Source organism: Silene latifolia, chromosome 1 (genome assembly GCF_048544455.1).
Source record: "Silene latifolia isolate original U9 population chromosome 1, ASM4854445v1, whole genome shotgun sequence".
Lineage (NCBI taxonomy): Eukaryota > Viridiplantae > Streptophyta > Magnoliopsida > Caryophyllales > Caryophyllaceae > Silene > Silene latifolia.
In genome coordinates, this window is record NC_133526.1 from 72,938,323 (window position 1) to 73,010,411 (window position 72,089).

Genomic DNA, 72,089 nt, shown 5'->3' on the forward strand with positions numbered 1-72,089 from the left:
ATTCTCGAAGAGAGCCTCCAAATCATCCTCACTATCTGTGTAAGAATCATAAAGGGGTTGTTGACTATCCTCATAAAAAGGATTGTCAACCACGCTAGTGGTCTCCTCTATGTCTACGTCAGCATTTCCTAGATTGGTTTCTAAAGTCTCACCCACCCCCTCATTCAAGTTAACATGAAGAGAAAAGTCAGGTTTATGAGTTTCAGCAGCAAACCAATCAAAAAATTTTAATACCTCATTTACGGGGATTCCTTCGAAATCCCACTTACCAATAGATTCAAGGTATGCTCGCGTAGGGTCATTCACTCCATGGATGATAGTCCAGCATAGTTGGAGTCCAGTATGAATTCCCCGTCTGGGTTCGAGCCACTCCAAAAACCTGGCTAAATAAGCACCAAAAATCTCGTCTTCTCCCTGCGGAAATCTCAGAAGGAACGACATGAGAACGGTCTTAAGGAACCGAAGCTCCTTGAGACAAGAAATAAACTAAATAAAAAAAATAAAACTACGCTACCTCCCCGGCAACGGCGCCAAAATTTGATACCGTCGTTTAGTATCAAAGATAAAATTTATAAACCTATTTACTATTAACAGAAGTTAGCGGTAAGCAGGGTCGATCCGCAGGGAGATATTATGAGATTCATCTGTTTATATTTAGTCTAAAAGGAAAGGGGGGTTTTAAATTGGACTAAGTCTAATAACATAAGATAAATAAGCAAATAATGAAATAAATGTAAACAATAATTGAAAGAAGGCTAAGACGATCGGTTCACTGTAGCTACGATGGCGGTAATCCTAGGTAAGTCTGAAATAATCATGTAAGATGGGCAAATAACAGGTCCTCTCGGTCCGAGTTAACTAGTAGCTCCTTTCGGCCTATGCTGCTAATCCCTAAGTCTCACTAAAACTAGCTCTCGCCCTGAATAGTGATTCCTAAAGCCTAAATTACTTATCTTTCATTCTTAGCATAATTTAGTCGTTTCAATTATTAGTTTATTTCCCTTCCCTATCTCTCGATCTTCTGGGTCGATCAATTCCTAAGTATTTAACAACTCTCCTCTCGGTCTCGTCGTTAATATTGCAATTAAAACATTGAAACAGTGCTAATCCAACATGATACAGTCGATCGACCAGTTAAGCCAGTCGATCGACCAACAGGTACAGTCGATCGACCAACAAGGTCAGTCGATCGACCATACCCCGACATAGGTCTACCTATTCTACGCCATCTACGCTACGGATCCCCTCACACATTAGCGCGGGATATTTAGCTACTCATACTGGAATTAATAACGGAAACGAAAATAAAGATGAAAACAACAGAATTCATAACTAAATTAAACGAACAATAAAACCGCATAAAAGAAAGAATTAGGTATTAGGGATTCTGACTAATCAATTCTAATCTAATAAGAAGGAATAAAAGTAAACTAAAATTTAGAACAAGAATTACCAGAAATAAAGAAGGCAAGAAACGAATCCGGATGCAAAAGACTAACTTTATTGAAAACTAATGAAAACTGTAGAACAAACTAGGTATATGGAACTGAATCTCTCCCAAATTCCATATCTCAAAAATCCATATATCTAAAGTAGTAGGAAGGAGTTACGTTATATAGAAGTGTTATGTAAAACCCTTCTCCAAACCTAATTACAAATGGGCTTAGGTTAAAATCTTTTAATTCTCGTCAGGTTGCATAAACGGTCGATCGACCAAATCCTCCAGTCGATCGACCAAGGGTCGAGAATATCAGAAGCTTCTGATTTAAAATAAAACTTGCACGTCAGCTCATGTGGTCGATCGACCATTGACCTCAGTCGATAGATCGATCGCTTTTTTCGCGATAAAGAACTGTTCAAGATTCGACGATCTATAGACCATGTAGGTCAGTCTATAGACCAAGTCAGCTGGTAATCCGCTTCTGAAACTCTCGCAAATCTATCTTTCAGGCCTTGCTACGCGCACCGAGTTCATCTCTCGAGTCACTACTTCATGTCAAATCCTATGCCAAGCACTCGGGGACGGATTCGGCTCGATGTCCGCTGAATTCTTCACATTTCTGCAATATTACACAAAAACACGAAAGTAGACGGAAAAGAGAATATAGTAGCATAAACTACATAATTGAGCTCTGAAATGCGTGTAAAATAGGGTTTAAAATATCATATTTAGGACACGTATCACCTATACATGTAGATAATTAAAATAATAAAAAATCTAAAGGTAACATATCCTAGCTAGCTAGTTGGAGTAATAAAAATAAAAGAGTACTTAACTAAATACCTCATCAACCAGCTCTTTCAATGATGAGGCAGTAGTAGGTATGACTGGGGACTTAGGCTTATCCGTCTTTTTTGTCCCCTACACAAAGTTTCCATGCCTTTTAAAAAAACAGAAAAAATATAAATAAAGGGAGGTTTTTAAAAAAATGGAGAAGTTAATTAAATACCTCATCAAGTTGTTGTTTCGACGAGATAGTTGGCATGTCTGGGGACTTAGGCTTATCCGGCTTATCCGGCTTTTTTGTTCCCTACACAAAATTTTCATGCTTTTTAGAAATACAGAAAAAAAATATAAATAAAGGGAGGTTTTTAAAAAAATGGAGAAGTTAATTAAATAACTCATCAAGTTGTTGTTTCGAGGAGTTAGTTGGCATGTCTGGGGACTTAGGCTTATCCGGCTTAGCCGGCTTTTTTTTCCCTACAAAAAAAAATAACATATAAATTTAACAAATAAAAACATTTAACATATAAAAATTTAACATAATAAGGTATTTTTTCTAACCCCAACGGCTTTCGGTTAAGGCGAAGACGAACGAGCCAGGAAGATGTGTGATTTAGGCCATTGGATGAAACTTCCAACCGCATCTGCCAGAATGGTAATGTCGTCACGAACTGGGACGGGCAGTTGAAATTTTTCACGGCCTTCAAAGACTTGAGTTATCTTCACTTTTCTATGATTCGGCAAAAGTTTTTGGCCATGAACCAATAAAGTTTCCGCTGATTTGGTGGGCAAGTCTACGAGACCCCGGCCAACACGCAAAAGTGGTTTCTCGGATTTAGGGTCAATAAGAATAACTACCCTCCTGTTTACGGCCTGAAGAATACACATACTTTATATATTATATCCTAAAATTTAATAGAACTCATATAAATTTAACTAATTAAAGACTTCATGCATACCTTGCCAAAAACTGTGAACTGATTTGAAGGGGATGTATGCTGCTGTTTTCCATCAGCCGTCTTCTCAAGTTGCATCCCCTGATTATTGTCAGCTGTGGCGGATAACTCAAGTTGCGTCTCCTTTTCATACTCATTTACCTAATAAAATTAACCAATGGCACGATGTCAGAAGTTAAAGCATTAGAGCTAGCAGGGAACACACCCCCTGATCTTACCCAAAAAAAGAAAAGAAAAATAAGGAAGTCATATATTTACCTTATCGGCTTTAATTGTTACAACTTCAGAAGCATTAGGTACCTGGTCTTTTTGAATCTCGTTGACCGATACTTCCTTCTCATGTATTGCCAAGGTAGTAGTGTTCTCGGCCTCTTGACCAATATGTTGTACCTTACCCCCTTTAATAACATCCTCCATCATCTTTAATTCTTCTTCGGAAGGCTTGCCTCCAGAATTCATCTTTAGTATCAAGGATGCCAATAACTGAACCTGCGTGCCAAGAATGTAATGTTTCAGCAATTTGTTTAAAACAATAACATGTGAACTTCAATGAAAATAGTAGAATAAATGGTATCATGTCAGCCTTCTCAACCTTAGTCTTCCTTTTCTTCTTTTTCGGAGCAGTTGTCCCATAATATTTTGTGACTCCAACCTGTAACGGGACGCCCCTCAATCGACCTGGATGTTCGGGTCGGCCGATCGCTCTAGCAAGAACGTCATCACGACCATTGGCAGTGAATTTCCCTTCTACTGCCTCCTTCTACTACCTTCTCCTATAATAAATTAAATAAACTTCAAATTATATTTGTGACTAAAATAATAAAGTTAGTAATGAACTCCTCTTAATAAAATAATGCTTACTATGTTGGCCAACACTTCCTGATCATATTTGTCAAACGGCCGGGATCCTTTAGGCGTGTGCCCTTCTTTATAAGTTACATGTCGATCCAAGTCGGTCACTCCCTTTGCCACCTACACATTAACATCGTAACAGTTATATATATAAATGTGTATCAAGTCCAAGTGCGATTAAAAAAATCAAATAAACAAGGGGATAATGCATGCTACTTACGAGGTTGTCTTCTATCAATCTGTAACCGCCTCGAGAACCATACCATTTCCCCTTCTTGCATGAAATGTTAGCACGATTTCTTTTGCTAACGACCTTCAAATTATATAAAAGTGCAAGTAGATGAGATAATAAAAAGATTACAGAGAACTCATTAATTAAAAAAATGATAGGTAAATCATTAAAAGGCGAGGATATTTAACCTAAAACTTCTCACTAGTTCGAATCGCTTTGAAAAGATCTCATTGTTCCTGACTGATGGTGGGACACTTGTTTTTTGGTGGGCTCTTACGCATCTCCCCCGTTGCCTTGTCCACATACAACCAATACTTAGCAACGTCACACTTCCACTGCCGTAAGACACTCCCTACCTTCTGTATTAAATACTTATTATAGCATTTGGCAATATCAAAGGCTTCCTTTATACAATCCAAGTGTAACTGCGCCAATTTTGGATTCAAATTCTTAATTTCATCTAAATGGATAGGCACAAACTGTCTTGCGCAACATCCAATCCAAGTGGATAAATGCCCCGCATTTGGACCAGTAGGGAAACCCTTCGCGTTCAATTTTATTTTAAGCGGCTCTTTAGCCGCTATAGCTGCAAGGGCTGCAGGGCACTTCGTATCACCCCTCTCACCAGGCTTATTATCCCCAGGCTTATTATTCTTTTGACTTCTTTTCCGTTTTCACCCATGATAATCCTAAAACCCAAATATGAATGAAATAGGAAATGAACAACTTAACAACATCATGCAGAGTATTATCTAAAACCCTAAAGAGGAATGAAAATTTAAAACAACTGTTTGAGCTTCTAAAATCCTAAAACCCTAATAAGATGAATGAAGTAGATGATGCGGGATGATAAAGATAACAAAGAAGACGAAAAACAAACAGATGAAAAACAAAAAAGATGATCTTAAAACCCTAATGACGAAACACAAAAGTGAACATACCTGATGATGATGATGATAAAGAGAACGAGCAGGATGATAAGGGAAGGCAACAGAATCTGGGCGCCGGAAACTGGACGACGGCCGGCAACGAGAATGTAGAAAGTGGGGGAGAGAGAATAAACTCAGGATACCAACGGTTGAACTGATGTTGTGTGTGTTTGTGTGGTATGCTGTATGTGTTTGTAAATTAGTTTTTTTTTAAGATAAATTATTGACAACGGGTCCTTAAAACAAAACCGTTGTGATATGTTAATAACAACAGGTCAATAAAAGTCAACCGTTGTCATAACTTTATTACAACGGTTAAAATATACCCGTTGTAATATATTTTCACCCAATTTGCGCCAAAATGAAATATGTCTAAAAAAGCAATGACAACGGGTAGAAGTACTACACCCGTTGTTGAAAATAATAACGGGTAGTGTCACTATAACCGTTGTTGATAGTAATAACAATGGATAATGTCAATGTAACCGTTGTTGAAAGTATTAACAACGGGTAATGTGAATATAACCGTTGTTATTGTTTAACACTTTTTTTTTAAAAAAACAATTACTGTAATTCCATTACAGTCCATACCTGTAACAATACATACTGTAACAGCAGAAGCACTATATACTGCAACATTAATCAGCAATTTCAACAACAGCATCCACACCTAATAATAAGATCAAGAAAATAAGACAACAACACCAACATCCATGCATACTGCATATCTACAGGAATTACCATGCCATGCAAATTTGGGAATGTTTAACAATGATCATTGCTTCTATTGGCTTTTTAAAGCTACCAAAAGCTAAAGACAACATACATACACTCCACCAACACATCTCAAACTTGCTATAAATTCAGAAAAGAGGCACGCCATTAGCTCCCCACAACTCACAAATAAACCATCAAATTACTGGTCTGAAAATGACTCAAAATGTTGGTCGTCCATATCACTGTGTCCTGATGAATGCCACAGGCTACATAGATATAGACAATGGAAAATTTGCTGCCAAAAGCTTTATTCCTTTGAGGAATAAGCTTATTGAGCTGGGATACTCGGTCAGCAAAGTTAAGCCACAATGGGGGCCATGAGGATTCAAAGGGAGTTTACTAATTCAGTTTGAAACATCAACTGCAAATGCAGAATCAGCATTTAAGCTTGACATGATGTTTCAACTCAGAGGCCATGGCAGGAACGACTGGAATGCTCCGAATAGATCAACACTCGAACCATACCTCTGGGTAGCCACAGACTCGGATGCCGAGCTTCTGAAGAATACCGTGGACTATGTCTAAGTGCCGTATGCGACCATATTTGATGGGCAGCAGTCGGCCAGGTCAGAAAGCGTCGATGCCTACAACCAGGTTGTGGCTGTTTTCCAAGCAATGTACCCCTAAAACCCCTACAAAGTATGTCCGTGTCTGTGGCTGAAACTTCCAAGGAACATGGTGTGTTATTTGTTGAGTGTCAAACTGTGTGTGTCTGTATCCGCCTATCATAAGTAGTGTCGTGGGCCTATATGAAAAGGCAACTTAAATAAAGGTAATGTGTAACCCTGTGGTCTTGTAAGATTTCCAGTACTGTTGTATAAGTAGCGTCGAGAGTATCAGTGCTTTACGTTTGTATTAAATATGCAGTTCCTTCTACTAATCTGTTCAGTGGAGATAGTTATTTAAAAAAAAAACTAAAAGGAAGATATATATATTTAAAAAATAAAAATAAAAATAAAAGCTAATAACTTACATTATAGACCATCTCAGGATCGGGGACTTTCTTGGATGTCATAGTTTCTTCGTTAACCCAAATACCTTCACCATGGTTATCTCGCATATAGATGCTTTCAGTGTCCTCATGATCAGTGTTAACATCGTCGAAATAAGATACAGTGATAGAGTGATCCATTCCCTCAAAAATGACATCCTGATCATCATCACCATTATCGGATGGACTACTCCTTCTACTCCTTATAGACTGTACAACAGACCACTTCTTATCTATAGGATCGGTGACATAGAACACTTGTTTAGCTTGGGATGCCATTATGAAAGGATCATCCTTATTGTTGCCAACCTTACCCAGATTGACCAACGTAAATCCCATCTTATCCTTTCGGACACAATGGATGTTGTTATCAACCCAATTACATCGAAACAAAGGCATTGTGAAATCAATGTAATCTAGTACCAATATTTCTTGAATAACACCATTAAAGGCATTTTCCCCAAATAGGTTTTTTATCTTTTGAAGTAGCAGAGTGCATTGCCTCAAATTCAGAACTCACACCACTATTTTGCATTGTGCTCAACTCATCATGCTCGCGGGTGTAAAAAGTATATCCATTAATGGCAAAACTGTTGTAAAAAGTGATCCTGGCATTTGGACCTAAACCAAGACGTAGTAACCTAGGAGAGATGTCATCACCCGTTTGATTCGTACACTCTAAGAAAATATTCCTAAACCACTCTGCAAACGTCTTCGTATGCTCGTTTGCAATCCACTTCTCGGTCTTATTTGGGTGATCGTATTTGAGCTCATCTTTGTCTTGTTGAATATAAGGTTGCACCTCATCTTCGTTGTTTAGCACATACGTATGTGCTAAATGCAACATTTCACATGTCACAATTTTTTCAACCCGGCCCCTAATACCTTTTCCGGTCATCCAGTCACTATGACGATTCTTAGGAACGCCAATCAACTCCTCAGGGGAGAGATGAGCATAACAATATGAAAGAGCTTCATCTAAAATAGCGCGTTCAGCAATACAACCTTCCGGACGATACCGATTAGATGTATAGTCCTTGTAGACATTCATCAATCTTTCGAAAGGATACTGGTATCTCAAGTACCCGGGCCCAAGGTACAAAATCTCCCTAACTAAGTGAATGTTCAGATGAATCATGATAGTGAAGAAAGAGGGTGGAAAATACATTTCCAACGGACAAAGAGAGGTTACAACGAGGTCCTGCAATGTATCCGCGTCATCGGGATTGATGACTTTCTCGCATATGGACTGGAAGAAGAGATATAATCTAGTTATAGCATATCTTACGTTTTCAGGTAAAATGGAACGAATAGCCACAGGTAGTAATTGTTGCATCAAAGTGTGACAGTCATGTGACTTTAACCCGGTGAGTTTTAGGTCTTGCATCGACACTAGGCTTTATATGTTCGACGAATAACCATGTGGCACTTTAATTCCATTCAAGCATGCACATAACTCTTTTTTCTCATTCCGTGAAAGGGTATAAGCTGCTGGCGGTAAAAATGTACGATTACCTCTCTTCTGTGGTGCCAACTCTAGACTAATACCCATCATTTTCATATCTTCCCTAGCTGTGGCGTTATCCTTTGTTTTACCGGGAACATTCAGAAGAGTATTGATAATATTATCACAGACATTTCTCAATGTGCATGAAATCGAGGTAATGCCTGACCTCCAGGTCAGGCCAATATGGAAGTTTATCAAAAAATATAGATCTTTTCATATACCCATGAGTAGACAATTTAGAGCCGCTCTTCTTCCCATAATCTATCTCAATATGCTTTACTTTTTGGTAAACTTCATGCCCACTAAAAATGCTAGGAGGTTGACGAAGTTCTTTTCTTCCATTGAATGCTTTCTGCATCTTGCGAAAACAATGGTCATGATAAAAGAACTTCCTATTTCCCATATACACATACTTACGAGAAGACTTCAAGTATTCAGACTCGATATCCTCCCCACACAATGGACAAGCCTCTTTCCTATGAACTGTGTGCCCAGAAAGGTCGCCATAAGCCGGATAGTCAGATATTGTACACAATAACATCGCTCTCAAATTGAAAGTTTCGTTCTTATATGCATCAAATACTTCTATCCCACTATCCCACAACATTCGCAAATCATCTAGAAGAGTTCCAAATAGACATCTATATTATTTCCAGGTTGTTTAGCGCCGGAAATTAACAACGACAACATCAAATACTTTCTTTTCATGCACACATATGGAGGTAAGTTATAAATAGCCAACACTACTGGACAAGTACTATGTTGGCTACTCATGTTTCCGTGTGGGTTCATTCCATCAGTGGACAGCGCTAGACTTAAGTTTCTAGGTTCATTGTCGAACTCGGGATACTTAGCGTCGAACGATTTCCATTGCATACCATCTGCCGGGTGTCTTAGCTTTCCATCATTTATTCTTCCCGTTTCATGCCAAGTTAACATTTTTGAATCATCGAGATTCGCATAAATCCTTATGAATCTTGGTATCACCGGAAAATACCACAACACCTTAGCGGGATCCCTTCCTTATCCTTATAACGCCACTCCAAACATTTAGGGTAATTGGTTAAGTTTTGATATAATTTCCGATACAATATGCAATCATTTGGACATGCATGTATTTTCTCATATTTCATACCCACTCCTCTTATTAGGTTTTTCGCCTCATATGTCTTAACAAGTAGAACATTACCATCTGGAAGCAACTCCTTTATCAAGGCTAAAAAACTAGTGAAACACGTGTCACTCACCCCATTTGCCCCCTTGATATTATACAACTTCACCACAGCCGACATTTTTGTGAACTTACAACTAGGATACAAAGGTGCTTCAGACTCACACAACTTCTCATACATGTTGTTAAGGTCATCCCAATTAATAGTGTCATCACCTACATCTTCAAAAGCATTCGACTCATCATCATTCTCTTCATTATCTATAGACCCAACATTCAACTTCTCTGCTTCCAACTCTTCCAACTCAAAAAACTCAGCAAACTCAGGATCATCAGTTAGCCTTTCATATACCTCAACATCATCTTCTTCAAAACTATTCTCGTCCTCTAATGGTTCCCCATGAAAAATCCAACGTGTATAGGATCGACTAAATCTCCACTTTTCTAGGTGTATTTTAACGTCTGGAAAAGCCATATACCTAACATTACCACATCTTTCACAAGGACGTGGAATACTAGAAGAACCTTTCTAATTGTTCGAAACGACTTCATAAAATTCAGCTAAACCATCCTTATAGTTGGGGTCACTCATATTTGCATCAATCATCCAAGTTCGAGTCATTTTTCTACATTCGTAATATATAGGCAACTAATTCAGAAAATCCAATAATAGGCAAAAAAATAAACGAAATTTAGGAAATCAATCAAGCTAAATTATCAACAAATTAGATAATAACCCAAAAAATTCACAAATTCAAAAATAATCGACATTCATAGGCCAGGAAATTGAACATACAATCCTATATCTATATATAGCTTGAAAATCTTAATAAGAAATAGTTAATAAGCTAAGAAACATATATACCTGATTGATAAACACGATGAGGGAGAGAAGACGGTGACAACAGTGACGGAGATGAAGACAGAGAGAGACGATCAGGGAGGAATGGAGGATGATATTTGTGTATAGTAGCAGTATTAGCTTGTGTTTGTGTTTTGTAGCATATAGCGGAATAAAGCAATCTGTTGTTCTTTAGATTTTCGTAACTTTAATAACAATGGTTATTGAGTCTACAACCGTTGTTACAACCTAATAACAACTGGTTCTAACATAACCGTTGTAATTTCTTTTCACTAATTTTGCACCAAATTATTAACAACGGTTAAAATGTATTACGAAGTAAACTGTTGTTATTAGTTTTTATATTAACAACGGTTGTGAAAGTTTGACCCGTTGTTAAAACCAATAACAACGGTTAACAACACACAACCGTTGTAATTATGTTTAGTAAAATTCGCGCCATCCATTCTACAACGTCTTATGGTGATTTTCGTGAATAAGCGTTGTTAAAGGGCCATTGTAGTTGTCTGTATTTGTAGTAGTGTAGGTGAGTGACTATTTTCCTTCTCTCTTACAAAATTTATACTCACCTTATGCTTAAATAAAAGATGAGTGACCCGTGATAGTCCGACATGGATGGTCTTATAAGGTCGACGATTTGGTTGTAATACCACGGTTTTCTAAGTCTGTTACTCGGCCAAATATAGCTTACTCGGCCGAGTAAGGGTGTCGTGTGTTTCTGGACAGTTTACTGCCCAGCAATACTCGACCGAGTATGGGAATACTCGACCGAGTAGAGGATACTCGACCGAGTTTACTCTATACTCGACCGAGTATCCGGTCTGACGGGAACATAGAGCTTGATGAATCTTTATCTTATGTGGAGGTTCCTAAAGAGATCTCAGATCGCAAAGTACACAAGACAAGGAATGGTGAGACCGTCTTACTTAAAGTGCTTCGGTCTAATCATAATGTGGAAGAGGCCACATGGGAACCAGAGGAGGCTATGAGAGAACGCTTTCGTCACCTTTTCGATCAGGTATGTTTGGTTACGAGGACGTAACCGTTATCTTTTTAGGGGGGTAGGAGATGGTCGCATGCTTCTTTTTAAGTTAGTTTAAGTTGGTTTAGTTATGTTTTGAGTTGGTTTAGCTATGTTGTGTCATCTGGTCAGTTGTGTTGGTGTTTTGTTTTATGTAGTGGGAGTTATTTGGCTCTTGTTGGTCTTGTTTTGTGTGTATAGTGTGACCTTCGGGGACAAAGTTCTTTTTAAGGAGGGAATACTGTAATACCACGGTTTTCTAACTCTGTTACTCGGCCGAATATGGCTTACTCGGCCGAGTAAGGGTGTCGTGTGTTTCTGGACAGTTTACTGCCCAGGAATACTCGGCCGAGTATGGGAATACTCGACCGAGTAGAGGATACTTGTCCGAGTATACTCTATACTCGACCGAGTATCCGGTCTGACGGGTAATAATTCTGCGGTTTGATTTAGAAAGGATTAGAGTTATTTAAGACGCGATTTACAGTTTCTAATAATTTTTACAAAACCTAAGCAATACAACGTAACTCTAATCGTCTCCAAATCTCTCTCTCAAGTGCGTAGATCATTCGTAAGTCTAGTTCATCTTTCGTTGCGTCGATTGTGTCGGTAAGCTTTTGATTTTTAAAGTTCTATTAATTTATCTTTTAGGGTTTTGCCCTAATTTGTGATTTGGGAGAAAGAGGTTTTTGCATATGGTAATTGGAATTATGTGATTGTTGTTAGGTGGAGAATTCGTAGAGGAGCCTTTCTAGCTTACGTGTTTATCTTATTGCAGTTGTGCTAAGTTAGGGTTTCCCTACTCGGTTTACCGTTAATTGATTTAAGATTGTATTGTGATAGTTGTACGACTGATATAGATAATTATCTGTTTTTGTTGGTTTGGAGTTGGGTGTTGGAGTTGGGTGTTGGAGTTGTGATGGTTGTTGGTGATGTTCGCGAGGTGCGTCCTCGACTGAGTGGAGTCACTTGCGGGAGTGGCTTCACGCCCTAGTTTTGCCCTCTGTGGAACCCGCCACAGGAGGGGATGTGCACATTAATGGACAGGGTTATCGCTCATTGATGAGCTAGGGCTTAGGTGGGTACGACTGCGGTCCCTCACTGGCAGGGCTACACACTTTAGTGTGTAGTTAGTTACATGTTGTGATTGGGAGTTGGATGTGGATGATGATTAGCTGTTTATCTTTTCGTACTTGTTTTATGTTGATTATACAGTAACTGACCCCGTTGTTGTTTTATAAAATCTGTGGTGATCCATTCGGGGATGGTGAGCAGATTGTGACAAGTGATGATGTTTACTAGCTATGGGGACAAGATGGGGAGTCATCACTCGAGTCTAGCTTCCGTTGTCATGAGACTTATTATTCAGTTTTAGTTATTGAACATTAGTAACCTTTATTTTGGTTTTAGATTTTGGAACATGTAAACGTTATTCAGTTATACTTTAATAATTGTGTTTGGGATTGGTAACTTTGATATACTAGCCTCGGGAAACCGAGATGGTGACGGTCTCTCATGCTAGGGTGGTCCTGGTAAGGCACCTTGGTATGTGGGGATGTCACAAAGTGGTATCATAGCGACGATTCTAGAACCTAAAACTAATGAAACCAATGAACATAGGGAGTCTAAATAAAATGAACTCGGGGAGAGTTGTTTGGAGCTACCGTAGAGACTTGGGAGACGTCCCGAAGTCGCACTAAGGCCCTTACGATCTCGTGTTGGTCACATGGGGGAATTCGTGGGAACTGTGTGTACTTCGAGTCATGTGTGTAGTACTTGTAACTTGAATCTTATGAAGTTGTTGCATGAAATGATGAAAGAATTAGAACATAGTGGTATATGAAATGTGAATTGCGAATTTTTATATGATAGATCTTGAGCATGAAGTATTTTGAGCATGTTATATGTTTAATACGTGGCTTTTGAAAGGGTAGTTGTGCATATATCTTGATAGAAAAGCATGTTTACGTATGATAGCGATAGTTTACAGCTCGTTTTGGCATGACTCGGCCGAGCAGGGCGGGTACTCGACCGAGTAGGGGATACTCAGCCGAGTAACCAGGCACTCGACCGAGTGTTATTTGGGGTATAGGTAGCAGTAGCTACTGGGTGTGATCACTCGACCCGAGTAATAGAGCATACTCGACCGAGTGAGGCATACTCGACCGAGTATCATCCATACTCGACCGAGTATGTTTTCTGTGTTTTTGACGTTGGCTACTGAAGTGGAACACTTGACCGAGTATGAGTAATACTCGACCGAGTAGTCCATACTCGACCGAGTATCTCACCATACTCGGCCGAGTACTTATTTGGCGGAGGGTCATGTTTATTTGGAGCCGTAGGTTATTTGCTTACGTTTCTTTGCTTTTATCAGCTCAAAATGCCGCCAAATAGGTCAGCAGCGTATATTCAAGCATCTGAGATGACCATAGATGAGGTAGCCTGTATCATTGAACAGCATGATGCACTCCTTGAGGCTCTAAAGAATGTGGGTAAGGGGGCTGAGAAACCGGTGGAAGCAACCCACTTGACCACCATCATTACCCGCTTTAACCCATCAACTTACGAGGGCACGGGAGAACCTAAGCAGCTTGATAACTGGCACCAGAAGATGGAGAGTCTTCTTGAGGCTGTGGACGGAGTTGGCTGTTGAGTAGGTGGTGTACTACCAGGAAGGAAGATGCAAGGGAATACTACAAGGATGATGTAACAACTCGGATTATAAAACAAAGGAAAAACTTATATAAAGTAAATATCAGAGTACAATACTGACAAAAGGGTCAAGGTGGCGGAAACACCTGACCAATCCGGTTCGCTACTAAATCCAAAACAAGTGGTACATTATTCAAAAGGTTCTTAAAACTTAAAAACAAACTCCTATTTTATTATTAAACTCGCTTCGCACATTCCCCAAGCAAGCATCAACCAAACAGCAACAAACGGAACAACCTGAAAAGGGGGTCGACAATCAGTCGGGAGTAACTAGATGCTCTCCCAGTTATGTTTACAACAATTGAATATAACCAACAATCATTAACAATTGAAATGCAAAACTAGTAAACATGTGAGACCATCTATACTCATGAAAATACGACATAACATGCCATTAAATGATAACATACTAAGACAATCTTATGATATGATGACAACTCTAAAGGAAACATGTCACGACACGTGACAACGTAAACCATATCATGACCACGTATGAACCATAGAGCAAACATAACCACAAAACATGTGACCACTCTAGATCACCAAGCACAATGTATAGAATAAACGTTGTTAGAGCGATTAACGAACTGCCTCTAACTAATGGAGCGATCAACGAACTGCCTCCATTCAATGGTATGGGCCGATTAGTGAACTACACCCACAGTGGACCGATTAACGAACTGCACCCATACTATGTATAGCGTATAACCACTGCCTATGTGCCTAAGACCTCGCCAGACCTCTCGGTGAAACACAGAGCGACTATCGATCTGCCTCTGCTACACCGAACGACACTCGGGGAACATAGCGTATAACGAACTGCCTCTCCTACCCCCCCCCCCGACCATAGACCATAACAAATCCCCAAAGGGTAGCCTTAGTTCATTCCGATAGTATATAACTGATACTATCGTCATCTATACACCAGCCAACCAACAAATGCACTGTATAACTGACTGTAACGATAATGCATGAACAACATCATGACATAACTCATGGAACAGTATAACTGACTGCCCTACTTATCATATGAAAAGAGAAACCAATGACTCATGCACATATATTGACATACAATATAACTAAACACTACACAACATATGAGATAAGTATTAAATATCAATGTTATAGTAACCTTAACCATAACACGGACTATGGATGCGAGGTTATAGTAACCTCTACTATAACTTCAGTATATATAACTTGAAGTTATACTTACCTCAACCATAACCTTGGTACATAACTCAAAGTTATACTAGTTCCAACTATAACCTTGAGCCATAAATCTCAGGGTATGTTAGTTTCAGCTATAACCTTAACTCGTATCCAATGTTATAGTAGGTTCAGCTATAACCTGGATTCATATTTCCAAGGTTATACCTGTTTCAGCCATAACTAGAGTAACATCCCAAAGTTGTACTAACTTCAGTTATAACACTTGAATCATCATCAAGGTTATACTAGCTTTAGCTATAACTTTGGAGAGCACCCTTGGCCGCCTATCATGCCGCCACTAGGGTTTATTCGTAAACCCTAATTGCGCTCATGACACCCATAATAAACACATAACCAACATACGATATATAATTAATACATTAAAACATATACAAACATGCGAAAACATGATTAATATGATAATAAACAATCTAACACGTACCAATCATATAAGAAAATCATTAAATCATATTAATTATATCAATTGGCATAAACACAATTAAAAGAAAACACCTAGTTACCTTATTAAGCAAATAATCCTAAAGATCGTCTTCAATGATATAAATGTCTTCTCTAGGTGCGGTCTCCATGCCTTTATCAAATCATCCACGTGCCAAAGATAACGAATCTAATAAATATACTAACTATATATATAAACTATAAAACTATGCGAAAACATAAAACTTACGAAGGAGATAGATAGATCCAAGAAGTAGGATCGATCTAAGCACGAAGAACGATGAAGAACGTAGGAAAAGAGAAGATGGAACGAAACCCTAGGCGAGAAATGCGCGGCACAAGGGAGGAAGGAGGAGGAGAGAAATTAGGTTTAGGGTTTTTGAGAAAAAGAGAAGCAAGGGTTTGGTTTCCTCTTTTATATATAGAGAAGCTCATGGGTTTATTCTAAGCTTAGGCCCAAAACTCACCCATAAACACTAAACCACACGTGAAAACCCAAGAGAGAGCGGGTCTTCCTAGAAATTCCAGCCCAACGAGCCGAATACGCAAAAGACGGATATTTTCCCGGAAAATAAAATATGAAATATGGGAAAATAAAATTATAGAATTATATTACGGAAATTAGGGGTGTTACAGATGAGGGGCTTGATGTTATACCATGGGCAGGTCTGAAGAGTGCTATGAGGGAACAGTTTGTGCTAGAGCACATCTGCCACAAGTTGAGAGCTAAGTTTGATTCCTTTACCATGACTAACGACATGACTGTCACAGAGTACTATCACCGGTTCCTTGAGTTGTCTCGGTATGCAGAAGATATGCTGTTGGGTCAGCGGGGTTTTGCCCTTCGGTTCGAGAAAGGGTTGGCTCCTAAGATCATGAACAGGTTACCAGCTGGAGTTCTAAGCAATCTAAAGGAAGTTTATGCACGGGCTGGACAAGCGAAGAGGTTGGTAGATTTGGCCAAGGAGGCTAATGAAAGAACTGTGGAAAAGAGCAGAGCAGAAAATGAAAGTGGTAACAGTCGGGCCACAAGAAGAGCAACTATGGGCAGTCTAGGGCTTTTTCTAGAGGATCTGGGTTTTCAGGGGGATCCCGAGCATGGAGAAGAGGTGGTGGTAGGAGTGTTAGTGACAACTCCAACCTTACTTGCTTCAACTGTGGGGGAGTGGGTCACAAGAGGAATGACTGTGCCAGTGCCAGAGTTAAAGGCTTTTTATGAGCTTATCACGGGAGTTTCTTTCAGGCTCCGAGCCAGAGTTTTGCTAGCAACAGGCCATCTGGGTCTTGGGGTAACCGTGGAGGGCAGAACAATAACAATGGCGGCTTCAACCGCAACAGTGGAGGATCCTATCAACGCCCGAACAACAGTGTGACTCAGAACTCGGCAGCTAATGCGACTATTTCAAACACCTCGGTCCAGGGTGGAGGCTAGAAAAGCAGTGAGAAGCTCTTTATAATGGGCAAACCCACTCTTTTGTGTCTAGAGGTCATGCCTTGTTTATGGGTTTGGGGGAGTATGAGCTTGTAAAAGATGATGTGCTTATACCTTCGGGAGAGTCGGTGTCTTGTGTTAAGTTGTATAGAGATGTGTCCATGTTGGTAGGAGGGGTAGACTTACCGGTCAACTTATTAGAGTTTCCTATGGATGGGTTTGAGGTCATCGTCGGGATGGATTGGTTGGGTAAGTATGATGTTAAGATAGATTGCCGACAAAAGAAAGTGTCTTTAAAGGGTCCCAAGAGTGTCAGAGTGTCTTATAAGGGGTTTGTTATGAGGCCAAAGTGTAAGTTCATCGCCGTAAAGACCTTAAAGTCATGTTTGAGGAAGAAGTGCCCCTTGATTCTTTGCCAAGTGAGAGATTGGCACGCAGAGCAGCTGACAGCATTTGATATACATGTGGTTGGAGAGTTTAGTGATGTCTTTCCAGATGAGATACCGAGGTTACCACCTAAGAGACATATCGACTTAAATGAGGAGCTTAAACCGGGGACAGGTCCTGTATCTAAAGCACCGTACCGTATGGCACCTAAAGAACTGGAAGAGTTGAAGAAACAGCTACATGATCTGTTAGACAATGGGTATATCCGGCCTAGTGTGTCACCGTGGGGAGCACCAGTGTTGTTTGTAAAAAAGAAAGATGGGAGCATGAGGCTATGCATCGACTACAGAGAGCTGAATCGTGTCACGGTGAAGAACATGTATCCTTTGCCAATGATTGATGATCTTTTTGACCAGCTGAGTGGCGCACGGGTGTTCTCTAAGATTGATTTGAGGTCGGGTTATCACCAGTTGAGGATAGCATATGAGGATATTCCTAATACAGCCTTCCGGCCTCGTTATAGTCACTATGAGTATGTAGTGATGCCTTTTGGTTTGACGAATGCACCAGCAGCTTTCATGGACCTTATGAACCGGGTTTTTAGTCCGTTCTTGGACACGTTTGTGGTCATCTTCATTGATGACATCTTGGTCTACTCTAAGACTAAGAAGGAGCATGAGGAGCTGTTAGGTTTATATACCTATTATTAAACTCCTCTAATAGTGAACTAATTAACTTGTTAATTATTTGTTCTTTAGATCTAGTGCATGGATAACAAAATAAGAGATTTATAAGAAAAAAATATTCCTTACATTGTTAATTTCGGTTTTGTGGGCAGAAGTAAGGTCTCCTACCTTCATTTGTTCTTGAGCTATGATGAGTAATAGGATGATCCTCCAAAGACTTCAAGTATAGAAGCCACTCCTCTTGATTGCACCCAAGATTATCCCTTATCTCTACTAAATAATATTTGCTAGATATCACTACTACAAATCCAGGCAACTACAATGCCCCTTTAACAACGATTATTCATGAAACTCACAATAGACGTTGTAGAATGTATGGCGCGAATTTCACTAAAATGAATTACAACGGGTATGGTTATAAAAACCGTTGTTATTAGTTTTAACAACGGGTAACACATGCGGAACCGTTGTTAATAATTTGGCGCAAAATTGGCGCAAAGTTAGTGAAAAGTAATCACAACGGTTACTTTTGAAACCCGTTGTTAAAACATATTTGACAACGGGTGTTTTTTACAACCGTTGTTAAAACTTATTTGACAACGGTTGTTTTTTACAACCGTTGTTAAAACATATTTGACAACGGTTGTTGTTTAATAACCATTGTCAATACCTTCCATACTATAAACCACACAAACACAAGTCTGCTGCAGCCACAAAACACAAACCTTAATACACAAACACAGCAGACAAACACAAACACAAACACAAAACACACACTTTCTCATCGTCTCTTTCTCTCTTTCTCTCTTTCTCATCGTCGCTTTATCTTCTCGCCGTCACTGTTGATTTCATCGTCTCTTACGTTCTGTAATTATCAGGTAAATCTCACCGTCACTATTAGTTTCATCGTCATTATTTTCTTTTTCTAATTATTTCATTTGCATGTATGTGTTTTTATCGACCATTATATTATTTCTTTAAGTATTGTTCGCATAATTAGCTAGTAAAACAAAGAAGAAGCAAGATGAAGAAGCAAGATAAACATAATTAATATATATATATATAAATACATAAATTAAAAAAAAATTACATTAATAAAAATGCAATTCTTATGTTTTCATAGAGGATCTTATTCTCCTCTATCATATCCGTCCTCTCCTCCTTGGCTATTTGGAGGTTCCGTTCAGCAGTTGCTATATCGTCATATAGCTGCAACTGCTGCTGGTCCGTCAAGCCATCTTCTTTGGCGTCCTTCAGTACGGATCGAGCATCCACAAGGTAGCTCCGTAAATAAAAAAAAAGTGTTTTATTAAGATTAGTGACGGTGTAGTGGTCGAATTGGTCGGTCAAGTGATTTAATGCACGATAACGGTACCAAACAATGTGTAAGGCTTGTATTTAAGATCGGTAGGTCGTAAATACGCGTCGGATTGTGACTTAAGAAGTTGAGTAGAGAATTTTAAGGGAGAAAAGAAGGGGCGAACACTCGCGTAAGTTCTCAAATGGGGGCATTTGAGGGGTATTTATAGGAAAATGAGTGGTTGTGTGAGTTATGAGCAACGTGGCCATCTGGGCTGCTCAAAGAGGCGCGAGCCACGTCGCGGGTCTTCGAGTTGTCTTGTCGCTTTCACACAAGTGCAATCATGATTTGTTCTATCCTAGGATTTGTAGTCACATGTTTGGTACTTGACCATTCATGAATCCGGGAAATCATAGTATAGAAGGCTTTGAATGTTTTATTTTTTGTGGTTGACTCGGTTTGACTCGTTGTTTGAGTCGGGATTTTAATTTTTGAGTCGGTTTTTGGTCCGGTGTCGGTTTTGACTCTAGTTAGTGTCATTGCGACCCCGTTCTCGCGTAGTAAACACTCCAGGTACCTTTGAAAAGTTTTGCAATGTTTTATTTTTGAAATCGTTTTAAGTTTTCCGACGTAATGTTGTACACAAACTTTCGATCAAACGCCAGGATTCCAAAACATGTTATAGTCCGATAATCATCAGGTGTTTATTGGAGTGTCAGCAGATACTGGGTATCTACAGAGCCCCCACTTTGACTGAGGCTTGGACAGGGCGAAAGTCAAAGTAGAGCCCCCAGGTCAATCGAAGATTACAACCTGGAGACCCAAGCAACGTCGAGGCGGCTCGAAAGGATTCAGGCCAAGGACCTGCCGTCGGGAAGGACGACGCCAAGGCGACTCAAGGGTACAAGCCAAGGACCTGTCGTCGGGAACAGTTTAGAGTCCGTCGACTGTCTATGTGGGTCATTTAAAGTCCATTAGACTACGTATAAAGGCTCGCCAGCCATAAGAAGGAGTCATACCTAAGGCATCTTCGGATACGTCCTTGCATGTTTGCGGATAAAGGGTCGCCAGATGTAGTGCGTATGTGAGGAGGGCTCGCCAGCCGCGATGCGTAGTAAGGCTCGCCAGCCATGGTGCGTACCTGAGGAGGGCTCGCCAGCCGCGATGTGTAGTAATGCTCGCCAACCATGGTGCATATATGAGGAGGGCTCGCCAGTCGCGATGCGTTGTAAGGCTCGCCAGTCATGGTGCGTATATGAGGAGGGCTCGCCAGCCGCGATGCGTTGTAAGGCTTGACAGCCATGGTGCGTATATGAGGAGGGCTCGCCAGCCGCGATGCGTTGTAAGGCTCGCTAGCCATGGTGCGTATATGAGGAGGGCTCGCCAGCCGTGATGCGTTGTAAGGCTCGCCAACCATGGTGCGTACCTGAGGAGGGCTCGCCAGCCACGATGCGTAGTAAGGCTCGCCAGCCATGGGGAGGTCAGTTAATTGACCGTGAGAATAGCCGCGTCGGATGGGCTTGTTTTGAAAGTAGCGGACTCATGATGTCGCCGTAAAAATAGTGAATTTCGAATTTCCACTATCACTGTTTCTGAAATAAGCCGGTTCCGCGAGGAAGCCCCCTGTTGACATTTGAAGGAATAACGAATTTTGAACTTCCACTACACGTTTTTGAATTTGAAGTAGCGGCTTTAATCGCCGTTTGTTTGAATTTTTGAAGGAAATAGCAAATTTTAAATTTCGCTATTACGACTGAGGTGACGGTTTATGTGCCGCCGTTGACATGTGATAGAAATAGTGAATTTGGATTCTTCACTATTACGTTTGAAGTGACGGTTTATGTTGCCGCCGTTGTCATGTGTGGTGAAAATAGTGTAATTTTATTTCCAACTATTATTTTGAAAATGACGGTTTTAATTGTCGTCGTTGAAATTTGACGAAATAGTGAATTTGAGTTTTCACTATTATTTTGAAAATTGACGGTTTTAATTGTCGTCGTTAAAATTTGATGAAATAGTGAATTTGAATTTTCGTTATTATTTTGAAAATTGACGGTTTTAATTGCCGCCGTTGAAATTTGACGAAATAGTGAATTTGAATTTTCACTATTATTTTGAAAATTGACGGTTTTAATTGCCATCGTTGAAATTTGACGAAATAGTGAATTTGAATTTTCACTAGTATTTTGAAAATTGACGGTTTTAATTGCCGTTGTTGAAATATGAAGAAATAGTGAATTTTGAATTTTTCACCATTCTTTGTAAATTGAAATGAAAATGGCGGTTTTGATCGCCGTTCGTTTGAAATTTTTGAAGGAAAATAGTGAATTTTGAATTCACTATTTGTTTTTTGTATTTCAAAAATGATGGTCTTTAACGTCGTCATTGAAAATTTGAGGTTTATTACGGGAAATTGGGCCAAAGCCCAAAATTTCGTTGAAAGAGCAGGGAACACCGGATTGAGGCGCGAGCTACCTGGCGAACCAAGGGAGCTTCCCTATTTTTTTGTAAAAGACGCGAGGATGGTTCACATACCATTCCCTCATTTCGTCTTCAACCTTCGACATAAACAAACTAAAAACCGCCATTGAAGGTCTCTAGCTTGCTTCCATTCGTGCTATCATAAACAATGTCATTTCAAGGTATGTATTCCCTCTTGAATCCATTTGAATTTGTTGGTTCTTTAGCTAAATTGAATCAGGGCGAAATTTTACCCTAGAAAATTGATTTGGGCGTTTTTGATTGAGCCCATTTCGAGTGAAATTGATGATTGCGTAAGGTTAGAAACCTGTTTAGGAGTATAGGGGTGCTTTTAGTTTGCATTTTGGTCCCCGTTCTCGCTCCTTATGTTCGAAAAACGTGAGTGAGGTGGAGAAACCGTCTCATCTCACAATGCCAAGTTTATTTGCTTGGGTAATGCGTCCCACTAGGTTGCATTGTATTCGGGAAAGACCATATTTGCCATTGTGGACCATTGTTGGGTATTGTGGGCAAAGTTGAAATTTTTACCTTTTGTGACGGTCTTATGTCTGACAAAATGAGCGCCTGTTTGGGCTCGAATTGAGTCAGTTTGCCTCGAAATGGACCTTACAGGTAGTTTAGGTCACCTTGAGGCGTGATAAAATCACGTTTGCCTCGTCGTAGTCGTATTTTGAGTTTTTGACCGGTCTGTGCTCAAATTGGCGTAGGAGTTGCCTTTTCAAGCCGTAGAAAAATTCCCCATTGCATTTGGAATGTACTTTGGTTTGTTGGCGGACCTTGTGTAGGTCTTGGGGTGCCGTTTTTTTGTTGTGGTTATTTTGACTCGTCTTTTGCTTGAAAAGAAGGGCGAGTCGTTTTTTTTTTTTTGCGTTTTTGTGAATTGTTTTTTGTTTTTTGGTTGGATTTGGGCGGGATTGCCCTTGCTTTGCTTTGTAGGTTGTTTTTTTTTTTGAATTTGTCCAATTTACGCCGTCATAATACCGAAATTTCGGCTGACGCTCTTTGGTTGCATTTTCTTGTAGGGGAGTGTTCGGGGCCTACGGGATTTGTTGTTGAGGCATTGGAGGAGGAGGATAATCCAGGAGGAGGAGAGGTGATCGGGGAGGCTGCTGGAGCCGAGGTGGTGGTAGAGGATGCTTCCGTAGAGGAGGGGAGGCGGCTGTTGCAGCCGGCTTGCCTTTTTCGTTGTGGCTCATAGACAGGACAGCTGATGATTGGAGGTCAACACCAGGGTGGTGCGCCGCATCATGGTTCTTGGCCTCCTTATCATCCAAAGTCTGCCAGACACTGTCTTCTTTTTTGTCATGGAGCAGGAACGAGGTATTATCGTCATGGTAACCACCTCTGCTTCCATTGTTGCTCCTCTGTTTCATGTGTTGCTCCCTTTCTTTTCCGTTTGGGAGGATAGGGAGTGCTTAGTTCGGTAGGTGGCGGATAGCCCTCAGTTCGTTATCTTAGGCCATTGTCTGTAAGATAGATGGTTGTTTTAGGCTAGTGTTTGTATGATAGATGTCTGTACTGGATCCTGTTTGTACGCTCAGTTGTTTGTATCAAACGTGTATCGATGTATTTTGCGTGAGGCGGTTTATATACATGTGTTTTTGGATTGTAGCACATTTTGTGATTTTTGGCTTTTTTTTGTGTTTTGTTTCGGAGGAGCGCTGTCGGCTGTCAATTCTCCTTTTGCTTTGCACCAGTTCCTGCATCGTTAGTGTAAAAAACAGGCAACAGGTAGCACATATGCATAAACGTAAACACGTAAAAGCATTTGATTGAAAACAAAATTAACCAAGATGACTTGAAGTTAAAATTGAATTTTGAAAATTGAAATGACTTTTGAAAATTTTCGCGACAAGTCGTCACGTTTGGACTCCCAAAAGGAATTAATTTGAAAATTGAGCAATTAACTCGTGTCGTGAATTAAATTGCGTTGAAATTGTTGAAATTGATTTGTGACTCGAAAAATTCAAACTCAACCCGTCATGGAAGAATTTAGAAAAGAATTTTACGAGTATATTTGACTTGATTTTTGTGAGATCAAGACTCGAATTTGTGAGTGCTTGAAGATTTGAGGAAAACTGACGTCGTGTTATCAATTCTCGATCTTTATTTTGATGGAAAATTGCGAAAAGGCGAAAAATTTTCAGAATTTCGACTGACATGGAAACGATCCGTCGCGGATTGGGGCGACTAGCCCTTCCCCCCTTAAAAAAAGGAAATAAAAAATCCGTATGTTTAAAGCTGTGTAATGGAAACCGTGTCGGATTTCGTAAAACACGTAAACAAGGAAATGTGAGTGTGAGGAAACACAAAAAGTCTTGGAGAATCCTTCACGAGGTTGCCCGCTTCGGGTGCTAGTCCTCGTTCTTTGATGGTAGTGGGTTTGAAGGTCGCTTCCTTCATTTATCCCGAAAGGCTCATGAGGCAAATGGGGCGTCAACAAAAGGTGCCCGCTCAAGATACTCTTGTCCAAGAGAATATCTTCCAAAACTCTGAGTTTGTGGAGGTCTTCGAAAGGTGGTGGGCCACTCGGCCGCTTTGGGAGGTACCAAACCCCGTTGCCACGACATGGTGGACTCCCGCTTATGTCAAGTGGTCACGTGCTCCGTCCTTGGAAGCGAGGTCCAAATTCCGAAGGACGAGGTTGTCGACTTGAAGTATCGAGAGGTTGGAAAGGCCAACCGTGCCTTCTTCGAGGAGTATGTTGATGGAGCTAGTCCCGATGTGATGAGACCACCAAAGAGGAGAAGCTTAGGTCCCAAGAACATGGTAGGCCGTGCATGGGCTCGTTTTGGGCCGAACATGGGGTCTTGCACTAGACCGGAGGCCGTTGCCGTTGTAGATCCATTGAGTATCCGTTCGGAAGAGGAAATCCGTGCTAGGTGGGCCAACAAGAAGAACAAGGGGAAGATGTACCCCGAGGAAAAAGGCAAGGGTAGAATGGAAGAGTGAAGACCTCCATTACCCATTTTATTATTATGTTGTATTATTGTTGTGAGTTTTTATTATGTTGTACTAGCTATGTTTTGCGTGTTTTGTGCTAGTTTTATTATGTGAGGTGTTTTAGCTGACACCTCAGCTTTGACAAGTTGCAGACTCGTCGAGCTTTATTTGTTGTTGAAATTGTAATCCCTCCCATTATTAATTAAATAAGAGGATTGCTTGTGTCGAAATTGTAAACGCTCGTTGATGCGTGTCAATTATATGATGTTTTACACCCTATTTTACACGCATTTCAGAGCTCATTTATGTGGTTTAAGGCTACTATTTGCCCCATTTCGTCTACTTTCGTATTTTTATGTAATATTGCAGATTTATGCAGAAATGAGTAGATATTGAGCCAAATCCGTCCCCGAGTATCTTGCATTGCATTTGACATGAAGTATTAGCTCAAGGAACGAGCTTGGTGCGCATTTCGAGGCCCGGAAGACAAATCCACGAGAAGTTAGAAGTCAAATATCAGCTACTTCAGTCGATCGACCGCTGCCCATAATCGATCGACCAACCCACGAGTTCCAAAGAGCCACTCGTTTCAGTAAGAGCAACGATCGATCGCTTTGCTTGGTCGATCGACCAAGACGCTCTTTCAGACGTGAATTAAAAGATCGAGAAGTTTGAAGCCCATGGTATTAGGTTTTAGGAAATAAGAACTACGTTGTATTCCTATATAATGTAGCTTTAGTTTCAGCATAAGGCAGTTCCCTTTTATCGAGTTTTCATTCAGTTTTATTGAGGTATTAGAATATCAAATAATCAGGGTTTTCAATATTGTTTCGTATTCAATACAATTCACTTTCGCGTTCGCTTTGTTCTTTTCCTTCGCAATTCCACACGGTACTCTCCTGATTTTATTCAATTGTTTTGCTTTCATTCATAGATTTAGAATTGCTAGATCAGTTTCCAAAAGCCTAATTATCATCTTATGTTAATCGTTTACTTAGCCGTTTTAATCATGAATTCTGTAGTTTTATTAGTCAATTTTATTGTTGTCATTATTCCCAGTATGAGTAGCTAAATAGCTTGTGCTAGGATGTAGGGGAACTGCAGATTAGGCGGCATTAGAATAGGGAACCCTAAATCGCGCCACGGTCGATCGACCGCCTACCTTGGTCGATCGACTGGCCTCGTGAGATATGCTTCGTTTTAATTAATTTAATTTCTATATTTGACGAATCGAGTGCACGCGACTAGTTGAATGTTTAGGATTTGACCGACCCAATAAAGATCGAAAGATAGGGAAGGGAGATAGCCTACCTAATTAAGATGACTAGATTAACGAGATCGGAAGATAAGTTAGTTTAGCCTTTTAGTCACTTTTCAGGACGAAAGTTAGTATTAGTGATATTAGGGATATGTAGCGAGATCGAAAGATGCTACTTGTGAGAGTGGACCGAGAGGACCTCTTATTTTCCCGTCTCACGTGTTTGATTTAGACCTACCTAGTATGCTGCCGCCGAAACTATAGTGAACCGACCATCTTAGCACCCTTTTAATTCTTGATTTCATCTATTGTTTAGTTTATTTTACTTTTATTGCCTTAGCTATAGATCACTCAAATCAATCAACCCCCACATACTGTTAACTTAGACTGAAATTAGACAACTAATAATTACATCTGCCTCTCTGTGGTTCGACCCTGTTACCACTAGCTTCTGTTAGTTTTAATAGGTATTATAAATATTATTTTTGGTACTCACAACGACGGGTATCAAATTTTGGCGCCGTTGCCGGGGAGGCAATTGTTCTAAATTTTAGTTGTTTTATTTTAGTCCGTTTCTTAGTTTAAGGGACATTTGTTCCTTAAACTATTCTCATATTCTTTTTGTAGTTTCCTCTTATGCTCAGGTCACAGGGTGGTGAATTAGTACCGTTAAATCCTGAGATTGAGAAGACTTTGCGCGAGTTGAGACGATCATCTAGGATATTGCCGACAGAGGAAGAGCTGAGTACTCTGTCTAGTTACTACGAGAACGAGCTGTTCGAGGAGGACCCACCTTCATCACCCATTTCCACTTTATCACCTAAGACCGTCACTTCTTCAGATTTTCTAGAGATGGCAGAAGAAGTGACTATAGCGAGTCACTCTGAGCCGACAGCTGCAAATCTATACAAGGGGTTCGAATTACTGGGAGCTGATAGGAAATTCGAACCGAAGCCTTCTTATATCAACTTGGTTGAGAGAAACCAATTCGGGGGAGCTGCAAATGAAGATGCAGCCAAGCATATGGAGATATTTATTGATTATTGCTGCTCTATACCCCCGCCGACCGGTGTGACCCAGGACCAGGTGAAGGAGATAATGTTTATATTCTCACTCCGTGATGCTGCAAGGGAGTGGTATAGAGACCTGGACCGAGCTGCTAATGGGATCACCGACTGGAATTCTTTGGCCTTGGCATTCTACAAGAAATATTTCTCTGCGTCGAAGGCGAATGCTATTAGAGCTCAGATCACGAGCTTTAAACAGGGTCCTGATGAGAACTTTCATGAGGCATGGGTCCGTTTCAAGAAGCTGGTGCGAACCATTCCGCATCATGGGTTTGAGAAAGGGAGCTTATGCAATCAGTTCTACAATGGGCTCTATGACGATCAGAGAGCTATCCTGGATGCAGAAGCTAGTGGCAGATTCCAGGAGAATATGGGAGAGACTAAGGGGTGGAAAATCATTGATGACTTGGCCACCCATAAAGCTGAGTATGGAAATTCCAGGGGAAATCAATAGAGAGCTATTGAATCCCCTTCTGTAGCTGCATTAGAGGCTCTCACGGCGAGATTTGATAAGTACGAGTTGGGAGGAGCTTCAAAAGGAGGGATCTACCATGTGAATGCTGTTTCAGACGGTCCTTTCGTCTGCAAAAGATGTGGAGCTGAGGGACATGTTTCAGACAGCTCTCCTAATCCCTTTGAGTCCAGTGCTGCCTTTCAACATTATAGGCAGACAAACACTTACTATGAGCCGAATGTCCATCCGAATCTGAGGTGGAGCAGCCAAAATGTCTTAAATCCGACTCAACCTCCACAGCAGCAGCAGCAGAATTATGTGCCCCCTCATAAGCAACAACAGTTCCAAAAGCCCCCGTATGTCCCTCAGCAGCAACAGCAATCCCAAAATTCCGAGTATGCCGAACGGAAGAACTTGTTGCTGAAGGAGTCCCAAGCTAGAGAGGCCGGGATGAAGATGTTAGAGAGCCAAATTGCCCAATTGGCTAGCAAGAATATAACTCGAGCTCCAGGACATTTACCGACTCAAACGGACCAAAAGGAGACCCTTAATGCCATTACTTTGAGGAGTGGGTCTACCATTGATGGGCCCATTATGGTTGAGGACGTCACTGAAAAGGATGAGGCGGAACCAAGCAAGGAGAAGGCTGTGACGAACAAAAACAAGAAAAAGACGATCATCGATTCGCTCGCCGATCGATCGACATACCCCGATCGATCGTCCGCGATAACCGTAAGCTACTTCTCGTAGAAGTCGGGCGATCGATCGACCCACCTGGTCGATCGACGACAAAGGTCTTTCGCGATAGTGATTCTTTTCTTCCTCTGATGCCCGATAACTTGAGGGACCACTTGTTTCGGGGTACTACTGCCCCGAAAATATTGAGGACAGACCCGACTGCTGATGGGTCCATTCCGGTTCCGAAGTACGACCCTTTGTCGATTAATGGTTCACATTTGAGACGATCTGAAGATGGGTCAAGCTACAAGGAGAAGGTGGTGGATTTTCAGCCTAAATCCACCGATGCCGGCATGAGAGATTTAGAGGAGAGGGCTAAGTTGCTACTTTCAGCCCCCTATCCGGAGAGATTAGTGCCGACGAAGGAACAGGTATCATTTAATAAGTTTGAAAATGTTATCCGTAGCTTAAATGTACAAGTTCATTTTCTTGAGTTAGTCAATCAAGTGCCTGCTTATATGAAATTCATGAAGCAACTCTTATCTAAAAAGAAATCACTTGAAACTGTGCACACTGTCGCACTCACTGAGGAGTCATGCTCTTATTTGACCCATACTGCACCCCTTAAGCTAGAAGACCCAGGTAGTTTTTCAGTCCCATGTAATATTGGCACCTTTCCTATTGAGAAAGCCTTATGTGACCTAGGAGCCAGTATTAGTGTAAGGCCTTTGAGTCTTGCTATGAAGTTAAAGTTGAATAGGTTTGCAGTCACGAACATGACAAAGATAGATGGTCGATCGTTCATGGTCCAAACAATAGGAGTCTTAGAGGACATTCCCATGCAAATAGGGAAGTTCTTCTTCCCTGTTGACTTCGTGGTACTAGATATGCCCGAAGATGCCCACATTCCTATTATTCTAGGTAGACCATTCCTGCACACTGCTGGTGCAGTTATTGATGTTGGTTCTGGTACTTTGACCTTTCAGGTAGGGAAGCACTCCATTGTCTTTGCCCAGACAGCTAGGAAGAAAGACCCCATGTGGCCCGTCACTTGCAATACGGTTTCTGAAAAGAAATCTTATTTTATACTTCCTGATATGCCTATCTCTACCCCTACTCCTGTTGTGACACCTCCGCCCCAGACTGGGAGCAAAGTGGAGGAAGATTCTGTTGGAATATGTGTCCTCCGACAATAATGCGATCACGACTGTTGATCATGATGATCACATGTTTAAGTCTCATTATAAAGAATACAATTGGGAAGTAATATTTTACCACAACCGGTCCACACATATCGGTAATGATTAGCTGACTAGAGTTTGACATTACTGTCGTGCGACGGTGGTGATCAGTTGATCCCCTAGGTCATACCTATAGGGCAACACTCTTAATTGATCATTTAATTGATCGTATAACGTTACGAGTTAATTAAATTACTTGAAAATTGACGGACGATTTTGGAAGTAAAATTTACGTATCTCATTATAATCTGATTAAATAAGATACGGTCTGAGTAATCGAATTGTTTCATTACTCAGATGAAATTATTGTTTAAAGAAACAATTGAAATTGAATGAATTATTATAAATACAAATTGTTGTGATTTATAATTGGTAAAATATTTTGGTAATAGTAATTGCGAATTACTAAGTCGATTTTTGTATATGACGTATTTTTATTAATACGTTGATTTTTAATATGTTAAAAATACATAACAATTTTATGTGACATATGACATGTGACATATTGACAAATTGACAAAAATAAAATGGATTCCATTTTACATATGTAAACCGAAATTAAGGGTGGAACTAGGATAATATTGTGTTTATTATTTGAGTGGTAAACATGATGATTACCTACTAATCTAGCCATGCATACCTACTGTTCATTGTGAAGAACAACTCAAGCATGCATTGGCTCCCTCCCATGCCCTCTTCCACCCAGTTTTTGGAGAGGAAAAACCACTTTGGTTTTTCCTCTTATTTTACCTAATATACACAAAAATGCATTTTGTTGCATCATTTTTCATTCTTTTATTCACAAAAATATTTTAGAGAGATAAAATATTTTCACCTTCCTTTCTCCTCTCTCTCAACCGGTTTTGGAAGATAAACCAAATAATTTTTGGGTCAATTTTTCTTACAAAATTAATATTGTCTAGTATACATAATATTAATTTTATTAAGAGTGTGTCTTGGGTATAAATCTTTGGGAGAGATCCTACACTTGGGTCTTTGTTCATCCATTGAGGAAAGCACAAGAACAAGAGAGAATGAGATCTCTCTTGTGCCCTAATAAACCGAAAATCACAATGTAAGATGAAGATTCTTCTTTTAAATTGTTTAATGTTTGCATGCATAAGATCACCATTTAATTTTATGACAAATTAACCTAAAACATATATGAATATGTTAAGTATATAGATCTACTTTTCCTTCAATCGGTATCAAGAGCCTTGGTTGTTTGCATGCAAATCGGTTAAAAGTTTTTCCGAGTTATACGATTAACATATAAAACTTGTTAAATTTGTGTTATTATGATATATCACGAAAATCATTATGCATGTTAAAATTTCTGGTCCTAAAATGTTTTTAGGATATTTTGGTTAATTTATGGATTTTTATTGTTCACATTATATAATAATGGCTTTAAAAATATGATTTTATGAATAAAATGTCATTTTCGGACTAAAATTAGCTAAACTTCGAATTTTCCAGTGATTTTTGGATATGTTATCATATATATATTATTTTGAGATGACCTGTAAATTTTCATAATTTTTGGACTTCTTATGCTCGAAAAATGGATTTTTCATTATTAAAATCGGATTTAGGTAAAAAATAGGTTAATATGAGATAAATTTCGAATCTGGTCATAGAAATTTAGTATGTTGTCACATGCAATTTTACAAGATGTGTGTAAAATAATAGGCTATATTGAAGTCTTTATGCATGATTTATGAGTTTTTGAAGAAAAATAGCATGAATAGTGACTTAATTAGTGAAATATTAATAAAATATACTCTATGACTAAGGAAAAACATCACATGTTGCATTTTATTATCTTTTTCAGATCTAAAATTGAAAAGTTGATGAATATATTTTTTTCTCATGTTTTTATGATTATTTTGTTAAAACCGATAAACCGCAACATTTTTTTTCCGGATAAATTTCGAAATTTTTAACCTAAGTTTTTTGAACATTATGAGTGTCATGGTATTTTTCCAGAATGTTCATGAGTTTAAATTTCAAAATTTGAATTTATTTGAAATTTTGTGATTTATTTGAAGTTTATAGCATTTTATTATAATTTTAAGTCCATTATGAACAATTTTAGAAATATGAGTTAATTATGGTCAAATAATTAGTGAAGACTAAATTTTGAGTCCTAAGAGGTTAGGGTAATTGACTTATCCATAAATATGAATTTATGTAATTTTTGTGATTATAAAACGTTAAATCACGCAAATCCGTAAAAACCGAGTAATATACGATATTGGCTACTTAAAGGCGATTTAGCATAAATTGGGCATGTTCATATATATTATAATGCTGCATTTTCTTTATGTTTGTCATAATTTTATTTTATGTAATTTTTGAATTATGTAATTTTTACTTAGTATGGCCTTAATTTTTAATTGGTATTACCCGAAATGTATAGGAATATCGATTCGGTTGTAATTTTATTGTGATCTCGTATCACCGTTTTGTAATTTAATAGATTTATTTTATATATTTACAAATGTATAATAGGAAATTATGTAATTTATTATGTAATTTTATTTATTTCGGAGTTCCCAAAGACGGATTTCTTCAAGAAGGCGATACATAAAGACGGTGTTACCTCGAGATGCGTGGCAAAACCAAAGTTCAACGGACCAATTGAGTTGGTTTCCGAATGTGTAATAGTTAAATAGTTTTTCTATTTTAGGAAGGCCATACTAGGATTTATTTTATGTTTTGCATTTTATTATATGTCGCATGCATCGCTAAATCGCCATAACTAAAACATGCATCTTTATCTAATCGAGTTCATCGACCGTGTCAATTACAATTATCGTAGTTCACCGCTTTAGTTAACTTAAAACGTGATAGATAATAAATTGACGTGACCTCTCGCTAAAACAATCAATTGAGACATAGCCTTACCAAAAAGTAGAAACCATGAAAACCTATTTCGTGAGGGAGTGCACTCGGCCACACCGGGGTACAAACCTTGTTACGTAGGGGAAGTGGGTGATAAATGTCTATCCACCGAATTCATGTTGATAAGGGATGAATCGGCCACACCGTGCCCAAGTTAATGTGGGTTTGGATCATGGACACATTTATTCGAAATTTGGATTGAACTCAACAAAAGTTTTTCGATAAGGGTTTTATCGGCCACACCGTCCCCTTGTTGAATGTGTTTTGGGCTAAAGATAAATGTTAATGTAATATTATCGACCAAGAGTTCTAAAAGTAGAATCGATTAAAGCGTTAATCCACCGAGTTATATTGATAAGGGTTTTATCGGCCACACCGTGCCCAAGTTAATATGAATTTGGGTCTTGGAGTCATTTATCTAGTTGGGTAGAGGTCACTAGAAAAATGCATAAAACTTGTTTAAATTATACATTTTTACGAGTATTATTTTTAAAACGACATTTGTTTTACTCCTTCTATTTTGTTTTGTAGACCACTTCTTTTCTCATAACAAATGGCAACACCAACCCCTAACGCCACGCCTCTCGCTAATTCATCATGGCTCCGATCCTTCATGGATCGATGTAAACTTGAAAAGAATGGGTCAAATTTCTCCGATTGGGATGCCCAACTCAAACTAGCCGCCCAAGGTGACGACAAGCTTCGTTACCTTACCGAGGCCTCTCCACCCGAACCTACTACTAGGTCGACCGCCGCCACTAGGGAAGCATATGAGGCTTACCATAAGGAGTCCGCCGCAATGAAAAACGTCTTGATATTTGCGATGGAGGCGGATCTCCAAAGGAGAGCCTTTAAAATGGGCACCGCTAATGAGATTTACTCCAAGCTTGTGACAATGTTTTCACAAACTCCGCGGATCGTCCAATATGAGGCGGCCGCGGCATTCTTTGATCTCGACTTCAAAGAGGGCCAAAAGGTTAGCCCTCATGTGCTCAAACTTATGGAGCTTGTCGAGACCTTGAAAATTCAAAAGGTTGAAATCCCCAAAGAACTCATTGTAGATAGGATTCTACACTCCTTATAAAAAGTCAAAGCATATGTTCAATTCCGGGTGAATTTTAACATGCAAGACAAGGATGTGTCTCTTGAAGAATTGCACAAGTTACTTGTGCAAGCCGAGAGGGACATGGGGTTAAATGTGAACCCACCAAAGGATGTGCTTAACATAAGCACTAAGAGCAAGGGGAAGTTCAAGAAGAATGGGAGGAAGGGTAAGAAACAAACTCCCACTTTCACCAAAGCTAGGACTTATGAAGCTAGCACTTCAAAAATCAAGAAGGGTCCTCTTGATAAATGCCATTATTGTAATGGCATTGGACATTGGAAAAGAAATTGTTCCAAATAACTTGGTGATATTAAGGCTGGAAAGATCACTCCAGTAGGTAAATGACTATCCTTTCTTTTATGTTTCTAATTCAACTATGGTATTGTGATACAAAGTTATGATAATGTATCTCCCTTTTTATTGTAAATAGGGCCTCCACCAAGCAAAGACAAGGGAAAAGAAAAGCAAGCTTGAGAAACCATCAAGAAGCTAGGAATAGCTTTCATAGAGCTTTGCTTTTTATTGTCTTATTTTATTCATGTTTTGGATTTTAGAACCTTTAAGTTTCCGTATTCGACATGGAAAGGTAGTTTGGATAATTGGTTGTATTTTGGATAATGGTGGCTTGGTTTGCAACCCAAGTCACCCGTTTTATCATTTTATCCTTTGTTCTAAAATCCGTATTTAAATGCTTGCTCTTAGAAACATATGATTATTCACTTAAAGTGATCTAATAGACAAATATAATGACGGGATTCATTATATGTCCACATGCTTAAGGCTTGTGTATGATCATTTACAAAGTGATTTTGAGTCTATGAACTCTTTTAAAGGAATGTCAATCACCAAGTACACTTACGAAATCTAAAACTATTAGTCAATCTATGAGATAGTTCTCCTTATACTTCAACATCATTATTTGTGTCTCATATGCTATCTTTGAATCTCTAGTGTATTTATTCAAAAGATGGAGTGGGAGAAAAATGAGGACACAACTCACACCAAGATAAGTTTGTGTACTTGTGTAAATGAGATCTACGCAAGAGAGAATGATTTGAATGTAGGTATATCTATTTATATAGTATACCCAATAGATGAGATCTATGGTCTCAAGTAAGTTCTATATAACTAAAGAGACCAAGTGAAGTAATCATAAGAGTATGTTCTCAAGATAACTACACGAGGAGACCAAAAGAAAGTTTTGGAACAAAATGACTAATATAAAGTCTTAACAAGAGTTTTGACTAGTTTATGATAAAATTTTGACCAATAGTTTCAAATTTTGATATTTACTTAAGAGCCTAAATGAATCAAAGTAACATCCTAGATAATAAACAAGATGTATGACTGGAGGTTGCAAGGATTGATATACCGATATCTTCAATAGCCAAGTTTTAACCACGCAGATGTCATTACTTAACCTCATTATGAAAATGAAATGGTTAAACCTCCTTCCGAAAGGGTATTTTGAAGGACGTGTTCTAGATATTATTTATATTTTAATAATGACATTGCTACACATCATTATGACATGTGTGAGTTAAAGATTAAAATCTCTTTTAATAAGGTTAAGATGAGACCACTTCAAAATAGGTATTTTGAATGGATATGATGGGAACATATATGGTTTTATCTTAATAACTTGGCAATGCAATTTATATTTCAATTCTTGAAATATTTCAATTAAGAAGTAAATTTCGAAACATGTGGAATTGAGTGGGAGTTTGAAATTATCATGTGAAGACATGGAATTTAGTGGGAGCAATCATCTTGTAAAAGTTTATAACTCATCACTCATTGAAGAATGACGAGCTAATACCTTCCTTCACAAAGGAAGATTTGAGTTTTCAATTCTGGATGAAAATGGACCATGATGAATCCAACTACATCATGAGATGTTGGATAAGTATTGTAAGATACACATCGAATAAACGAGATACGTAGGTTATTCATTTAAATGAAAATGGAATTGCCATTAGCAGTCATGGTCGTTCCTTGAACCTAAATATAGTTGATGACATGATTAAAAGTTACTAATGTTTCCGCCATTAGAATAATCATGCACATGTCCAATTATGAATCATATGCATAAGAGCATGATGAATCATTGGTAAGCCATAGTAGAAACATCATGAATTCTCGAGAAGAATTCGATGAGCGATTTTGGTGTTTGACAGAATACTCTGTTATGTGTCAAGAGGTTGCACATATTAATGAAAATCCAAGCACATGCAAGGATTTATGAGAATCCTAAGCTTTTCAAGCCAAAAGGAGAGATAGGAAGTTTGGAAAGATACTTAGTTGAAGTAAGAAGTTACTCAAAACTAATCTTTCCTAATATGCTAGGACTTGTGAGAAGTGCTAGGCTAATCATCTTGACAAATTGTTGCAAGACTCTACAAAACATATACCTAGTACATTGTGTGTGGATGGAGCACTTGATCATTACAAGTTATATCATTCACCACAAATTCGTTCGTTATGTGATAATCAATAAGGAATTTCTTTCAAGATGAAGAACCGAAACCAAGGTCGGGAACCTTGATGTGTACTTGGTAAGGTTCATGTTATGAGTGATAACATAAATGTAAAAGATAAATACGATTAAGAAGTTTGAACACATGGACACATGACATGTTAAACTTCAATTGCAATCAACAAGTGTTTATACACTTACGATATGCATCACAAGGTTGTAATATGGTATTGACTACCCGAGTGTGATGTCGACATTTGTCGTTTGAGTTATTATTAACTCACCTTATACTTTGTTACATCCAACGGGTTGTAGAGACAATTGAACCCCGTTTAAGTGAACACGGATTAGCATTGTATTTGCCCATAGTTACTTGTATGAGGCGACGTCTCGAAGTGACTAGAGTGTGATGCGATTGATGGCAAGTTCAAGTGCCATAGAGTCATGTGAGATGACTAGTCAATCACATAGGCAGACTGTTAGGAACTTTTTGTCGGGCCTAATGACCGCTTATAGAGTTCTGGCAAATTTATATAGCCTAGTCGTGGCGAGAGCTGCTATAGTATTCGAATGAATCGATTCTTTTGACTAAAGACTATTCGCTTAAGATGGCACAGTTTCAGATTAACTTTGATTTGTGTTACTACGACCTTCGTAAATGGGGTCAAATGGGCATATTTTGGGTTATGATGGCTATGGCTAGTCGAAGGGAATGAGTGCGATAGGAATTGTCCACCCCTAATCAGGGTTATAACAATATCTCAGGGCCACTCGAGGAGTAATGAACTGGAAATGCGTGGCCATGCTCGGAATGTATCCATGGTGGATAAATCCGGTCAATCGCTTATTATTCTCCGGATCGAGGAAACCACTCTCGATATGATCACTTGCAAGTACGACCTGAAAGACACCTTGCATTGAGTGGGAGATAGTAATAGGACAAGAGAATTGGTGACGCACACTTGTCGAGGACAAGTGGGAGATTGTTGGAATATGTGTCCTCCGACAATAATGCGATCACGATCGTGATCATGATGATCACATGTTTAAGTCTCATTATAAAGAATACAATTGGGAAGTAATATTTTACATCACAACCGGTCCACACATATCGGTAATGATTGGCTGACTAGAGTTTGACATTACTGTCGTGCGACGGTGGTGATCAGTTGATCCCCTAGGTCATACCTATAGGGCAACACTCTTAATTGATCATTTAATTGATCGTATAACGTTACGAGTTAATTAAATTACTTGAAAATTGACGGACGATTTTGGAAGTAAAATTTACGTATCTCATTATAATCTGATTAAATAAGATACGGTCTGAGTAATCGAATTGTTTCATTACTCAGATGAAATTGTTGTTTAAAGAAACAATTGAAATTGAATGAAATATTATAAATACAAATTGTTGTGATTTATAATTGGTAAAATATTTTGGTAATAGTAATTGCGAATTACTAAGTCGATTTTTGTATATGACGTATTTTTATTAATACGTTGATTTTTAATATGTTAAAAATACATAACAATTTTATGTGACATGTGACATGTGACATATTGACAAATTGACAAAAATAAAATGGATTCCATTTTACATATGTAAACCGAAATTAAGGGTGGAATTAGGATAATATTGTGTTTATTATTTGAGTGTTAAACATGATGATTACCTACTAATCTAGCCATGCATACCTATTGTTCATTGTGAAGAACAACTCAAGCATGCATTGGCTCCCTCCCATGCCCTCTTCCACCCGGTTTTTGGAGAGGAAAAACCACTTTGGTTTTTCCTCTTATTTTACCTAATATACACAAAAATGCATTTTGTTGCATCATTTTTTCATTCTTTTATTCACAAAAATATTTTAGAGAGATAAAATATTTTCACCTTCCTTTCTCCTCTCTCTCAACCGGTTTTGGGAGATAAACCAAATAATTTTTGGGTCAATTTTTCTTACAAAATTAATATTGTCTAGTATACATAATATTAATTTTATTAAGAGTGTGTCTTGGGTATAAATCCTTGGGAGAGATCCTACACTTGGGTCTTTGTTCATCCATTGAGGAAAGCACAAGAACAAGAGAGAAGGAGATCTCTCTTGTGCCCTAATAAACCGAAAATCACAATGTAAGATGAAGATTCTTCTTTTAAATTGTTTAATGTTTGTATGCATAAGATCACCATTTAATTTTATGACAAATTAACCTAAAACATATATGAATATGTTAAGTATATAGATCTACTTTTCCTTCTGATTCTTGTGTTTTAGACATTGCAGGAGTTGGTTTGGGGAAGGAAGAGCCACATGTTGCTCCAGCTGTGAAGGAGCTAATCGTTCAAAGAGGCGGTCTAGGATGCCTTAGCTATGGCACGGATGAGGAGCCCGAAGATGAGCCAGTCAAAGCAACGGAGTCTGATCTAGATTCCGACGAGTCCGAAGAGGTCATTGAATGGGAAGATGTCCAACATGTTGATCCGTTGAGTTCTGCGGATCTTTGGAGCCGAGAAGAGTGCAAACTCGAGAAGATGAGCACTATTGAGGCTACCTCTTGTAGCCAGAAGCCGACCAAGTGGGCCATTCCGTGGCCATTCTTGATCAACTATTAGTTGATTAAGACTTTTTCAAAAACTATACACTTTATTGCTTTCGTTGAACTTTTTATTGTTTTGTGTGCGCGAGACTTCGCATTTTAAGTTCGCTTAGGATTTTAAGTACTTTATACCGTTACTTTGGGTTTTGCACAATTTTTGGCGTGGTATTATGTGCGTTTGCAGGTTTATAGACCATATTAGCTCAAGTTCTCGAGCTAATTCGAAGAAATCAGAAAATTACAGCAGTATTTCCAGTCGATCGGCCGCCTTCCCTGGTCGATCGACTGAGGTGCGACTTCCAGGAGCTTCTATTCCTGTTCATTCTAGTCGATCGACTGCCTGCTATGGTCGATCGACCGTTGTCGCTTCTGTACCTGTTCACGACCTTTCCCCTGCTGTGTTTGGTCGTTTTGCGGAATTGAGGGAGTCTTTTCTCCTCTTTATTTTCTGACATAATTTTGTTTTCTTCAATTTCTTCATCTTATGCACGTAATTACCGCTCCCACATTGCTTTCTCGGTTTTATGCGTGGTATTGTTGTCTTTTCAGGTACCTATTAGTAGCACTGCCGGCTATTGAAACCTCCTAGCTCACTCACGCTGGTTTGGGGAGGTTTCCTTTTGCTGCGCTTAAAGTATTGTGAGTCTTAATGTCTTCACTTCATGTCTTGTTAACTTAATTTTCTCGCAAAATCCCGTTTGCCTTTTCTTCATTACATGACTTTGCACAATGGGGACATTGTGCGATTTGGTTTGGGGAAGGGTTTTGCGTTGCATTTCATATGTTTTTGCATTCACGTCTACATTTTGTCTTGCATTGTTGTTTAATTTCTCCAATTTTTACAGAAAATTCAAAAAAATTAAAAATTTTAACAAAATTCAAAAAATGCACGTTTATTTTAGCATATAGGTTGAGTCGGAACGGTAGTATTTCAATGATGACATTGCATTTGCATCTGTTTTATCGCCTAAGCCTTGCTAATTGACATGTTATTAGTAGAATCAATTGCATAGTCTACGAGTTTTCGTTATAATTCCTGCTGGACTTTGGGCTTGACTTAGATTTTTGGCAAACTACATCATTTTCTGAGTTGTTAGAGCTTATAACTGGTGTCATCTATGACCAGTTTATCTAGGATGTGAGTAGTCACTCCTTATGAGACATGTTTCATTAATTTGCATAAATATGAACTTAATCTGCTTAATACCTGTGTGCATTCGGTTTGTGGTTTGTTGACACATGTGGTAGAGGTCCCCTTTTTCTCATCTTACCCATAAGCTCCACACACGCCAAAAATGTACCTTTTTGTCCCATTACTACATCCTACATTTAGCCTGCCCTTGTCAAGCTAGTAGTTTAGTTTTTGGGATTGTTACTACGTTTTTGGTGGCATTTGCTCATTTTGAGATGTTGTTGGGAAAATGGAAGAGGAAAGAAAGGAACAAAGAAAAAAAAAAGAGGAAAAATGATTCGAAAAAGAAAAAGAGAGTGTTGTCTTGTTTAATGCGGTCGATCGACTGCTCTACTTGGTCGATCGACCGATGCCCGAGAAAAAAAAGAAATCAATTCGCATGATTCAAGTCTTTATTCAAATGGCGATTTTTGCTCCCATGTTTCATTTGTATCTTATGGGGAGTTGATTATTTCGGAGATTGTGAGTTTTGTGCTTGCTATAGCACCGTGTGGATTGAAGTTTGAGCAAGAAGTGGATATTGTCATATTGTTTTGTTACGGTACTAGCTTGATCACCTGTACCCTCACATTCCCATAAATGTTTTGCCTTTCCTGCCCATTACCTCACATATCCCTTATTTACCTCGGCATGTGTCATGGTCATTTGTTCGGTTGAAATGCATATGTACGGTTGTAGAGATTACTTTCATATTATATTGCAGGCATGTTCTTATAGGTCGTAGTTAGGTGAGTGTCACTAACAAAATGAATTCTTTCTATCTTTCACATATATTCACCTGTATTTATTGAGTGATTTGCGCGACTCGTGAGAGTCCAATTTGATAAGTCTCTATAGTTGACGGTTCAGCAGTTTTTGACGACTACATAACTCGTTTGAATGATTCACATTTCTAATTGATTGTTGGTTTTTGCATTAAATTGGTTTAGGCTTTACATGTGCATTTCGCTCTGAGATTGAACTCGTTCCATTAGGTTTTAGGATCGAGTCTAGTTCTTGCTTGGGGACAAGCAAGGGTTTGGTTTGGGGAAGTTTGATGCGTGTCAATTATATGATGTTTTACACCATATTTTACACGCATTTCAGAGCTCATTTATGTGGTTTAAGGCTACTATTTGCCCCATTCCGTCTACTTTCGTATTTTTATGTAATATTGCAGATTTATGCGGAAATGAGTAGATATTGAGCCAAATCCGTCCCCGAGTATCTTGCATTGCATTTGACATGAAGTATTTGCTCAAGGAACGAGCTTGGTGCGCATTTCGAGGCCCGGAAGACAAATCCACGAGAAGTTAGAAGTCAAATATCGGCTACTTCAGTCGATCGACCGCTGCCCATAGTCGATCGACCAACCCGCGAGTTCCAGTAGCCACTATTCAGCGAAGAGCAGTCGATCAACTACCTTGCTTGGTCGATCGACCAAGAAGCTCTTTCAGACGTGAATTAAAAGATCGAGAAGTTTGAAGCCCATGGTATTAGGTTTTAGGAAATAAGAACTACGTTGTATTCCTATATAACGTAGCTTTAGTTTCAGCATAAGGCAGTTCCCTTTTATCGAGTTTTCATTCAGTTTTATTGAGGTATTAGAATATCAAATAATTAGGGTTTTCAATATTGTTTCGTATTCAATACAATTCACTTAAGCGTTCGGCTTTGTTCTATTCCTTCATAATTCCACGCGGTACTCTCCTGATTTTATTCAATTGTTTTGCTTTCATTCATAGATTTAGAATTGCTAGATCAGTTTCCCAAAGCCGAATTATCATCGTATGTTAATCGTTTACTTAGCCGTTTTAATCATGAATTCTGTAGTTTTATTAGTCAATTTTATTGTTGTCAATATTCCCAGTATGAGTAGCTAAATAGCTTGTGCTAGGATGTAGGGGAACTGTAGATTAGGCGGCATTAGAATAGGGAACCCTAAATCGCGCCACGGTCGATCGACTAGCCTCGTGAGATATGCTTCGTTTTAATTAATTTAATTTCTATATTTGACGAATCGAGTGCACGCGACTAGTTGAATGTTTAGGATTTGACCGACCCAATAAAGATCGAAAGATAGGGAAGGGAGATAGCCTACCTAATAAAGATGACTACATTAACGAAATCGGAAGATAAGTTAGTTTAGCCTTTTAGTCACTTTTCAGGACGAAAGTTAGTATTAGTGATATTAGGGACCTGTAGCGAGATCGAAAGATGCTACTTGTGAGAGTGGACCGAGAGGACCTCTTATTTTCCCATCTCACGTGTTTGATTTAGACCTACCTAGTATGCTACCGCCGAAACTATAGTGAACCGACCATCTTAGCACCCTTTTCATTCTTGATTTCATCTACTGTTTAGTTTATTTTACTTTTATTGCCTTAGCTATAGATCACTTAAATCAATCAACCCCCACATACTGTTACCTTAGACTGAAATTAGACAACTAATAATTACATCTGCCCCTCTTTGGTTCGACCCTGTTACCACTAGCTTATGTTAGTTTTAATAGGTATTATAAATATTATTTTTGGTACTCACAACGACGGGTATCACTCGTTTCTTCCATCCATTTTGTAAAGGCAATTCGATTTGAATCGTCCTAAACATTTGCACTTGGGAAAGTGGGATTTTTGGGAGGAAGGGAGAAAGGCTTATTTTTGGTATTTTTTTGTGGGGAAAAGGGAATGTTGTTCCCTTTTCTCTTTTTTTGATGGGGATGTTTTTTTGTATGGGTTTTTTTTATTATGGGGATGGTTGTATCCTTTCTGTGTAGGAAAGGACTGCCTACGTATCCACCTGGAGAGGTGAAATCAAACCATGATCGTAGTTCGAAATGTTTTGTAAATTTTTGATTGGGTTTTGTGGTTGTATCCGTCACGTATAAGAGGGACTGCCTACGTATCCACCTGAACAGGTGAAATCAAACCATGCTCGTAGTTCAGGGGGTTTTTGTTTGTTTTAGTGCAAATGGATGTTGCCTTTGACAAATCAAAGGACATTCGAAACGGGCAAGGTGCCGCAACTTAGACTCGATAAAACATGCAATTTCAAATCAGAACGTGTTTGAGGAACTTGACTTGAAAAGGGTTAAGGTGGACACTAGTTGTAAAACTAGGCTTGGATCGTAGGAAGCTATGGTTCAAGGGTAGTATTTCTTGAGTTGGTCTAGGTTGGTCGGGTTTGTAAAATCCTCCCCATCTAGGTCACTCAGTCTCACTGCGCCCCCCGAAAGTATTTTGTTGACCATGTATGGCCCGGCCCAGTTGGGTTTGAATTTTCCCCTCGGATCGACGGGTAACAGTGCTCGAACTAACTTGAGGAGCAAGTCGCCTTCCTGGATGTTCCTGGGTTTGACCCTTTTGTTGAATGCCCGTTGTATACGTTGTTGGTATAGCTGGACGTTGTGCAAGGCGTTTAGCCGCCGTTGGTCTAGAAGAGTGAGTTGTTCGTACCGTCGGCGGGTTCATTCCGCCTCAGGGACTTGACTCTCCAGTAGGATGCGCAGAGATGGGACCTCTAACTCTAATGGTTGAACCGCTTCCATACCGTATGCTAGGTAGAAGGGTGTGGCGCCCGTCGGTGTTCGAATGGAGGTTCGGTATCCCCAGAGTGCGAATGGGAGTTTGGTCGGCCAATCGCGGTAGTTGTCTTGCATTTTCTTGATAATGGTGACAAGAGTTTTGTTAGCTGCCTCCACCGCTCCTTTAGTTTGGGGACGGTAGGGGATGATCGATGTCGTTTGATCTTGTATTTGTCCAGCAAGGCCTGAGTTTCCGCCCGGAAGTGAGAGCCTTGATCGCTGATGATTTCATGGGGTACCCCATATCTGCAGATGATGTTATTCTAGATGAACTTGGCCACTTGTTTGGCGGTCAAGACTGCATATGACTGCGCTTCCACCCATTTGGTGAAGTAGTCGATGGAGACGAGGACGAAACAATGCCCCTTGGTGCCCACCGGTTTAACTTTCCCGATGATGTCGATACCCCAGGTTGAGAAAGGCCAGGGTGATGTCATGGTGTATAAAAGGGAGGGTGGTATATGTTGTATGTAGCGAAGATTTGGCAATTGTGGCAATGTTTGACGTAGTTACGGCAATTGGCTTCCATGGTGGTCCAGTAGTAACCTAGCCGCATGATTCTTCGGGTAAGCATCATTGCGCTCATGTGAGGGCCACATTCTCCGTCGTGGACCTCTCCCATGACTTTTTTGGCTTTGTGATGGTCAATGCAAAGGAGAAGAATCCCTTGGGATGTTCTTTTGTATAATTGGTCTTGGTTTATCATGAATTATGATGCAAGTAAATGGATGGCTATTTGTCGTCTTTGGCCAGAGTTATGAGGGAATTTGTTTTTGGTTTTGTAGTTGAGGATGGCTTGGTACCAAGGTTCATCATGGCTTTCCTCGTCGTTGTTGATGGCACAAATGTGAGCTGGCTTGCTCCTTCTCTCGACACATAGGGGCATCGATGCCATTACGTCAGGTATGTTGACGAGTGCGGCATGTTTTGCCAGGGCATCAGCAAATTGATTTTCCTCTCGTGGCAAGTGGAAGTAGTCGACTTGGTCGAAAAACTCGGCCTCTTGATTAATTCTTTCTTGGTATGGAGCTAATCTGTCACTTCGGATTTTCCATGATCCCGACACCTGATTGATGATGAGCGAGGAATCGCCGTGGACCCTCAGTCTCTTGATGTCGAGTGTGATGGCTGCTTGCAGACCGATGAGGCATGCTTCATATTCAGCGGCATTGTTGGTGACGGCAAAGTCTAGTTTGACCGAGATCGGAACGTGTTCTCCCTCCGGTGATATTAGGAGGATTCCTACCCCGAAGCCTCTCAGATTAGATGCACCATCGAAGTATAGGTCCCATGCGTCGGAATCGGCACAAAGGATGTCTTCGTCCGGAAGTGACCATGTGTTGGTCGTTGGATCCTCGTTGACGAGAATCTCTGCTAGGAAATAGGCAACTGCTCTTCCCTTGATAACCTTGAGGGGTACAAACTTGAGATTGAACTCGGATAACATGAGTGTCCACCTAGACAACCTTCCGTTTAGTATGGGTTTTTCGAAGATGTATTTGACCGGGTCCATCTTGGAGTAGATGTGGACCGTGTAGCTAAGCATGTAATGCCGCAGCTTCTTTGTTGACCATACTAGGGCAAGGCATGTCTTTTCCAGTTGGGTGTACCTTGTCTCGTACTCAATGAACTTTTTGCTGATGTAGTAGATGGCTCGTTCTTCGCCGTCGACTGTTTGTGCTAACATTGCTCCCATGGCTATGTCGGTAACAGTCAGGTATAGGGATAAAGGAATCCCCGGTTGAGGTGGCATGAGGACAGGAGGTTTGGATAGGATTTCCTTTATCCTGTCGAAGGCCTTTTGACAGTCGTCGTCCCAATCGGTGTGATCGGAGGTGCGAAGCTTCTTGAAGATCGGTTTACAAATCATGGTGAGCTTGGAAATGAAGCGGCTAATGTATTGAACCTGACCGAGAAATCCCCGAATCTCCTTCTCGTTCTTAGGCCGAGGCATTTGCTGAAGGGCTTTGATTTTGGTTGGATCAATCTCAATGCCTCTTTTGCTGACGACATGTCCCAAGAGTTTTTCAAAGGTGACCCCGAATGCACACTTTTGAGGATTTAGTCGCATGATATATTTCCGCAGACGAGCGAAAAATTTTCAAAGGGCGTTGATGTGGCCGTCCCGTTCTCTCGATTTGACGATCATGTCAACGACATACACCTCTACCTCCTTGTGCATCATATCATGTAGGAGAGTGGTAACGGTTCTTTGATAGGTAGCCCCGGCATTGATGAGACCAAAAGGCATGACTGTGTAGCAATATGTACCCCACTGTGTAGTGAATGGAGTCTTGTGCATGTCTTCCTCGGCCATTTTAATCTGTTTGTACCCGGCATATCCGTCCATGAATGATAGGAGAGCATGTTCGGCAGTGTTGTCCACCAGAATGTCAACATGCGGCAAAGGGAAGTCGTCCTTTGGACTTGCCTTGTTCAGATCCCTGAAGTCGATGCAAACCCGAATTCTCCCGTCTTTCTTCGGTACCGGAACGAGGTTGGCCATCCAGTCAGAGTATTCAGACACTTTGATGAAACCAGCCTTGAACTGTTTATCCACTTCTTCCTTGATTTTTAGGGCCCATTCAGGACGCATCCGACGCAGCTTCTGCTTCGCAGGTTTAGCTCCGGGCTTAATGGGTATCCGGTGCTCCGCAATTTCCCTGTCAATCCCAGGCATAAACCTGCAGGACCAGGCAAACACGTCTTCGTATTCGTGTAGGAGGTCAATGAATTGTTGTCTTTCCGAGGGGTCAGGGTTGTCCCTATCCTAAGTTCTTGAGGTGTGTTGTCGGTTCCTACGTTAATGGGCTCGGTCTCCTCAATGATGGGGGTTCTGGTTTCCCGTTTGTCAAGTTCTTTGGCTAGGTGAGGTGGGTAGTCACTCAAGTCAAATTCCTCATAGTCATTCAGAATTGCATTGCAGTTAAATTGAGACGAGTCATAAGCAAACTTAGCGTTCATTAAGTTGACACGAGCGAAAAGCTCGGAGAGGACAGACATCTCGTGGTCAGTCAGAGGTGACACAACAGAGGAGGTGGCCCCTAGAACAGGCTCCAGGTTGTCACCTTTCATGGGAGTGGGGGTGACCGTAGTAGACTCAGCCTCTGAATCAGCCACGACCTTGTGATAAAATAGTGGGAAGGGGACCTTGACTGGGACATTAGGAGTGTTAGGAGCTATGATAGACTCTGACTCCGACTCAGACTTAAATTCAGATTCTTCTCCATTTTCCTCTTTGAACATAGGGCCTTCTCCAGTTGTGATCTTGAGAATGCGGCCTCGGCGATCGGTCCACTTGATGGTTTTCCTCCAACCTTGTGTAGTTTTTTCCAGGTCAGTGTCGGAGATCAAGGCAGTTGGGTCAAATCGGTTGTCCTTCAGGACGATGTTGATAATGTCCTCATAGTCGAGGTGCTTGATGTTATCCTCTCCAAAGAGGAGGGTGACAGCTTGTCCATCGAGGCATGACGACGGCTTAGACTCGGTGATGCAGTTTTGGTGTTGTCGGGGATGAAGTAGCAGTCCTGGAAGACTTCCACACCCGGGTACCTGGCCTTGGCCAAAGAGTCATAGATCGGCTCTGGAAAGCCATGGTAGAGCTCAGACTCTCCCTTGGGTACAAAGTATCCATTAAGGGTCAGATGATATGGACGGAGGATAACCCTGTGCTTCTTGCGCTTCTGAACTAGGAGATTCATCTCTTGGATATCTTCATCGGTAGGTTCATAACCCCGTCCGAAGGGAATGTTGGGGACCTTAGCCTGTTTCAAGGGAGGTAAGGTGCTCTTCAGTGGATTGAGGGGCAAACCCGGGAAGTAACCCTGGTGCATCATGATGCGGTTGACCGTGAGGTTGGCAAACGGGTCACAATCAAAGGGTGTTGATTAATCAGTTATGGCGTTCACGGCTTGGAATCCACACATTTCATTGTCAACTTCCTCAATGGTCTGGTATGCTATTCCCTTCCTCATGACAGCTTTGATCGGGGAAGCAGGAATTGTGATTGTTTTCCCGTTGAAGGGGACCCTGATCTTCTGGTGGAGAGTTGAGGTAAATGCCTTGACGGCGTGAATCCATGGACGTCCCAGGAGCATATTGAAGGAGGCGTCGATGTAGACCATCTGAAAACTGGTTTGCCTTTCTAGCGGTCCGGTTGCGACAGTCAGAGTGATGAGCCCCGCGACCTTGCGACGAGTGCCGTCGTAGGCGAGTACTCCTTGATTTGTTGGGACTAAATCAGCTTTCAATACCAAGCTTGTGAGCAGTCTTGAGGGGAATCACATTTACTGTGGATCCGTCATCTACAAGGACCATGGGTACATTCTTCTTGAGACATTGTACGGTAATGTACAGGGCAAGGTTATGATTAGCTCCGAAGGGAGAGATATCTTCGTCAGAGAAGGCAACCGGGTTGTTCAAGTCAGGGGCATCCCTTGTCATGTGTGCCACTATTTCTTCAGGGGAAGAGGTGGATGGCACAGTTAATTTTCCCAAGGCCTGTAGCAAAGCCTGTCGATGCTCAAAGGATGTCGCGATCAGTTGCCAAATTGAGATTTCGGCTTTTGCCTTTTGAAGCTGCTTGAGGATCGAATTCTCAGGAGCTCTTGGTTGAGTGTCCGCTTCCGGGACGACTTGGTCATTCGTTCTTGGAGCGACCGTTGAACTATTCGGGTTCTAATAGGGGCGTCCGGACCGGGTAAGGTGACCGATCTCTTTCGCCCACTACTACACAACCCTTGCATTTATGACGCTTTTTTGAGCATTTTTTGACGCTTTAAAACGTCAATATTTTGTTTATTGACGCTTTTAAAAAGCGTCAATTTTTAGGGCGTCGTTATTTTTTGTCGCTTTTTTTCGTCAACCAATATGACGCTTTTTAGCGTCTTTATGGACTATTGACGCTTTTAATTGTCAACAAACTTGACGCTTTTAAGCGTCTTCAGTGACTATTGACGTTTTTTTTTGTCAATAAATTTGACGCTTTTAAACGTCTTCATGGACTATTGACGCTTTTAATTGTCAATAATTTTGACGCTTGTAAGCGTCTTCATTGATTATTGACTCTTTTATTTGTCGACAAATTTGACGCTTTTAAGCGTCTTCAGCGACTATTGATGCTTTTATGTGTCACTCGATGAAACAAAATTAGGCGTCAACTATTTATATATTGACACTTCTTATATCACGCTATAATTTTGGCTTTTTGATTACCTGATAAAATCATAGAGAATAATTAAATAGACCTATCTATAAGTAGTATAGTACTACTAGCTATTACTAAATCATGAAAAAACATAATGCAATATATATAAAATGAATAAGTACCCACGTACTTTTATAAATAAGCATACGCTTGATACATATATCGTCTCCGTCACAAATACTAACATTGACAATTTAACTAATACTGTATAAACTAGTACGTACTTTATAGTACGACAGAATTAATAATATCAAAAGAGATCCGGACGATAGTAAAATCCAACATAAAGTTGTCCAAAAAAATCGTGAAAATTGCTACGCAACTAGCTAGACAAGGACACTTGTAGTTTGAATGTCGTAGGGGCTTCAATCATGTAGGCACAATGTCAAAGGGACTTCAATCAACATATGAAGGCGCATCTTCAATCAACATATGAAGGCGCATCGTCACCATCTGAAACCTATAATGGGCAAAAAAAAAGTAATTTATATAAATATATTTAATTAGTATATATACACTTCACAAAAATGTTTCAAAATTGTGCTGAATGGAATTACCCGTCAAGGGGTAAGAGGAGAGAAAATTAGCCAGAGTATGAGACTACTTCACATTATTCAGGAATGGATATGTTAGAACAACAAGAAACATGATAAATAACATGAATCAGTAAGCAGACTAACTTTAAAGAGCCTTTATTTTCTTAATAAAGATTAAGATGAAGCAAAAAAAAATGATTTTTATAGTTTCGTATCAACAAAGTTGTTTCAGATCATATAGTAGCGGCTAGCTCAACACTCGGTTAGAAGCAAGCTCATGCACATTAGGAACATGGCATCTATTCAAATTGAATAAAATAATTTAGGTGTCATCAGATTTCAAAAGAGTCTCATGAGATAATTAATTGAATCTCTCCTGTAAGCGCTAGCCTAGCGGCCAAGTAAAGTTCTTGCTGATAATCTTATTTATTTACGGTTCTTTAACTAGATTCACGATTTCACATGCCGAACTACCAAGCTTCTATAAATTGAACAGTCTCTAAACCCAATAATTAGTTAGCCGAATATAGCTATGGGCATCAACAACATGACATTCACCTAAAAAAAACCAATTATGAGCATAAATATGAAACTTTTATCCACAAATTGAACCACCCACATCAGAATAATACAACTCCAATTCATAATCCCAACAACTACAACATGACACTCACCTAAAAAAAACCAATTATGAGCATTAATAGTAAATGCAACCAAATATAAGTTTGCATCCAAGTTTCATAAACAATAACATATATTAGTTTCATATTAACTTACGGTCAAAGTATTCCATGCTGGCTGACTGGCCGTTTAATTGGGTTCTTCTAACATGAGTAGTGCATCTGTTTCCATGGCCAATAAGGGTACTTAGTTCCTCTAGCCATTCTCTCCTACAAAGTTGAAATAATTCACTGTTTACATCTTGAACAAAACTTCCCTGCAAAAAACAGAGGAAATGGGTGCATTAAATTATATGCAGCATGACATAATATAGAAATATGTTGCAACTTGCGAGTTCAACATACGGATAGCATTTTTTCAATAGCAGCAGCGCCTGCTGACTTAAATGCAGACTAGGCTAGACTAGAGAAATAATGAACAGTGGAGCAGCAAAGTAGCCAACAGACTGCGTAAAATGATTAAAAAATAAGCAAGGGTTATTAAGCTCAGGCAACGGTATATAGGCCTATTACTACCAATCAACGCTCAGTACATTTTTCTTTTGAATCGTCATAGTTGAAAGACCTTCTCAGCAATGACAATTAGAATCTGCCATAGGTTTGGAAAAATAAGCAAGAGAATGCGAACACAGTGAAAAATGGATTAGGATATGTTTGTATATAGCGTGAGGTAAGTAAGCAGGAGAACGCGGACACTAATAGGCAAGGGTCTATGGTAAGTAATGAACAAACGAGTCTAAAATATCCACAATAAAAATCAAGTATCTATGAGCACAAGATAATTTCAAAGGACTACACGCATAATGTACAAGAGAGTACATCACAAGAATAAATTATTACAAGTATCATAAATAGGAGAGTACAGCACTGAAATAAATTGGTAAAAGAGAGGTAAAGACACATTATTTTTTTATAGTAATCTCTCCTCCTTGCCTAAACAGAAAAATGGAAGAGTGCATACATTTAAAGAGGGGCAAAGGCAGTTTGACCGCAGCCAATAATATGCACACCCACCTGTTGTAGTATTCGTAAATAATATTGAGGATTTAACAACAAAAAGCTAATCATCAGTTTCATTGTACTCATAAAACTAGTAGCAGGTAAAAAAAAACTAGAGTCAAAATCCATTGAAAGATACGGAGTACTGAATAAGCAAGAGTAAAAGAAAAGAGACATACCTTAGTGTGATTAATTAGGAATGTTAATGAATAAATGGAGATGACAAGAGATGGGGAATTTAGCAGGAGACAAAAATAATCTATCCAAATGATGGATTGATTGTACACATTAGATGAGCCTATTAATGACAACTAACAAATAATCTATAACTGACACAAGAATATTCATACGCATTATCACCTCTGCTGTAGTTTGATATACAAGACCCCATGAATAAATTGTCATACCTACTTCAACTTATGACAAGGTTCAAAGAGATAGAAACACCTGCTTCAACTTATAACAAGGTCCAAGAGAAAGATACGCATATAGAATAGTGTACAAATTAGTACTCGCATTCAAATTGAAATATGAGGATAAGGGATATTGGGTAACTTTTAGAAAACTGACTAATTCACCTATTGCTAAGCCTACATAAAGAAGGGCCTGGTTTACAAAGGCTAACAGTGCCACTCACAGTGAACATGATTAAACTACAAATAGGTTATCAGCTAGGATCTTTTAATTCCTTAGCAAATAGACTACAATGAAAAAAGAAGCTCACAACAACAGCAGGCTTATCAAGTCTCTGGTCTTTGGGAGGCCCTTCCAGTTAGTTGTCTTCAAACAACCTGTAATAGCACCGTTGACATCATAAAAAACAAGGTTTAAAAGTTTAGAGTTCAGTGGAAATAAACAACGAAGTAAATAGACAAGCTCAAGAAGGTTGCATATCAACTACCCCTTATTTTCCGTTCATTCGTATCATAACAACGACCTAATTTTGACGAATCTAGTCTCTAGATATCAAAAAAATTGAAGTGTGTGACTTATTTGATTTTATCTAAAACCTCAGCTAAGTCACAATTCAATCGCAGTAGTATAATACGGTAGAGTTTAAATAAATAAAAACATTGGACAATCAGATTTAGCACAAGTATTACTAGAATTAAAACGAACAAATACCTTAATTCGATGAGACGATAAACCACGCCATGTCTATTATAATTACAGCGAATAGAATATTTAGATAGACATCCCATATTTTTACGGTAACAGTGCAAATTCTCCTACAAGTTTCAAACACCAAATATATGTACTTAAAACATCATCAAAATTGAATAAAACAAATTGAATATGAAACAAACCCCTAACTTGACTACTTTAACAAAACGTAAACATAAACCTCTAAATTGAATAACCCTAATTTGCTGGTAGTCGGTGTAAATTAAATACGAAACTAAAATCTAACTTGAATTTGAATCTAAAACCCCTAAATTGAATGTGGATCTAAAACCCTGAAATTGATCAACCCTAATTATCAGGTCTTAACAATCAAAATCTAATACTTCAAACACAACAAAAATTAGGTTAAATTTATCATTAAATATCAACCAAAAAATCATACAACACTCAAATGCATCTAACTAAGCATAAATCAAATTATCCATAAATCCTAATTGATTAATAAAAATAAGTGAAAAATTATGAGTACCTATTATTAGATGGAACAGACTGTGAGAAGGCGAAACGTAGGAGGCGATAGTGGTGGTCGGCGTGAGCCTGGGCGTCGTTGTAGGAGGCGTTGTGGATTGCCAGATTGAACGAAAAATGCTGATTGAATCGTCTTTACTGATGATTGAACGGGAAATTGCTGATGATGAACGGGAATTTTGAAGGTTAGGGTTTTTTAATTGAAGAAAATATGAGTAAAGTAGTGGCGTTGAATCGTTGATAGTGGACGGGTTAGCGGGGTTTTTTAGATGAAATTTAGAATTTGGGCTTCTAATATTAGTATAATAATGGGCGGTTTCCAAAAAAAAAAATGGAGGGTTATTTACGGTCGACGCTTTATAAAAGCATCAATACGAAAGTGTCATCAATGTAAGGGATTTGTAGTAGTGGCCCTTTTCTCTTTCCCTGGGACAATATAGACATCTTTAACATCATCTCTCCAGATGCCATTTATTTCAGGATCTCAAAGGCACCTTGGAGGGGTATTCCTTGGTGGGCAGTTTTTGTGAGGGATATTTCTGTGAGGGTAATTTTTGTGGGGGTAGTTTTTGCGAGGTTGATTATTGTGAGGATGATTATTGTGAGGTGCATGCCAGAATGGTCGCGGGAGCAATCCGTCCTGGTGAGGGTAGTTTTGGGCGCTCGAGGGACTTCCCCTCGGGCGTGGTGGTGGAGGATTGAAGATAAGCCGGCGGTAGGCATCTTGAAGTTGGGTAATCCTCTCGGAGAGGCTGGCTATGGCTTCCTCAACCTGTCGGAACATGGTGAGCATAGTTGCGGCACTGAACACAAATACCCCGTCCGAGGGATCTTTCTCCAAGGTGTTCACCTCGTCATCAATTGGCAGGATGAGGTCAGATCAGTTCAGAGTTGGTTCATCTTTGGAGATAGCGTGGATTCCGAGAGGGTATGTTCTGTTGTTTGGCTTAGTCGGTGGGGGTAAATGCAATTCCTCTTTCTCAATCATGTCTTAGATGATGTGTTTGAGTTTGAAGCAGGTTTCTGTATCATGCCCTTTCACTTTATGGTACTGACAGTAGGCATTGGGGTTCCAGAAGCGGGATTTCTTAGCATCGGTCGGATCCGGGGTGGGTCTGATTGGTTGTAACCTTCCCTGGTCCATGAGCCTCTTCAGGGCACTTGCATAAGTTGACCCTATATTAGTGAACACTCTATGGGGGCGCTCAGCTCTCTTAGCAGATGGTTCAACGAGGTTGACTTCATCAATTTTGTTTGTTTGGCCGTAAGGGCGAGACCCGGTTGATGTGGATCCCTGATAGCCTCTGCTAGTGGTCTTGGCCAAGACACCCTTTCGGAGGTCATCTTCAACGCGTGTCCCCAGAATTTGCAGATCGTGGAAGGTCTTAATATTTTGGTACCTCAGTAAGTTGGCATACACTGGGCGGAGATTGTTGACGAACTTTTCCACCAAAGTTGATTCACTCGGCTTGCTGACCAGCTGAGTACTTACCCTCCTCCAACGGGTTAAGAACTCGGTGAATCCCTCCTTGTCGTTCTGGGTTAGGACCTCAAGGGTACGGGTATTGGCTTGGATTTCAACATTGTCAGCGTATTGCTTAGCGAATTCAACTGCGACTTTATCCCAAGTAGTAAGGTTTTTCGGATCAAGGGAGTAGTACCTTTGACGAGGGATCGGTTCCAAAGAGGATGGAAAGATCCGGGTGAAGAGCTCCTATTTGACCCCTTTAATGGCCATGTAGTCTTTGAAGGCTCGGATATGATTGAGTGGATCCTCCACTCCTTTGAACTTGGGAACATTAGTCAGGGTAAAGTTGTCGGGTAGTTGATCCCCAACAGGTTCGAACCTTCGGTTGTTCTCAAGATGGATATTGTTACCCCGGGCTAGGAGCTGTTCTTCCAAGAGCTTGAGCCTTTTCCTAGTTTCAGTCAAAGGTGGAGTATTATGTTCTCCAGCTTCTTTGTTTTCCAGGGTGTCGATACGGGTCTTGACACGATCTAGAGTGACCTTAAGAGCGGTGAGCAGGCTGGCTAGTTGAGCAGTCGTGACATCTCTGTTGTTATCATTGTTGTTGTTGTTGACAGACGAAGTTGAAGACGGGGCCATGGTTCTGAGGCAGAAAAATGGCTCACATTACAACTTAATCCGACACGGTTAAAAGACTGAACGCAGATGACACAAAGGACGAGACAAAGGTTAGACTCAATAAGACGATGGATGACCATGTGTGGTGCCTCGGTGCTGACTCGATTTATGACGTGACGGTGTTGACCGAACTTTTGACACATGTCCAACGTAGCAGCGTGACGCCATTGGACGAGTCTCGTGGTGACACGACTCATAAGTAAATACCCATAAGTACGTTTGCTTCGACTCGATAGACACGAGGCGGAATTGGAATGGTGGGCTGAAGTTTTCGAAAATAGAAATTTTCAAAAAGATTCATTCGTCGCTTTGTGGATGGCTTCCGAGGATAGAGATCCCCGCAAGTCGGTCAGTTGAATGGGTTGTCTTAAGTTTATTTGCAAAAGACGGTTTTGAGTTTGAATCGGCTCAGAAAAAAAGGTATTGTCTCCCAAGACGGTTTTTGAAATTCAAAATTGTATGTTTTGACAATCCAGTTTGAAATGTTTGAAGAGGTCTCGGGGACGGTGCATGGTCCTCGGGATCTCGAAGTGTCTCGAGAAAAGGGTGTGTGCTTTTCTCGAGTTTTGAAAGGGCCATTGTCGGCGCGAAACGGGTTAAAACCCGTGTCTAGACGCGATGATTATAACGGCGTAAAAAGGTGATTTGAAATGGTTGTAAAAAACCGGGTTTGAAAATCGTCATTACGACGACCTAGAAAGGCGTGTTGAAATGGTTATAAAAACCAAGTTTGAAAATCGTCATTACGACGGCCTAGAAAGGCGTGCTGAAATGGTTATAAAACCGGGTTTAAAAATCGTCATTACGACGGCCTAGAAAGGCGTGTTGAAATGGTTATAAAAATCGGGTTTGAAAATCGTCATTACGACGGCCTAGAAAGGCGTGCAACGGTTGGCAAAAGACCGAGGTTTGAAACGGCCATTATAACGGCGCAAAAAGGTGTTTTTGAAAGTTTTAAAATGACACGGAAGGACTTATGATCAAGTAGCACATAAGCACTCACAGTTCATTATATTATGCATTATGCTGACACGGGTTTTGGCTTAAAAGGGTGGGTTACACACCAAGCAATCAAACCCCGATTTGCGAGAGGGATACCAATCCAAACAAAATGTGTAAGGAGGGTTCCCTAGCCTCGTGCTCGAAAGTGATGAAAGCTCTTTGACGAAACAGAAATGTGTGACGTCAATGGTATGCTTGACTCAATCGGGATTCGAAACGCGGGGATGAGAAAACTCACGCCGATGAGACGAGCCAATTGGTCGAAAAGGGTTAGGTTGTGGGCCCGGATAAGGAACCCGACCGTGACAGTAATATCAGTTAATGAATTTCAACCAAGACCTCGTTCAAGTCTCACCATCTAGGGATCACAAAGACGTAAGTGTCCTAGTTTTCCCCAGCGGAGTCGCCAATCTGTGAACATGGCCCACCTGCAAGCCCATTTCGATCTGTGGACATGCAGCAGTCATTTGAAAGCCACGCTCGGCGGCATAAAAATTCTTTCGACCAAATCGTTTTAGATCGGTCGGTTTCGTCTCGGTAAGGGTCTCGAAACGATTAGAGATGTTCGGAGTCGCCACCAAGCATTTGTGGGATGCTTGGAACCCGTTCGAATCCACTTTATACCTCGGCCAAACGAAGCACAAAGCAGTGTTTGACATAGGTACTAAAGATAAGGAATCGTCCCTCTTTAGCATCCTACCTCTACAATGACTCTACACCCTGGATAAGGTCATCCACTATCCAAAGTTTTTGAGTAAGAGGTGAAGGTACGTATTGGGAAGCCCTTTAATCAGACACCCAATCCCGCTCGCGGTAGCAGCCTCTACTGATCGATCTTGGTTGGTTGAATGCAAAAGTTGATAAAACGGTTTAAATGCATGAATGCGCATCCAATAATTTAAACCTAACATGTGAGAGCTTTTTAAGTCGGTTAATTTAATCCAATTATCAAGTATAAGATGTCGGGTTGGATTCATGATTGATTTGCATGCAAGACGGAAGTTAAACATCCATTTACCGTATTAGGTTTATGGTGCATAACGTGATCCATTTGTCTTAGTAAAGCATTTTACAAATATGATTTTTGAATGAGCAAATAGTCATCTGATCCGCCCTATATCCGGACTAACCGGAGTCTGGATCGTCCTAGACTAATGCTGGAAAGAGAACAGGCCCTGTGCTAGGCGGCCATATGAGGCGCGAGCATGCCGGCGATGTAAGGGGGCCTCCCCTGGTTTTTAAAATAAGAAAAAAAAGGCCTGTTTAGGCGCGGCTCAGTCAACGGTTATTTGTCGTGCTGTGACCATTTGAAAAACGTTTATAAAACTTATTGAAAAATGGGTATTTGACCCGATTTGGTTTGAAAGGGTCGTCTAGACCGTATTTGTTGATTTGAAGAGCGGGACTCGAATAATCATCATTATTTTGAAGACATTCGGTGTCGGGTTCGACTTGACAAGCTTGACATGAATGGTTTTGAAAATAATTATGAACTAATATTTTTAAGTTCATTTGAATATAATTAGTCGATACTCGTCATCGTACCCGGGTTAAAATCCGGCATGGTATGTAGAACCGAGGATGACTTTGTGTTTGTGACTAATATGCTTGTTTTAAAAATATAAAGAAGTGATGAAAGGGTTTAAAATACCTCCCAAAATGTAAAGAAATGAAATAAAAGGCTTTAAATACCTTTTAAATGTTATTAATCAAATAATATCACCGAAACACGGATTTAACCGTCATGGTATGAGGAACCAAGAGTGAAAAATGTTTTGTGGTTAAAAACAAATGAAATAAAATAAAAAGGTTTGAAAATATTTGAAATGGTGAAAACCGATTACAAATATGAAAATGGATTTAAAGGGAAAGACGAGAACAAACATGGTTGAGTTCTGACCTGGGCACCCCATTGAGGCGCGAGCCTATGTGCACAATACGGGGCTTCTGTCTCAGGCTAAAAGTCAGTTTTGGCTCGTTTATCCCATGTTTTGGATCGTGTTATGCATGTTTTAGCATGTTATAGTCATAAAACAAATGAAGACATGATAAAAGAAGGATTTTTACACCCTCATACTTACATGTTTGGTTATGGCGAGAAACCGACGTAAGTGTAACAACTCGTTTGGTCAGAAAAGACTCGGTTTAAAACCGTTTTGGTAAGTAAAAAGAGTGTTTTATTAAGATTAGTGACGGTGTAGTGGTCGAAGTGGTCGGTCAAGTGATTTAATGCACGATGACGGTACCAAACAATTGTAAGGCTTGTATTTATGATCGGTAGGTCGTAAATACGCGTCGGATTGTGACTTAAGAAGTCGAGTCGAAAATTTTAAGGGAGAAAAGAGGGGGCGGACACTCGCGTAAGTTCTTAAATAGGGGCATTTGAGGGGTATTTATAGGAAAATGAGTGGTTGTGTGAGTTTTGAGCGACGTGGCCACCTGGGCTGCTCAAAGAGGCGCGAGCCACGTCGCGGGTCTTCGAGTTGTCTTGTCGCTTGCACACAAGTGCAATCATGATTTGTCTATCCTAGGATTTGTAGTCACATGTTTGGTACTTGACCATTTATGAATCCGGGAAATCTTAGTATAGAAGGCTTTGAATGTTTTGTTTTTGGTGGTTGACTCGGTTTGACTCGTTGTTGGAGTCGGGATTTGAATTTTTGAGTCGGTTTTTGGTCCGGTGTCGGTTTTGACTCTAGTTAGTGTCATTGCGACCCCGTCGTCGTGCATTAAACACTCCAGGTACTTTTGAAAAGTTTTGAAAAGTTTTATTTCGAAATCGTTTTATGTTTTCCGACGTAAAGTTGTACACAAATTGTCGATCAAACGCCGCGATTCCAAAACACGTTATAGTCCGATAATTATCGGGTGTTTGTAGGAGTCTCAGCAGATACTGGGTATCTACAATTCTCTCTATGTGTTTAGATTTTTGATGTGACCTCGGTTCCTTAGCTTGTGCAATAGCACCATTATTATCACAATAAACATTTATGGGGCTAGAAATGCTAGGAATCACTCCAAGTTCACAAACAAATTTCCGAATCCAAACAGCTTCCTTTGTTGCTTCTGAAGCAGCAATATACTCAGCCTCTATCGTAGAATCAGCCACAGTATCCTGTTTGGACTTCTTCCAGCTAACAGCTCCACCATTTAGCAAGAATACATATCCAGATTGAGATCGAGAATCATCTCTATCAGTCTGAAAACTAACATCGGTGTAACCACTTACAACGAGCTCTTCATCCTCACCAAATACCAAGAACATATCCTTAGTTCTCTTAAGATACTTTAGGATATTCTTAGCAGCTGTCCAGTGACCTTCACCGGGATTTTTTTGGTATCTACTCGTCATACTCAATGCACAAGCTACATCAGGACGAGTGTATAACATGGCATACATGATAGAACCTATGGCTGAAGCATAGGGAATATTTCTCATGCGCTCTTGCTCATTAGGTGTCGAAGGACACTGAGCCTTACTAAGAGTAATGTCATGAGACATAGGCAAGAAACGTTTCTTGGAATCAATCATATTGAAACGTCGAATCACCTTATCTACATAAGTGCTTTGACTCAAACCAATAAGTCTGTTAGGTCTATCTCTATAGATCCTAATACCCAAGATGTAAGCTGCATCACCCATATCTTTCATAGAAAACAATTTCCAAGCCAGTCTTTAACGGACTGTAGCATTGAAATGTCATTTCCCATTAGGAGAATGTCATCGACATAAAGAACAAGAAATGCAACTGCACTCCCACTATTCTTCTTGTACACGCATGGTTCTTCTTCGTTTCTAAGGAAACCAAACTCTTTGATTGCCTGATTAAAACGAAGATTCCAACTCCATGCTTGCTTCAATCCATAAATGGATCGTTAAAGCTTGCAAATCTTCCCAGCATGTGTTGTGAAACCTTCAGGATGTGTCATGTACACATCCTCTTGCATATTTCCATTAAGGAAAGCTGTTTTCACATCCATTTGCCAAATTTCATAATCATGAAATGCAGCAACTGCTAGAAGAATCCGAATGGACATAAGCATCGCTGCTGGACAATAGGTTTCATCATAGTCAATCCCATGAATTTGCTTGAAACCTTTAGCTACCATTCGCGCCTTATATATATCCACATTTCCATCCATGTCAATCTTCTTCTTGAAGACCCATTTACACTCTATGGTTTTATCACCATCAAGTGGATCAACCAAAGTTCATACTTGGTTATGGTACATGGATTCCATTTTGGATTTCATGGCCTCAAGCCATTTTTCGGAGTCAGAGCCCATCATTGCTTCTTTATATGATATTGGCTCATCATTCTCTACCAAAAGTAGATCACGATGCTCAGTCACTAAGAATCCATATCGTACGGGATCCTTACCAAAATTAGATCTGTCAGATCTACGTAGGGTGGGTTCCACAGGAGTAGAAACTACAACTCTTTGTAAATCTAAATGTGGTTCCTCCTCATTAGGTGGAGGAATTTCCTGTGTCTCTCGAATTTCTTCGAGATCAACTCTACTCCCACTGGTTCATTTGGAAAGAAATTCTTTTTCCAAAAAGACACCATACCGAGCTACAAACACTTTGCCCTCAGATGGGTTGTAGAAATAGTACCCTTTAGTCTCCTTAGGATACCCTACAAAGAAGCATTTGTCGGATTTGGTGCCAAGTTTTTCAGGAATTAACTTCCTTACAAAAGCTTCACAACCCCAAATATTTAGGAAAGACATCTTAGGAACGCTTCATGTCCATATCTCATATGGTGTCTTTTCTACCAACTTGGATGGACACCTGTTAAGTGTGAACGCAGAAGTTTCAAGTGCATAACCCCAAAATGAAATTGGAAGACTAGCATGACTCATCATAGACCGAACCATATCAAGCAAAGTCCGATTTCTCCTCTCAGACACACCATTCCATTGTGGTGTTCCTGGTGGAGTTAGTTGTGAAACGATTCCACAACCTCTAAGATGATCACCAAACTCTTGGCTCAAGTATTCTCCTCCATGCTCAGATCGTAAAGCTTTAATTGTCTTGCCAAGCTGATTCTGCACCTCATTCTGAAATTCTTTGAATTTTTCAAAAGATTCAGACTTGTGTTTCATCAAGTAAACATAACCATATCTACTGAAATCATCAGTAAATGTTATGAAATACTGAAATCCACCTCTAGCAGTATGACTCATTGGACCACAAACACTAGAATGTATAAGGCCTAATAAATCAGCTGCCCTCTCACTGTAACCAGTAAAAGGCGTTTTAGTCATTTTGCCAAACAAACAAAATTCATATCTCTCAAATGATTCAAAATCAAATGAATCCAAAAGTCCATCTTTATGAAGCTTTTGTATGCATTTTTCATTTATATGACCCAAACGACAGTGCCATAGATAAGTAGGATTAGAATCATTAGTTTTGATTCTTTTGGCATTAATGTTATAGCCTGCTTAGTTAAATTTAGAACATATAGTCCATCAACAATATGAGCTTGACAATATAAAATATCATTACGCATAATAGAATAACATTTGTCTTTTATTCGAATATCAAAACCATTCATGTCCAAACACGAAACAGAAATAATATTCCTGCTAATGGCAGGTATATGATAACAATTATCTAGTTCTAAAACTAAGTCAGAAGGCAACGATAAATGAAATGATCCTACAGTTAAAGCAGCAACTCTTGCTCCATTGCCTACACGTAGGTCCACTTCACCTTTTGCCAATGATCTACTCCTTTTTAGTTCTTGCACATTACAACAAATGTGAGAACCACAACCGGTATCTAATACCCAAGAAGTAGAACAACGAGTAGTAACATTTACTTCTATAACATGAATACCTGAAGTGGAAGCAACACTTCCATTCTTCACATCTTCCAAGTACCTTTTGCAGTTCCTCTTCCAATGTCCCTTTTCATTACAATAATGACAGACATCTTCAGAAGTCTTACCCTTTACTGACTTGGGCTTAGATTTGAGTTTGGCAATATTTGCCTGAACCTTGCTTTTTAAAGCCCTTTCCCTTCTGTATCATTAGAACATTAGAGGTAGGAGCTTTCTTAATGCTAGGCTCAGCTGTCTTAAGCATCCCATGCAATTCTTTCAGAGATTTGTCCAAGTTATGCATATTATAATTTAAAACAAAATCATTATAACTTGGATTCAAGGACTGAAACACAATATCAGTAGCCAACTGTTGGCTTATTCCAGCATCAAGTCTTTCAAGGTTATCAAAATAACCTATCATTTTTATGACATGTGGACTAACAGGCTCATCTTTTCCCATATTACAGTCAAAGATAGCCTTAACAGTATTATACCTTTCAGTTCTAGCTTGTTCCTGAAACATAGCTTTCAGGTTTTCAACAATCTCATATGCCGACTCCACGTTCTCATATTGCTTCTGAAGCTCAGAGTTCATGGTGGCAAGAATTAGATAGCAAACATCAGTATTAGCATCATAATGCTCTTTCCACGCGTTCTTAGCGGTGGTATGGGCATTACTATCTGGTTTCTTAGGTAATTCCTTCTCAAGAACATATACCTTTTTCTCCTGCTTGAGAACAATTCTCAAATTGCGATACCATTCCAAAAAGTTTGAACCATTCAACCTTTCCTTCTCAAGGAGGGAACGGAGAGAAAATGAATTGGTGGTATGAGACATTATCTATAACAATATGAATATGCAGTGTAAGTAACATGTTAAAATATGCAACAATTGAATCCTAAACAATTTTAAGATAATAAAATTGTACATGTAAACCCTCATACACATACAATATTCCAAGACCCCAAATCCCCATAATTTAAGTGAGCTTTGGCTCATCGCCCAAATTATAAGGATTAAGGTAAACATCCCTATGTTAATTGCATCTCATATACAACTCTCGGTTTGTTAAATAACATCATATGAATTTTAACTACATGCCTCAAAGTTCAAAACTGTTTTGAAAAACTTTGTTAAGACACCCAACCTACATGTGTGGATAACTGTTATCCACCTGTTCAACTTACATAACCAGAATGCTCTACTTTGGCAGACCCATCACTTGATGATATAAGTTTATTACAGTCATTAGGTTGGAAAGTCAAAAACTTAATATTCAGATTGAGGGATTAAACATATATGTCAATTATGAATGTATACTATTGAATAAATATATATTATATGCATCACATACATAAAGGAATCAATATTAGCATGTCTCAAATTAAAACAAAACATATCATAAACATAATCTCAAGATAAAAAATCAAAATTTCTTATTGTTAAATCTTAAACTGCCCAAAACGCATTCGAACCTTTCGAATTTGGCCTTAAAACGCATACCCTGCATTGCAGTCCTGTTTAGAATGTCGTTTACATGCGTAAAACACTACTTTTTCATCAAAATCCGACGACTCGAAACTGATAAACAATATTTACGAAATAATTTCAATAAATTGTGCTCTAATTTAATCTTATAAATTAATCTCAAATAAATATGAATTTAAGGGCAACAACATATATCAAATATATATTGAGATTTAAATTAGACTAATCAAATTAGGATTAACACAAATTAAATTTGGTTTTAGATGTTAACTAACATTAACACTCGCATAATATCATCATATATAATAAATAAAACACTAATCAGATTAGAAAACCAGACGAATGAATTTATCATAGTCGAAATCATGACGCATACTTACAATCAATAGGTAACATACGTCAAATTAACTGTGACAATTAAAAGCAATTGTGGCTAAGTGAACTTAAACAAAACAGATGTCCAACCCACTCACAAAGTCAACTCGTAATGAACATGCATCACAAAGCACAATGCCATATAATTCATGTAACTGAAAAACAAATCTACGAACAAGCTTCGTAATTTAATTCGATTTTAACAATACATATTTGGCTCTGATACCACTGAACCGATTTGTCGGTCCTTAAAACGATTTTAATAGACAAATCTCCAGGACCATATGCATGTTAGAAATCAGAATTAAACATAACTAAAAGGGCAATCGAATTACCTCGCAGCGGAATTAATCCGTGAGCAAATAATATCTAGCAAATAAGAAAAAAATAAGAACCGGATCAGAATAACCCAACTGCTACAAATAATCACGAGCACTCCAATTGTAGTGCCTCCACTAGTATCCACACGTATGAATAGGAGATACGATTTGTATGCTAGTACACAAGGTAGGGTTAGTTATTTCTCACAGAGGAATTGAATAGATGAAACTGACTCCCATATATCTCTATATATAGGAAAGCAAAGACTCAGTTTCCTAATTAAACCCTAACTTTAATCGCAGCTGGGCCTAATATAATTAGAGCCCTATTTCCATATTTCAGTCTGACTGTAAAAGGAAACACCGTATTCATCTTGTGTGTGACCCAATGGGCCCTTTTAATTCTACACGAGTCTTTAAACTCATCTAAGACTCAGTCCGTAAGCGGCTTCTAGCAAAATGTTACAGTTAATTAGAATATAAACCGGGTTACCTTAATTGGACTCTGAACATAAATCCAACAGGCACACCATTTAAATATACCATATACACTTTCCTTTTCCTATGGCCTTCAAGAATAATATTACTTGTACCTTCAATTATAATGCGACAAACATCTGTATGAAAAACAACCTTGTTACCTTTGTCGCATAGTTGAGACATGCTAAGTAGATTATGCTGGAGACCATCCACTAGATAAACATCACTGATTGTGTGTGATTTAGAAATTCCAACTTTGCCTACGCCAATCACTTTACCCTTCTTGTTGTCCCCAAACGTCACTTTTCCTCCATTGAAGGGTTTGAGTGAAAGAAACAAATTTTTGTCTCCAGTCATGTGTCTTGAGTATCTACTGTCAAGATACCATTGATTGTTTTCTTTCACCATTACCTGCAAAAGGATTATATACAGTTTTTAGGTACCCAAGCTAGGTTAGGTCCTTTACGGTTAGTTACTCTATATACTAAATCATTTCGTACCCAAACTTATCTAATAATCGTATTTCTAAACATAGGGTAGTTTTGTTCAGGAGGAGTTCTAGGTCTAGGGGTTTCTATAGGTCTCACATAACGAGTTTGTGAAGTGCTAGGCTTTTTTGTGTAATCAAAAGCCATATCGTAGAACCAACGAACGTTATTATTCCTCTCTTCGTTAGGTTCATCTATAGGGGATACTTTGTCCTCGACTGTTGTGTCAACCGTTTTAACAAATTCGGTATTTTTTCGTATATCATGTACACTTTTGACACAATTGTCTTGGATGTGACCCGTATGACCACAATAATTACAAATCAGATATTCAGGAAGATCACCATATTTTCTTTTTTCTGAAATCATAATCAGAAGGTGTTGATTTGCATTTAGAGTGATCTCTACGGTTGTAGCACTCATGTCCTAAACCCGTCTTCATATTATCGTCAGATTGTTCGGTTAGGATGTTTAGGACTTTTGTGCTACCTTCCCATTTATCATGGACTTTCCTAGCATGTAAAAGTAAGTCCTTTAGGGTTTTAATCTCCTCAAGACATTTAGTGTGATCCACATCGTTATCCTTTTTTTAATTGTCACGAAAGTCTTGGAACCTTTTGTTAAGAATAAATACGTCGTCCGAATGTTGTCTCTTAACATTGATCATATTAGTTTTAGATTCTTTTAATTGCTTTGTGAGAGAATCTATTTCTTTCTTTTGGTCTAAAATTACTGCATCATTAGCCGTGGCTTTAGACACTAAGAGTTCTTTGGCCTTTCTAAGTTCTAAAGTTATAGCTTCATTAGCTATAACTTTGGCTTGAAGGTGCTTGATATTAAGCTTTAAATCTGAAGTTATAGCTTCATTAGCTATAACTTTAGACTCTAATTCCTTGTTTTCAGCATTAGCAGTATCTAATGTTGTAGCTTTATCAACTGTAACTTTAGATTTCAACTTCTTAGCTTTAGCCTTTAGAATATGATTCTCCTCATGAATATCAAGGATATATTCTTTTGGATCCTTTAGTTCCATATCCTGTTCATGACATTTGTCGAGGGATTGCTCAAAAAATTCAATTAAGGCTTTTTTAGATAGTTTCTTAACACGTTTTTTGAGTTCAAGATAATTGATCTCATCATCGTCATCTTCATCTGATTCTCCAAGAAAGCATTAATTTGAGTGAGAATTCGTGCTATCATCGTCGCTGCCAAAGATTAGGTCAAGACTGACGCTGCTGAGATAAAGATTGGCTACTTCGTCATCTTTAGATATTTCATCATCTTCTGAGTCAAGATCTCCCCAACATGAAGCCATCATTACTTGTTTGAACTCCTTCTTTGTCTTCTCGAGTTTTGCCTTCTCTTTAATTTTCTCCCATGTGGGACAATCTTTGATCATATGATCATATTCTCCACACTTAAAGAAACCTCTGTTAGCAAATGATGATTTTGATTCTGTTGCTTTCTTGTTAAAAGACTTGTTGTTGTTAGAAAAGGATTTTGCTTGCTTGTTTCGAAAGATTCTATTTTTAAAATGACGTGCAAACAAAACGGTCTCATCTCTTATGTCGGAGCTGACATTCTCACTTGCCAAAGCCATTTTGTTACCTCTACTCGGTTCTGCTTCATCCACATTTAGAGTGAGTTCATGGGCCATGAGAGCACCAATGAGTTCTTGGTAGGATAGGTTCTCAAGATCTCGCGATTCCTCCATTGTTGTGACCTTGGCACGCCACTTTTTAGTTAGGCTCCTAAGAACCTTCCTTGCAATGTCCTCAGTGTTGAACTTTCTTCCTAGATTTTTCAATTCGTTTATGATGCTTGAAAAACGTGCGGACATGCTATCCAAGGACTCATTTGGCTCCATACTGAATAGCTCATATTTCTGCATTAACAGATCTATACGGTGTTTCCTAACAATGGAAGTACCTTCATAAGTTAGTTCAAGGCCGTCCCATATTTCTTTGGCCGTTGAGCACGAAGAGAACCGATCAAATCCGTAGTAGTCATGTCATTCTTCAATAGACTTATAGCTTTAGAATTCTTTTCGGCCTTCTTGTAGTCAGCCTCGATATAATCCTCTTCCTTTTTCTCGTAGGTAGTGCCTTCAGTGGATGCAACCAAAATTTTATGCAGTCCATTTTGGATAATCCTCCAGTACTCCCAATCATGACCTTTCACGTAGTGAGTCATCATGTTCTTCCATAACCCATAATTCTTCCCATCAAAGACGGGACACTTGAGGTATTTAGAATCCATTTATCACGTGATAGGCAGCGGAATATAAAACGATAAGATAAATAAAGATAGATAGATCAGCCTCTTTGCGGTTAGGCAATCAAGAGCACGAGACTCTGATACCAATTGAAGAGTCTATCGATCCGAAATACTCAAGAGAGGGAGGGGAATTGAGGATTAAAAACGTTTACCTACTTTTTCGATTGTATGTGTATAATCAATTATTTAAAATTTATTGATTAAAATTTAACTAATCAATTGTTTAACGAATTAAAATAATGCAAATAAACGAAAGAGAAAGAGAGACACACGGATTTTTGAAGTGGTTTAGTTTCACAAGTCGAAACCTACGTCCACTATTCTCGATTAATAAATTTAGTACTTTCTACGGATTACAAATTTACTAACCCAACTTGTACAACTAACCCTAGTTGTAACTCAAGTGAGTATCGCTAAATACTCAAGTGACTAACTTACGCTAATAAGAAAGCACTAATGATTCTACTAAAAGTTCACGTTAATGAACGAGTAAGAAATCAATTAAGCACTATTATCTTATAACGATAACGAAAGAACGAATGCACAAGTTTATATGACACACGACCTTTTCAAAATAACAAAACTGTTTTTGCTTGTAAAACACGGTTTTTGTTTTTAAAAAAAAAATCAAAATTATGCTCAAAGGTCTTACTTTTGAATGTTGCAAAGTGTAGAGTATTTATAGAACAAGAGGAAGCAGAGCACACGGTTTCCACGAAACCCTAGTGGCCGAAATAACAGATATGTAAACAAATCATATCATTGTTATTTCTTTCCTTAAAACCCTAAGAGATAATAGAGAATATTTCAAAAGATAATTTATAAACTATTATCCTATTATCCTTTCCTTAAATCTTAAGATATGATAAGATTTCCATAACAAAAATATTCTTATCATAGATAACCATATCAAGCTAAATATAAAAGATATATTAAGATAATTCTAGAGAATAAAATCTTAACAATGAACAACTTTTATCCTTCAGCTTACGCGAAACCAACATGACTCACATGCCTCGTTTTCAGTGAAAATCCTAGCTTGATATTAGGTTAGATTTAGGGTTTAAGAGTATACAATATTAGAAACCATAATTAGTAATATGACTCAACTCATAAGTTGATCCAACATAATTACTAATTATAAGATCAAAATAAAACCACACTCTATATGAATATGGGCTTCCTTGTTAAATAAATACTTTTTGCTAAAACATTTAAAAGAGACAAAAACATTTTTCAAAAACAATTTGAAAACTTCTGAAGTCGTGCGTTATATAAGCTTGGCATCTCAATGTTATAGTAGAAGAGTTGTAACATTGAGCTCTTACATAAGTAATGTTATAGCTGCAAAGCTATAATTTTACTAACATAAGAAATCCATTCTTATGTTACCATTACGAGATAATTACCTACACTATTCTAATCTTCTTAGGAGATCTTCGGGTATAGGCTATTTCATCATTCAAGCTTGATAAATTTTTAGATGGTCATCTTCTCATGACGCTTGAATAATTCTTTCACTATCTTGCAATATCTTGATCCTTGAATGAGGGCTTGATCACAATAAGTTCTTGTATACTTTCATCACAATCTTTTAAGCTTTGCAAATAATATGTCTAATCTGAAGAGACTAAATGAACAATTACGTGCAATGAGTATATTATAATATAAAGTACTCTTGACATCATCAAAACATAAACATATATTCTATATGGTTCAACATCATCTATCACGAGGGTAAGGCTAATGTTGTTGCAGATGCTTTGAGTAGGAAGAGTGTTCATTCGTTGTGTACAACTATGTCTTTGCTGAAGCTGAGAGATGAGATGTCCAAGATAGGGATCCATATGATTTGGAAAGGGGATACCGTCGGGGGTTTGACGACTGAGCCAGATTTGTATGAGGATATCAAGAGAAAACAAGAATGGAAGTCAAGAGTAGAGAGTGGCACGGTTTCCAGGTTTTCTATCCACACAGATGGGAGTGTTCGCTTTGATGGGAGATGGTATGTTCCTGATGATCCAGATTTGAGAAGAGTAATCATGACAGAGGCTCATTTCACTCCTTACTCAGTTCACCCAAGTGGTGACAAGCTTTATAAGGACCTCAAGAAAACTTTTTGGTGGCCTAACATGAAGAGGGATGTAGCCGAGTATGTGGCTAAGAGTCTGACATGCCAAAGGGTAAAGGGTGAGCAGCGAAGTACACAAGGTAAGATTCAGTCACTTGAGGTACCTGAGTGGAAGTAGGAGTCGATCTCTATGGACTTTAACGTGGGGTTACCAAGGACGCGGCAAGGTAACAATATGATTTGGGTGGATCGTCGATCGGTTAACAAAGTCAGCTCACTTCATTCCGATGAAGGACACTTGGACTAAAATACAGCTAGCTTTGGGTTACAGAAAGCATGTGGTTCGGTTACATAATGTGCCTAAGGATATAGTGTCGGATCGAGATGCGAGGTTTATATCACGGTTTTGGCAGGAGTTGCAGGATTTGATGGGTACGACCTTAAAGATGAGTACAGCTTTTCATCCTGCCACAAATGGTCAGACTGAGAGGAATATCAAGACTTCAGAGGACATGTTGAGGGCTTGTGCCATGGAGTTCGGTGAAAGTTGGGAAGATAGGCTGTATTTGATTGAGTTTTCTTACAACAATAGCTATCATACTACTATAGGAATGGCACCGTTCGAGGCTTTATATGGCAGGAAGTACCGAAGTCCAGTTAGTTGGGATGACAGCGCAGAGGCAGTGGTTTTAGGACCAAAGATGGTGTAGGATGTGATTGAGCAAGTTCGACTGATTCGTCAAAAGATGAAAGCAGCTCAGAATCGCCAAAAGAGTTATGCAGATTTGCACCGTAGGGACATCGAGTTCGCAGTGGGTGACAAAGTCCTTTTGAAAGTGTCGCCGATGCGAGGGGTGATGAGGTTTGGAAAGAAAGGTAAGTTAAGCCAGAAGTTTATCAGTCCGTATGAGATCTTGGATCGTGTAGGTGAGGTGGCCTACAGGTTAGCTTTACCACCAGCTTTGGATCGAGTCCACAGCGTGTTTCATGTTTCACAGCTCCAGAAGTATGTAAGTGATCCATCACATGTGCTTGAGGTCGAGAACATAGAGGTTGATGAGTCTTTATCTTATGCGGAGGTTCCTAAAGAGATCTTAGATCGCAAAGTACACAAGACAAGGAATGGTGAGACCGTCTTACTTAAAGTGCTTCGGTCTAATCATAATGTGGAAGAGGCCACATGGGAACCAGAGGAGGCTATGAGAGAACGCTTTCGTCACCTTTTCGATCAGGTATGTTTGGTTACGGGGACGTAACCGTTGTCTTTTTAGGAGAGTAGGAGATGGTCGCATGCTTCTTTTTAAGTGAGTTTAAGTTGGTTTAGTTATGTTTTGAGTTGGTTTAGCTATATTGTGTCATCTGGTCAGTTGTGTTGGTGTTTTGTTTTATGTAGTGGGAGTTATTTGGCTCTTGTTTGTCTTGTTTTGTGTGTATAGTGTGAACTTCGGGGACAAAGTTCTTTTTAAGGAGGGAAGACTTTAATACCACGGTTTTCTAACTCTGTTACTCGGCCGAATATGGCTTACTCGGCCGAGTAAGGGTGTCGTGTGTTTCTGGACAGTTTACTGCCCAGGAATACTCGGCCGAGTATGGGAATACTCGACCGAGTAGAGGATACTTGTCCGAGTATACTCTATACTCGACCGAGTATCCGGTCTGACGGGTAATAATTCCGCGGTTTGATTTAGAAAGGATTAGAGTTATTTAAGACGCGATTTACAGTTTCTAATCATTTTTACAAAACCTAAGCAATACAACGTAACTCTAATCCTCTCTAAATCTCTCTCTCAAGCGTGCGGATCGTTCGTAAGTCTAGTTCATCTTTCGTTGCGTTGATTGTGTCGGTAAGCTTTTGATTTCAAAAGTTCTATTGATTTATCTTTTAGGGTTTTGCCCTAATTTGTGATTTGGGGGAAAGGGGTTTTTGCATATGGTAATTGGAATTATGTGATTGTTGTTAGGTGTAGAATTCCGTAGAGAAGCCTTTCTAGCTTGCGTGTTTGTCTCATTGCAGTTGTGCTAAGGTAGGGTTTCCCCACTCGGTTTACTGTTAATTGATTTAAGATTGTATTGTGATTGTTGTACGATTGATATTGTGATTATCTGTTGTTGTTGGTTTGGAGTTGGGTGTTGGAGTTGTGATGTTTAATTGTGATGTTCGCGAGGTGCGTCCTCAGCTGAGTGGACTCACTTGCGAGAGTGGCTTCACGCTCTAGTTGTGCCGTATGTAGAACCCGCCACAGGAGGGGATGTGCACATTAATGGACGGGTTTATCGCTCGTTGATGAGCGCGGGCTTAGGTGGGTACGGCTGCGGTCCCCCACTGGCAGGACTACACACTTTAGTGTGTAGTCAGTTACATGTTGTGATTGGGAGTTGGAGGTGGATGATGATCAGCTGTTTATCTTTTCGTACTTGTCTTATTTTGATTATACAGTTACTGACCCCGTTGTTGTTTCATAAAATCTGTGATGATCCATTCGGGGATGGTGAGCAGATTGTGACAGGTCATGATGTTTACTAGCTATGGGGACGAGATGGGGAGTCATTACTCGAGTCTAGCTTCCGCTGTCATGAGACTTATCATTCATTTTTAGTTATTGAACATTAGTAACCTTTATTTTGGTTTTGGATTTTGGAACATGTAAACATTAATCAGTTATACTTTAATAATTGTGTTTTGGATTGGTAACTTTGATATACTAGCCTAGGGCAACCGAGATGGTGACGGTGTCTCATGCTAGGGTGGTCCTGGTAAGGCACCTTGGTATGTGGGGGTGTCACATTGGTAGTCTTAGGTCATTTGTATAACTCGTTTGCATTTGAATTTTTGTGCTTTATAGCTTTGGAATTCA

General features: G+C 39.4%; 2 protein-coding genes and 1 long non-coding RNA gene across 3 annotated transcripts; all 3 read right to left on the minus strand.

The window, feature by feature from the left end:
• Positions 1-48,990: 48,990 nt before the first annotated feature.
• On the minus strand, positions 48,991-53,149 carry LOC141606445 (uncharacterized). The gene is made up of 4 exons (XR_012526729.1): positions 52,754-53,149; positions 51,062-51,890; positions 50,198-50,357; positions 48,991-49,344 (listed from the first exon to the last, which is right to left on the minus strand). It is a non-coding gene; the product is annotated as an uncharacterized LOC141606445 (long non-coding RNA).
• A 4,029-nt stretch (positions 53,150-57,178) lies between these two features.
• LOC141648766 (secreted RxLR effector protein 161-like) lies at positions 57,179-59,543 on the minus strand. Its single transcript, XM_074457483.1, has 2 exons — positions 58,840-59,543; positions 57,179-57,197 (listed from the first exon to the last, which is right to left on the minus strand). Exons 1-2 carry the CDS (start codon positions 59,541-59,543, stop codon positions 57,179-57,181), a joined length of 723 nt encoding a protein of 240 aa, XP_074313584.1.
• Positions 59,544-61,876: 2,333 nt separating this feature from the next.
• LOC141648771 (uncharacterized) lies at positions 61,877-62,572 on the minus strand. Its single transcript, XM_074457489.1, has one exon. It carries the CDS (start codon positions 62,570-62,572, stop codon positions 61,877-61,879), a length of 696 nt encoding a protein of 231 aa, XP_074313590.1.
• Between the last annotated feature and the right edge of the window lie 9,517 nt (positions 62,573-72,089).

Coding starts and splice junctions, on each gene's coding strand:
- LOC141648766 (XM_074457483.1), bottom strand. CDS start 59,543: ATGGGTGATGCAGCTTACATCTTGGGTATTAGGATCTATAGAGATAGA.
- LOC141648771 (XM_074457489.1), bottom strand. CDS start 62,572: ATGTCTCATACCACCAATTCATTTTCTCTCCGTTCCCTCCTTGAGAAG.